Raw genomic sequence first — 72,089 nt, 5'->3', positions numbered from 1 at the left:
GGTAGATTGCCATTGAACTCAATGCCTTATGATGTCAACTAGTTGAAAATCAAATGGAATTCATTCAAATTCATGGATACACTAGTTGCTTTCTTCATGCAAAGGTCCATGAGCTATTTAAACTAATACATATGTGATATAGGACTTTACTTGGCATAAATATTGCATATCTTTTTCCATAACTGCTGAGCATTATCCTCAAGTGCCACAGCATTGAAATAAACATGTTTAGACAATGGCAGTGTAAGGGTGGATTTACATAGCTCATCTAACTTATCCCAATCATCTTGGTCCATGCCTTTAGGCTTTACGCTCTTGACTTTTAATGGTTTAACCTATTTCTTTTGAGCCAGTAGCTACCATATCTACATCCTCCAATAGGTGAAATTAGTGCCATCAAGCTTTTTAATATTGAAAATAGCATTATCTTTTAAAGAACCAACCTTAATGATAGTATATCAATGCAAAATCCAAGAGAATGGGCTCCTATGAAGAATGACTATAAATCACCCCCAAAACTCAACCAAAACAAGGACAAAAAAGCAGGGAATACCAAAGTATATTTTTGACCACCAACTACAAGCAATAGATTATCAAAGAATAATGTCTACTCTCCAGGACAATGTTGAAAACTATAATTATAGCAATACTAAAATAAAGATAATAGTATATGTCAATCCAATTGTGGACAAATAGCCAATCCAAGTAGCATCCCAAAGTATTATCGTAACATTAAGGCACCAAAATAGCATCATCAAAGCATTAAACATGCATAATGAAGCTCATTGTTTACTATTCAAACCAAAACTATTCCATAATGTGTGAAACAAAGAATTGAAAATTGCATAGAATCAACTATTTGAGTACTCACATGGCCTTCCTAGTAGCACTTGGTAGCTCGGCTGCCCTACAAACCTAATGATGCTAAATTCTAGGATACATATCTATAGCTCTTATTGCACTCTTCATTTCTAGCTATAGAACACTTGAATCTGATATCATATGCAAAAGTTATGGCCAAAATACAAAAGTGCATATTGCCTAACTATCCAACGTGAAGAGACAATGGTTGGCTAAAGTACGGAGAAAAATGAAGGACATTGACCAACTTCCCTTTTGCTTTTGAGCAACCTTGAAGTGTTGGATTTATCCTCATGCCAAGTATTTTCTAGCCCTGATGTAATAGATTAAACTTTTGCCCTATAATGATATATCATGTGCTTACACACCTAAGATGCACTTTACACAATGCTGCAAAATTTCAATGAACTCTAGGAAATAGGGCACACTTCATGTGATCTCCACAAAATATCAACCTTATCTGAGAGAGAGAGAGAGAGAGAGAGAGAGAGAGAGAGAGAGAGAGAGAGAGAGAGAGAGAGAGAGAGAGAGAGAGAGAGAGAGAGAGAGAGAGAGAGAGAGAGAGAGAGAGAGAGAGAGAGAGAGAGAGAGAGAGAGAGAGAGAGAGAGAGAGTGTGTGTGTGTGTGTGTGTGTGTGTGTGTGTGTGTGTGTGTGTGTGTGCTCACACATTAGTTAGAGCTCTTTGAGTGCACTATTTCTTGCACTAAACTTGTTTGTAGTGGGCAACCTATTGGCATTACATGCCATTGGATTGAGCCCTTTCAGTATCATTTGATGCCACATCCTACTGATACTCCCTTTCCATTATTGATGGAGTTTGCTCTAGCTACCATTGTCAATGGAGAAGCGCTATGATGTCTTTTGCCATGCTTGGGAAAAATACATAGTTGAAATTAGAGATCCATGAAAGGAAGCACATGTGTAGCAGAGCATCTTCGCATGTCTATTGAGGCCATGCTCATGTATGGATCAAGGTCAAGACAAAATTCATGGAGGAGGGAGCCATAGCAACAAAGGTGCTAGTCTTTGTGTCAAAGACTTATTGTATGGCAATGCAAACCTATTAAAGCTAATGGTATGTGGCTTGGGATCAAGACAATTAGGAGGGATATTTGCAAACTAGGAGTTGTCAACAAAGTCTTTATCATCATCTAAAGATAACTCTATCTATTCTAGATTCGTGACTTCATTAGGGATCTTCTCTTCACCATCTCTAAGGGAGTTAGAGTGGTCTTTAAATTTTTACATTAGCAACCTCTAGTAGAAGAGGTATGAACTTATTTTGAGGATTCAATTTAGTGTTTTTATTACTAGTACTAATCCCAACTATTACAAGGAGATGTAAGGATTATCCTTATGCTTCATTTCTTGACCATGTCTTATAAAATATAATTGTTTAAAACATTTAAAACACAAATTAGGTAATACTTTAGACATGACAAGATGTTCTAACATAAGTACACCAAATTCATCAAAGATATTAAGGATTTTGAGGAGTTATTTCCACAAATATTCAGAGGTGACACCTTGTGTTAACAAGATTAACAAGCCATTGTCACAATATTCTACCTATTGGTGAGTCCATCTATTGAGATGTCTGGCTCTACATGAGCTAGCATCCACTATATGCCTTGGTGATATGACAATATATTATTCACTGGCAAGTTAGGTGACTGACATGAGGATACACCAATGATTCTATAGCTCAACTATACCCACATAGTCCACCCTTGGTTATGGTAGACTTATTGTGCCACCTCTTCTTTTCTTAGTGGGTTTACACTTAGTGACCACATGTACATAGACTGTATTACTTTCATATTTTTAGTTTATCATGTTGTAGACTTGGTTATTTTGTGTGAAGGAAGAAGAAGAAGAATAATAATAATAATAAGAATAAGATTTCATCCCTATCTCTCTATATTCTCAAGTCTCCACTGCTTTTGTTTGTGTGCTCTTGAATTCTTCACCTCTCTCTCCTTTGCATATTTTCATGGTATCAGAGAGTCGTCCCATAGTAGTGCAGAGCTTGATTGAAGGCTAAGGTGAAGGCGTTGGATCACAAAAGTAAGTAAGCAAGTAACATGTAAGAAGCTCATTCACCTTGCTCAATTTACCTTAGGTTAGAGCTACAAGAGTCTCTGAAGAGTAGTAGGACTGCAATCTCTGATTATAGTAAAGCTTGGTGATGGAGAGCAAAAGGAATGGTGTATATTACACTCTTGGTTGTGTCATTTCAACCTCCATTCTAGACTTGCAAGTAATCCCAACAACAATTTTTGGGTATATTGCAATTTCGACTATATCAATGATCATTTATAGGTATAGAGGTCACAAATTTTAAATCTATCATGTTTCGTGTGTTTGTTGGATTGTAGATACAAAAGGCACCTACATACAAGGTGTAGATTGTAGTTATTGTTGTGTAGTCAATGAAAAAGGCTACGTATTTAGTTGTGGTGTACTTGGTATCAACTTGCTCGTAGATTACAATTTTTTGTAGGATTTTTATTTTGTCAAAATATCTGACAATTTCAATCAAATTGTCAGTGAGAAGCTTAATGAGACCAATTATCTAGCATGGAAGTTTATAACACAATATTAGTGAGTTTGGGAATCTCCCAATTCCCATTTTTTGAATACTAAAAAGGTGGCACTCGGATAACATGCCTATAAGTTTCTCAAAACCATATGATGTGACCTATCATTGAAAAGCGCTTGAAAAATGGAATCTATTGAGCTATAGAGCGCTCGATTTGAAGTTATAGTGTTCAAGTTATGACAAATCCAAATATTTGACCATGTGTGCCAAACTTATGGAAAATTCCCATATTCCCCAATATGGTGTTTTAGGATGACAAATTTCTTGAAGGGCAAAGGTGTTGAAATTATATTGAAGGAAACATGGTAGTAGCTACTACAGAATAGGTAAAGGCTAAGAAAAATTAGGAGCAGACACAAAGTAGAGTCATGTATTAGTTATCTCCTCAATGTCACAAATAGCATGATGGGCTATTTGTAGGAATTGGAAACCCTCACTATTGCATGGAAGAATCCAGCAAGGCTGTAAAAGTAAGCAAGGCCAAAAAGCTGCAACTCAAGTCAGCTGAACCAAGTAAAAAGAGGAAACCTGTCCATTAATGATTATACCTTGAAGATCAAGAGTATTGTGAAAGCTCTTGGATCTATTAGTGTAGTACTTAATGATGATGATATTGGGCATGCATGCTAGATGGACTTGGAGATGAATACAAGAGGTTCATGTCATCTATGAATATGAGAGATTATATTCTTGATTTTGCAGACTTAATTTCTATCTAAATAATTGAGGAAAAGAACCTTGGCTTGGATTAGTTTTCTTCTCAAAGCAAGAACAAGTATAAAGAGGTATTTTAGTCTGCTAGTAGAGATAGAGGTTGTGGCATAGAGGCAAATGTGATAGGCGTAGACAAGGTTATGATACATAGCAAAATATAGTTGTTGATGAGTGAAAAAATATGCATATTGCAGAGGTGGGTTCATGCATTGATGTTAGAAAGAGACTTGCCTCATTACTATTGGGTTGAAGCCATTATTACTAATGTATACATTACGAATAGGATACCCACAGCTATTATACATGGTATGACACCCAAAGAGAAGTTTACAAAAGTAGAAAGCTAAATCTTCCCCATTTGAAAGTATTTGAATATATTTCTTATGTGCATATTTCTAATGATTTGTGCAGTAAATTGGATCTCAAAGTTGAAAAATGTATATTTGTGGGATATTCGCTTGAGCATAAGGGATATAGACATTACAAACACATGAGTTGAGAGTTAGTAGGGATGTTGTTTTTTATTAAATGAGTAGCTAGTACAATATTGTGCAAAATACAATTGGAATTTATGAGCATGAGAATGTGGCCGTGCAAAAAGCAAATCAACAGTCACAGACATTAAGTGGACCACAAGAGTCTTCTAGTCATGGTTTTGTTAATAGGCCTTGGAGTGCTAGATTCAGGTCATAGGTTGCTCCACTAAATACATAACAGATATCAAGAAAAGGTAAAGGAAAAGTCGAGGACTCACCTATTATGATAGATGTATCGTCAAGTTTCTCTCATCTTGATGTTGATTTAGATGGCTCTGAGTAGAGATTGGATGAGAAGTTTGGGATTCCATCTATTCAAATACCTGGTGTGCAAAAGGCACAAGAGGATGCTAAAGCACATGGTAGTGATCTAGATCCACATACGTCAAGCAGAGTAAGAAAGTCAATGCAATGGTTGGCATATGATAGCTATGTAGCTTATCACTATATATACATGGCTATCATATAGTGATAAGCTACATAGCTATTTTTGTATATATAAGATACAATACAAAAAATAGGTGACTATCTAGGTTGTGCGGGATGTGAAACCCACTTGTTTTGAAGTTGCAATGGGTAATGAGTGTAGAGGCGATCAACTACTAAGACCCACGGACCGCTTATTGCTTCAAGCATTCTAAGCCAAGCACTAATGCCTACCTCTCACATAGCTGATGCGTTATCCATCTTTATGGGTGTAGTGACCTTACCTCCATGTCTGATCGAGTTATCTCCTCTCCCGAGCATGCTAATAGCTCCATGATCCAAGTGCAAGCTTCAAGCAAGCTCCATCCTCAAGCTCCATGCTTCAAGCCCCATTTCCGCAAGCAAGAGAAGAGAAGAGAAGAGAAGAGAAGAGAAGAAAAGAAAAGAAAAGAAAAGAAGAGAGGACAAGATGGAGAGCTTCTCCTCCACGATCCCTCACCCTCACACACTCACTCCCTCACACTCTCACACTCCCTCTCTCAAGCACAAGCTCAAGTAAGTAAGAACAAGAAGAAGAAGAAGAAGAGAATAGCCATTTTTGGCCACACACAAGAATGAGCTTCTCATTCACTTTTCAACTTTATATACAAAACCCTAAATCCCTTTTGGGCGATCATCCCCTTAACCCCTTTTTTACATGGCCGGCCGTAACCTAGAGGCCCTTTTTCCCCATGTCCTCCTATCTTCTTAGCTTCCTTCCCACCACCCATCTACTTTTACAATTTGCACGGGTGAGAACCATGTGCTCTTAAAATAAATCCTGGTGCGCCTTGCACTCTTTTACAAAAGTATTGACTTGTGCTTTTTCTTGTACATCTTTCTCCTTAATTTGGGACTATTTTGCACTTCTTGTATTTCTGAATTCTTCTTTAGCGCACCTTCATCTTCTGTTCCACTCTTGCCTTGGCCTTTTCCTTCACTTTAGATTTTTCAAATTTTCTAGCTTATTCATTTGAGGGTTAACATTACCCCCCTTCTAGACGAGTGCCAGTCCCATGGCACTCACTGTCATAGGTAGCAGGCTTTGGCATGCACTGAAGACGTGGGTGGAAGGGACATCGGTGGTTTGCCTTGGAGGAGTTATAGTGGTGGTGCACATGAAGGTCAATGGAGGCACGTTGTTGGTGTGGGTGGCTAGTGGTAGGGTTGTTGGAGCTAGGGATAGGGCTGTTCGGTGTTGGAAATTGCACTGGTGGCTAGCACAGGTGGTGGTGTGTGGGGATTCTGCACAGGACGATGGGCTTTCATGATGAAAATGGACAAGAGTTTAGAGTTGAGTGTTGAAAAATAGTTGATGACACTTTCGTTGGAGTCTTCAATTGGAAACCTCGCAAATTTGGTCTCTTTTGGGGGTAGTCCTAGACTTCGTATCATGCATAAGATATAGTTTAATGAGTTTGGGCGACAGGTCAATGAACTCTAGGTGAGCAGAGAGTAATGCCTACACTTGAGGACCCGAACTGTGTATAGAGTGTGGCTTAGATGGTATGTAAGTACCTGTGTATACTTAGATATTACATAGTTAGAAGACTGCTAGTCTGGTGCAGCGTAGCAACATGTGGTTGAGGAGAAGTACACATGAAGGTGGATGAGACATCATTTTTGCTATGGCAACATAATGTAGCATAATTGAACTCATCGACACCTTAACTTTTGGTAGCTGGTAGCTACTTGTAGACAATTACTAATGCCATACATTTGATTAATCGGTCCCCGTGAACTACTCTTGACTATCAGGTTACAGAGGAGGTATGGTTTGAAAAACCTCCATCATATGCTCATTTGCATATCTTTGGTTATGAGGCTTTTTGCCAGGTTTTCAAGGACAAATGCAATAAGTTGGGATCCTAAGTTTGTAAAATGAATATTTCTTAGTAATGGGGATTCAAGTGAGATGGGCTATCGATCGTGGGATCCATAAGCTTAGAAAGTCATCTGTAGCCATGATCTTATTTTCCATGGGGAAAAAATGCATAAGCAGATTGAGCAAGTCATTGAGGTATGCAAGGTAATCATTTTTGAATCCATGGCTAATGGAGACTAACAGATTGTCAAGGCTATGTTCGTTAATTCTAGTTACCAAGACAACTTATTTCCCTTATTTCAAAATATTGGTGACTACAATGGAAGCATTAACCCCTATTTATTTATCATCAATGTTGCATTTTAATTAATGGTTTCTATACATGGTTGTAGTCTCCCACAAAGTGCTTCAACTTGCCTATCCTTTTCCTTCTGCCTCTCCTACCCTTAAATCTCCCCTGCTATAATAGGCTCGATATATTATCTTTGTCTAAATTCATTGGATTGTTGTTTTGTCAAAGGCCGAATGAAGTGCTCTCCAAACCGTATGAGATGGTTCGATAGCCTGCAATAGTTGATGCTCTAATGGTCCAAGATCATGATGTTAGGTAGGAGGTACATGCCCTACAATCTATTTTGTGGTGGTCTACTAGAGATAGACATAAGCCTGATCAGTTTGCACCCTCTATGGATTATGTTATGGTGACAAATACTACTAAGAATCTTACCTACGATGAAACCATGTGTAGAGGTGATAGTCAATCTTGTGAGAGGACCATTCCATTAAAGTATGCCTCACTATAGCAAAATCATATGTGGGATTTGGTTCCTTTACCTAGTTGAAAACATGCTCTGCCATGCAAGTGGATGTATAAGTTGAAGAGTACCCTTGGATACCTCAAGCCACCCTATAAGGCCTGATTGATTGCCAAGGGTTTTAAGGAGGAGCATGGTGTTGACTCTGATGAAGTCATCTCTCCTATCATCAAGATGACTACCCTATGCTTGGTTTTTACTTTGGTTGCACAACTTGATCTAGACCTCAATCATATGGATGCCAAGATGGCTTTCTTACATGGAGGCTTGCAATATGAGATTTATATGCAGCAACCTAAGGGCTTTGAGAAAAAAGGTTAGGAACACCTAGTGTGCAAGTGAAAAAGAGCCTTTATGGCCTAAAGTAGGCACCTAGGGAATGGTACCACAAGTTCAATGCTTTTATGCATTCAAAAGGATATACCCATAGGGATATGGATTCATGTTTATATACGAAGAAGGCATGTGATGGTAGCCTTCTGATTTTCCTATATGTGGATGATATGCTAAGTGCTAGAAGTGCTCATGATGAGTTGGATGGCTTGAAAGGTCAACTCAAGAAGAGCTTTGAGATGAAGGACATGGGACAGATCTCTCATATTATTGGAATGTGCATCACGCACAATCGCTCTAAGGGGTGTCTTTACTTGTTGGAAGGAGTATATCTAGAAGGTCCTTGAGCAATTTTACATGCAAGATGTTAAGCCTATTAGCTATCCTTTACCTTCTCATGTGAAGGTTAGTCAAGCCATTTTTTCATAGTCTGAAGAGCAAAAGTCTAAGATGGCCAAGATGCTTTATGCCTCCACAGTCAAGCTACTTTTTCGTAGTATAATGAGCAAAGGTCTGAGATGGCCAAGATCCTTTATGCCTCCACAGTGGGCAATTTGATGTATGCCATGATAGCCACTCGTCTTGACATAGCATTTACAGTGAGAGTTGTGGCACGCTATATGGCTTTGGGGGTAAAGGTGTCTATGTCTAATTACTTGTGTATTCATTACACTACCAATATATGTACACATGTACACTATAATTGGCGAGCACCCATCATTGTCACTTCATTCTTTATTCTTTCAATGAGATTTGAATAAGGGAAGGCTAATCACACATTGTAATTGTTGGAGTTCCCACATATACTCTCTCTCTCTCTCTCTCTCTCTCTCTCTCTCTCTCTCTCTCTCTCTCCATTTGTTGTGGCTCTTATTTTGCTCTTGCTTCTACTTCTGTGCTTCCACTCAAGCTCTACCTTTCAAAATTCTTTCATAAGAAAGAATTGTTTAATTAATTATTTTCTTAATCCAATATAGTAATCACTATATTTATTTGATATGTCCCCATATTTACACTTTATTTTTGGGGTCATCATATAATAGTCACCTATTTTTTGTATTGTATAAATCTCATATTTAAATTAATGAAACCTAGATGCTATCCATCTCAACTTACATGTTGGCAAGAAGCTACATATATCCTTAGTGATATCAACAAGTCTATTAAGGGTGCTAGTACCTTGGTTCTTCAATTCTATGAGTTTCTACTCCCTCATTACATGCATCATTATTGAAACATCAAAATTCGCAATATTGTAAAAGGTATCTAGGGATATTGAGAGGCCATTTGAGATATCCCCCAAAGGTTTAGATCTAGCCATGGTACTATCTGGGATAGTTGTGGTTTCTAAATTAACTAGTTTGATGACCCTCTTGATCAAGTTTGGAATCGAGGTATTCTTAATGTTGGGTGTTCTTATATTGCTGGCTAGGGCTAAGACCTCTTCTTCCTGTAGAGGCCAATATCTTGAGACCACTCCCAAAAGCATGCATTTGTTGTCTTTAGGTTCTTGATTACCCAAATGAATCACAATAGATTCAAGTTTCTCAGGGGTTTTGTCAATATCTTAGATTTTTTTTCTTATAAGGTTGCATTTTTCATGACTCGTTGTTTTTTCTTGTTATTAACCCTTATTTGTGAGGTAGGATTTTATTAATTATTTATGATCAATTCATTTTTTCTTAGTCGTTGTGCTACACAAGCTCGATGTTGGGGCCATTGTACACAACCCTTATTGTTTCAAGGGCACGACACAATTAGCCACCAACGACCACCTCTTACATAGCCTACTTATACACAAAACTTAACAATGAATCTAGATCTACCATTTGCAATAATATATAAACTTAAAGCTTGGGTGTAGAGAGCATCCTTACTCAACTTAACTTATTCTAGTCATGATATATCAATAAGCAGAGCTCCACGATTCATGTGATGCTACTTGGCTAGCTGCCCGTGTATTACTACATTGACAGTCACGGCCACTGCACACTGCAGGTGGTGGGTGCCCGTCACCATCACTTTATTCTTTATTCTTTTAGTGACAGTTTGAATAAAGGAAGGCCCGGTCACACATTGTGACTGTTGGGGTTTCCATTTCTAGTCTCTCCCTTTCTTGCTCTTGCTCTCCCGCCATAGCTCTCAAGTCCAACCTTCGATCCGTCGCTCCCTTTCATTAGGCATGGTAGTCCCACAACATGATGCTCATTAAAGACCCATGAGTGTGTGTTCAAGATGTTGAAAAAGCAAATGAGCCCCTCGATGACACCAAAAGGATACTTTTTCAATCCCAAAAGCAAGATGCAAGTACACCTTGACCATTTTTTACATCATTGCCTAGTTTGATTAGATAGTTTACCAAAACACGTCATTTTCCTATCTGATTTGATTCTACAAATTGCACACAATGTTTTTGGAACCATTATCTTCTTAAAAATGAGCTATTCACCTATTTGTGATGAGGCACGTTGATGACTATTATACTTACCCTATGTTAGTGTAACAAACTCTGGCCTATGACTATCTTCATCCAAAATGACACTTCATGTGAATCCTACACAATCCCACATTTGTCTACTACATCTCAAGGGACCCCACACCCATCTTCTCTATTGAAGCATGCAACTACTTGCCAGATGGTATAAGAAGCATGCTGAGCATAAAATCAATTTGCCATGTCTTCCACTGTCAAGCTATTGCTACATCTATTCTCTTTCAAGTATGCATTATACCTTCTTCTTTGCATTAAAGATAGGGACACCAGACCTGATACCTAAAACAAAATTAGATGTTCTTTATATCCAATAGAAGCCCTCATGCTAGCATGCTTTGCCTCTACAAGGTTTGTATGCAACACAAAAATAACAACATCATCTTGGCAACAAATCTCAACCCCCAATGAAATGCTTTTGTGTCCCATCATGCCAACCATGTCTTAAGAGCAGGGATCTCATTGTCTATTGCATGTCCTGGAACCCAACACTTATAATGATTGCATTTCTAGATGATGCATTCTTCCACTTTTCACACAAATTTTTATGATATTCATGTGAATAAGGTTTGATATATCTCCTCATATGCATAATCATACTCTATCCCGAATGGAACACACAACTTCTCTCTTTTTCTGGCACTATATTCTTTGCCTCCCCCCCCCCCCCCCCGCATAAAGTAAATGGTGTGAATGGCAATCCAATTGGTCTATGCCTCATCGGCCATATATCTTTAGAACTCAGGCTTTTGAAAACCTCTCTTTTCCACCATAGCATTGATCATCCTCCAAAATATTATTTGAGCAAATTTATCCTCAACTTGGAATTCTTCCCCTCCAAGAATAGTCGAAGATTCAAGTTTTGCATAGACCTAATTTAAACCCAATGGCGTTAAAGAGAAAGAATGTCCTTGAAGGCTGCAAGCATCTCTCAAAGTCGAAAGCTTCAATGGCACCACTATGTCTTAGCAAATTAGTGCTAGTTTTTGGCCATTGGAAGGTTTGAAATTTGTGATCTTTGAAACCATTTTCTTTCTTGCCACCACTACAATCAAATAGAGGACCAAAACGCCACAATGCCCACAAAGCATGCACATTTGATGTTTTTAAAGGCAAGATTTTCCCATTCATGATTCAAAATTTTAGTTTCTTTTTGAAATAGTTGCTACAATAATTAGTAGAGTGTACAGTTGTTGTATTCCATTCTATGGTATTTAAAAACATTATTCATTACCAAGCCCAAACTCCAACCACCAAAGCAAATATGACCACTATCATTATTTATTGGATTCTTGTTTTGATACCCTCTAATTTTGTTTTAAGAATTCATTTAATATTTGTATCTTTGATTGTTTGAATTAGACAAAATATATCTTAAGCACATCATACCATATAAATAGTTTCCTCTCTCTCTCTCTCTCTCTCTCTCTCTCTCTCTCTCTCTCTCTCTCTCTCTCTCTCTCTCTCTCTCTCTCTCTCTCTCTCAATAAATTTTTACCCAACTATGATACATCACACTAAAAATCCTTGTGATGATCTTTGTTACATAAAGAAGAAACCAAACATGAAAAGTTGAGCTTGTTGGGTATGTGCAAGTATGATCCTTAATAATTACATGCTCAATTGGCTCCTCTCCACTTGTTGTTGGCCCCTTGAAACACACACACACACACACACACACACACACTCTCTCTCTCTCTCTCTCTCTCTCTCTCTCTCTCTCTCTCTCTCTCTCTCTCTCTCTCTCTCTCTCTCTCTCTCTCTCTCTCTCTCTCTCTCTCTCTCTCTCTCTCTCTCTCTCTCTCTCTCTCTCTCTCTCTCTCTCTCTCTCTCTCTCTCTCTCTCTCTCTCTCTCTCTCTGTGTATCTGTGTGCATGTGCACGCAAAAAATAAAACTTCTAAACAACTTTATTTATTTCTATCGATTCTTCTTCTTCTTTTTGTTCTTCTTCCTCTCTCTCATAGTGGAGAATGACCTCCTACCACCATAGCATCTCCATTCTCGAGGGTCTTCCTCTCATTGACAGGATGAGTGCCTTAACTCTCACTTCTCACAGTTGTGCCTTTGATTCTTTGTTCTAACATAAACATAAATTATGTTTAGGGTTTCATTGATTCAATTATTTCTTTTATCTCCACCCATGTTTGCATGTGCTATGAACTGCCTTTGCCATGGTTGGTTGCAATTCCCTTAAAGCAATCTGCATAGGCACAAAGTGATTATTGTGGATCAACATTGTGTCATTTGCCGAGACAATGCCCTTTGCACAGTCCGCACTCGTGCAAAAATGAATTTTGTCGATTTGCCGGCTTCTCCTTGCCACACTCTGCGTTGTCTCTCCTTGCTGCACTTTGCATCGATGCAAAATGAATTCCATCGATTTGCCAAGTTTGGCACTAAAGGTGCCAAGTTTGGTGCACATGATGAAGCTAAAAATATATTGGATGGACTAACAATGAGAGATGTATGTCAACCATGGTACAAACGTGTTTATGTGTATGCCTCATGATGCAATTGCATGTAATATGCTTGTCAAAGGTTGCACAAGGTATAGGATTCTACAAAGGCACTTAGTTGCCCAACAAAGATGCATTTGTAGGGTTGGTCACCTGATGCTATCACAACAATCAAGAATTACAAGTGGGTTTGGTGAAACAATATTATGACAAAGAAAATGCTATCGACAATAATTTGTTGTATATGTATGGCAAATGTATGTGCTGTAAGTATGGTGGTTTGATAAATGCATGGATTTGCATAGTGAATGTGATGGATATGCATGGTGTGCATGGTGAATGGAGCGGATATGCATGGGTAAATGTGGTGGTTTGGCGGAAGCATGACATATAGGGTTCAAGAGAGTTGCAAGAGCGAGACATGGTTCATGGATTTGTATTTTGCGCATGGATTTGCTTGCAACATTCCACATTTGCACGAATTGAATTATCAACATTTTTCAGCTTCACAATTGCCTTTGCTTTTGCATTGATGTGCTTGAAAGGGTGATGTTGTAGAGAATGCAACATTCCAATGAATGTAACGTTGCAAAGAATCATATCAAAGCTTAAAAGTTTGTATTGGAGGAGCATCCTCCAAAGGTTATTAAGAAAGATAGAAATTCGTATGGGGTTGTGTGGGAAAGTTGGATATAGTCATGCCTATTGTAGTCATCTACCCATATCCTTTCTCTTATGAGTGTTTTCAACCTTAGGAACATTCAAAGATGATCCCTAATGCTTCTCAAGGAGAAAATTATACAACTTTATGATCTGAAAGCTAAAAATCTAAAACAACATTCTGATTAAACATGTGGTCAAATAATTGAAGGATGGGTAGAAAAGAATGATGCTAAAATCAAGGATTTAGCAAAGCAGCTGCTGTCGGTGCTATCAGAAAGTGAGTGCATAACTACTAAAGGGAAAGCAAAACCAACAGAGACGGGGATGCTAGCACATCATCAGGCTTTCCTAAACACTGTGTTGAATATTTCTCAAGTAGAAGGAGAAGAAACAATCGATGGGTTCAAAAGGAAATTAGAACTCACAAGGACAGCATTACGATATGGTCTCCATGAAAAGGCACCTAGGGCTAGCACTAGCCTAAGTATGGAAGAGCAAACACAATATCTGATTAAGGCAAGGTTGTTAGCTTTACCTACTCGGATTTGGGGCACAAGAGCAGCAAGTAGAGCCCCCTACACTAAGGATCATGTAGAACCAATTCTTGAAGAAGGACTTGATTTTGAGTAGAACAATGATGAGGAAGAGCAATCTAATGTGCCAAGTCCACCCCCACAACCAAAGTCACAAGCAGAAGCACGTGACAAAGACCCCATTGGCCCAAAGAGAATTGTTGAAATGAGGTGTAGACGAAGGGAATTGGCAAAGCTATCACGAAGAAAGCTTAGTCCCAAGCCTTAGATAATGTGCATGAAGTCCCTATCTCTCAATGTGAAGAGTGCTTGCCAATCAATTGGGCATGCAAACAAACCTTATGGGAGCAATGTGAAAGCCTCTGCAACCCATTCAAATTCATCTTCTCCTACCCCCAATCACTTGATCGAGTATTATTACCAAGGGTGGTGGAGGAGGTGATCAAGCTTTCAATGCGGCTAGGCAAAAGGTGGCTAGAAGAAAGGGTAAGGCAACCAACATTGTGGCAGAGGAAACCAGGGGGAGGATAAAGTGAGGGATGTTCCTAGAGCAGTTAGGAGCTATGAATCACAATCAAAGTGTAGAGGAGTCTATGGGATGACATATGGATGCGTGGACGGCTTTTTACAACACATTGCCATATGAAAGGGATAATTCGACCTACGTGCCCTACCCAAGGAGATGTAGAGTAGATTTTGATCTAAAGGTGCATGGAAGGTACAATTTCCCAAGAATTTACAATGTTAATGTCATGACCCCTGAGGAGTACATGACCTTTACTGAAAAATATATTCATCCATCTACTATGTACACTTCTTCAAAGAGTTTTCTTCATGTCTAGATATGGCATTTATTACCACTTGTAACTACCTACGTCTCTTAAGACCTTCTTAAGCAAAAGCCCATTACATAGAAAGAGTGACTACTGCCCCTCTTTTTTGATATAAATATGGGTATAGATAGTTGTGTTATGACTAGATTCATGCTAAGAGCTACCCTATTGCCAGCCTTTTGTATCAACCTACTAGAGGATACAAGTGATAATTGGTTCACAAGGTGTAGCCATCCATTTTTGTCCACTACACCTCTGAACATGAGAGTTAACTTAAAAGGCTATATGCCGCTAAGCCAATCCTTTCTAAGACCACCACTTGCACGATACACTACATGGTAAGTCAGATGCACCCCTTAGGTAGTGCACCTACTCTTCCTTTACAGGTACATTTTGCAACTGTGCAGCTAGACAACAACTCCAGAGACCCTATTTGATCAATCAACATATCTTTAGCACTAGCAATCTCCAATCATATATCACAAGCTTATCCTACGTGACCAATTTTCCAAAAGCCCCAAGTGCAATTTCACAGAGCACCCTCAATCTCTCCAATCCATACCATCCAATGTCAAGATTGTGGGAGAGAAGGAAGGAGTCTCACTTGTAGCTTTCTTGCTTGCACAATGGGGGAATACACACACAGGTGGAGGCTGAAAACAGTTCTCCTCTTCTTAGTTGTGTAAGCCAAAAGAACTCAAGTACATAGAAATAGAAGAATCCTATATATGGGTCTCAAACCAAACTCAACTAACTAAAGTGGCATACTAACTGAGCCACGAACTAGAGTAGATAAGGATAGCTGTCATCTAGCTATTATTCATGGTCGGTGTACCAATCACATTTGCAATTGACAAGTCGGTGACATAAATGCACAACGGTCACCCTGGCATATCACGAGTGGAGCTCGATATCTCAAAACTCCCCCTCGAGCTCAATCCCAATTCCTGCACACCAAGCAGGTCTCTGAACTTGCACAGCTTCTCTGCGCCCAATGCCTTTGTAAATATGTCAGCTACCTGATCCTCTGTGCTGACATAAACTAGATCAATAAGACCTAGTAAAACTCTCTCCCGCACATAGTGATAATGCACCTCAATGTGCTTTGTTCTAGCATGATAGACTGGGTTATTTGCCAAGTGTATACTACTCATGTTGTCACAATAAATGACAACCGGCCCATCTGTAAGCTGATGCATATCATAAAGTAACTTATGCAACCAAGCTACCTCACATGCAGCCATTGCTGCACCCCTGTACTCAGCCTCTGTGCTCGACAAGGCAACTATAGGTTGTTTCTTACTGCTCCAAGTGACTATAGCACTCCCAAAAGAAAACACATATCCACTGGTAGATCGTTTATCAGAAATACTACCAGCCCAATCAGCATCAGTGTATGCATGCAACTGTATCTGAACCCCAGTCTCATAAAGTAGTCCATACTGCAATGTGGACTTCACGTACTTGAGTATGCGTCTAGCCACATCCAAATGCGGTTTCCTTGGAGCCTGCATAAACTGACTTACCAATCCAACAGCATAGCTCAAATCTGGCATGGTAATAGTCATATAAATCAAACTTCCTACTATGCGTCTGTACATAGTAGGGTCTTCCAAAAGCTCACATGCATCTGCGCTCAGCTTCACATTCTGCTCCAAAGGAACTGAAATAGGCTTACAGCCTATCATCCCATATTTGGACAGCATGTCCAATCCATACTGCCTCTGCAAGAGCCGTATCCCACTTCGTGATCTAATCACCTCAATGCCCAAGAAATAACGCAGCTCTCCCAAATCCTTCATCTCAAACTTCTGCTTCAATAGCATTTTTACATGAAGGATATCTTCATCACTATCACCTGTGATAATCAAATCATCAACATAAATGACAAGCAGCATAATACCTTTCTCTGTTTTTCTCACATAAAGTGAGAAATCTACCTTGGAAATCTGAAAGCCAATAGTGACAAGATACTGTCTTATCTTGTCAGACCATGCTCTAGGTGCTTGCTTCAAGCCATACAAGGCTTTCTTCAACCTACAAACAAACTCAGGATGAACAGCATGCACATAACCTGGTGGCTTCTCCATACAGACCTCTTCTTACAAATCACCGTGCAAGAAGGTATTCTTTACATCCATCTGATGTAAAGACCATCCCTTTGATGCAGCCATAGCAATGACTGCTCTTACGGTTGCCATCCTTGCAACCAGACTGAATGTTTCTTCATAATCAATGCCATATATTTGTGCATACCCCTTGACTACTAATCTTGCCTTGTATCAATTCACAGAACCATCTGCATTGTGTTTCACCTTATAAACCCACTTACAACCAATTGCATTCTTATCTTTAGGCAAAGGTACCAATTCCCATGTAGCATTTGCTTCCAAGGCATCCATTTCTTCATCCATGGCTTTCTCCCATTTTTATTTTTCCATGACTTGCTCAAAAGAAGTGGGTTCTGGTTCCTATATCACTTTGACCATATAGGCATAGTGAATGGCTAGAAATCCATTATATTTCAGCCTATCCACAGGATACCTAGCTCTGGTAGACCTGCGCAAAGTAGGTTCACTCCCAGGTGCTCTCAAAACATCCCTGGTCTTCCTTACTCCAGGTGTAATAATAGAAGGAATACCCAACTCATCATCAATGCTCTGTTCTGAGCCACTGGATTCACCATCCACATAAGAGTGACCTGCATTCACATCAAACATGGGTTGATCTACCTTCTCTTTTCCTTTTCGTGATACCTGCATACCACTATCTGCATTGCTTTGAGAAGATTCTCCTGATCTCAATCTGCCTGTCCATGGCAAAGAATGTGAACCACTGCTAGAGGACGCTCCAGGTCCACTAATATCTTGTGACTGCTGCTGTGAATTTTGTGCAGCATTACCATTTTGTGCATCTATATTATCAATCACATTTACTGGTTTATACCAGCTACTCATCTCATAAAAAACAACATCTTTGCTCACTGTAAACTTACGAGTAGAAGGGTTATAGCATCTATACCCTTTCTGCTGCAAAGAGTAACCAATAAAGATGCACTTCTCAGCTTTTGGATCCAACTTGAATCTCAACTCATTTGGTACATGAACATAGGCAATGCAACAAAAAATCTTCAAATGAGAAATATCTGGTTTCCTACCAGTATACCTCTCCTCTGGAGTCATCCCATGTATTGCTGCAGTGGGAGTCCTGTTCATTATGTAGATTGCTGTAGCAACTGCTTCAGCCCAGTAAAAATCTGGCAAGTCTTTTTCGTTGAGCATGGCACGAGATACCTCTCCAATATGCATGTTTTTCCTTTCTGCAATTCCATTTTGTTGTGGGGTATGACTGCATGAATATTGTTGCTTTATGCCATGCTCCTGCAGGAACCTTGCAAACTCATTCGAGAGGTACTCTCTCCCTCCATTTGACCTTAGGCATTTTATCTGCAGGCCTGTTTCTCTTTCAACCATAGCTTTAAGAGTTTTGAAATGCCCAAAAACTTCACTTTTATTTTTCATAAAATACACCCAAACTTTTCTGCTATAGTCATCAATAAAAGTGACAAAATAATGACAGCCTCCAAGAGATCCAGCTTTAGTAGTCCACACATTAGAGTGGATTAATTCCAATGGCTTCTTACTCTCTTAAACATGTCTAGGAAATGGTTTTCTTGCCTGTTTTCCAAACTGACAGGCTTCACATACCTTATCCATTTCTGCAACCTTGAATTTAGGCAATCCTGCGACAATATTTTGGGCCTACATTGATTTAAGTCGATGTACATTAACATGACCAATGCGTTTATGCCAGATATCAATATCTGCAACTACACCGGTCCCATGTGCAAACATTGCTGCACTCAATTCAGGCATGTCTGCATCCAACGTAAACATTCTGCCCTTCTTCTTTCCTTTTGCTATCAAGCAATCTTTATTTTTCATATCCTCAACAAAGCATCCATGAGGATTAAATCTGACCTGCAAGCCCTGCTCAACCATTTGACCAACAGAAACCTGATTCTTAGTGATATTCGAGACATGAAATACATCAGACATGCATTTATTTTTCCCATCCTGCATAGACAAAGGAATTTTTCCAATCTGCACAATAGAATGTGCAGTATCATCACCAGTCTCCACAAATCCTGGTTTTTTCATTTTCCTTGCATCCTCCATCCATTCTACATGACCTGTCATGTGGTTTGATGCACCTGAGTCAACATACCATACATCGTTGCTTTCTTCTGCAGTTGTCACAGAATTATTCATGTGCTGCACCATAAACAAATGCTCATTTCTGTCATCACCCTGTCTACTAGAAGATGCATAATTCCCTTGTTGCAAATTTCCATTCATGATGTCATTCTGCTTTTTATAGCAGTCTTTAGCCATATGACCCATTTTACCATAGTAATAGCATTCAACATTACTGTTTGCATTTTGGCCTCTTTGCCATCCACCACGACCTCTTTGGCTCCCCCTGCCTCTAGAGTTACCACGTCCTCCTCCATAGGACTGGTTTTCTTGATTTTACTGCATATTCTGATTTCTACCAGGGCCTCCAGATCGACCTCCGCTACCTTTGCCTCTACCTCTTCCAGCATTTGAGTAGAAGACAGCTTCTTTTGAAGTTCCTCCTGAAGAAGATGCACCACCATTTCTCTGGTCCTGAGAAATTATAAGAGCAATCAACTCTTTAAAATCAGGAAATCTTTCACGAACTGAAATGGATGTCCGAAACTGCGCTTAATCCTTTCCTAGACCATTCAAGGTCACAGAAACTAAATCATCATCTTCCACTAGCGACCCAATGGAAGCAAGTGCATCTACAATCTTCTTCACCTTCATGTGGTAGTCATTGATGCTCATACTTTCTCTTTGCACATTTTCATGGCTTGCATATTTGTGCTATACATTTTTGACAAAGTATCCCATGCCTCCTTTGGCGTACTTGCATCCTGAATATGCACAATCATAGAGTCTGAAATACTGATAGACAGCCAGTACATAACTTTCCTGACTCTCTCATGCCACGCTTTAAATGCCTGCATTTTCTGTTGATTGGGAACATTAGGAAGAACTGTTTCTTCTTCATTTCCTGCAACAAATTCCCAATATCCTTTTTCCATAAGGAAATTCGTCATTCTAAACTTCCATGCTTGGAAGTTGTTCTTGTCAAGCCTTTCAGTTACAATTTGTGAAAGAGAATCAGACGCCATTACAGAACACTGCAAAAAATTCTGTCACTGCAAAAAACACAGCTTCACTCTCACAAGGGCAAATTTGCAAAACTGGCGAAAGTGGTATTTGACCACACAGTCACTTTCTAGTGACGATTTTGCATAAACAAGAACCAAGGATGATTTTGTAACTCCCAATGTCTCTGCACACAAGCATATGATGCAATTTCTGTGGTAACTTTTTACCGACCTGTAGAACAGTGGTCGCACAGCATAAAAGAGGGTCTTTTCTTGAGTGCGTGCAGAAAACTTACGCCTCCAAAACAGGCCCCGAAATGGCCTCAAATCAAAAAAACAAAGCAACCAGGGGCTTAAGCCTTCTCTCCAGCATATACTGCCCTCTTGCTACACCGCGAAGGGCGTCTCAATCTAAGACAATGCACTCTTACACTTTCCGGCTGTGCTACCTGCAAAGACTCGCTCCCAAAATAGAAAAATGAAAGCAACACTGGTTCTCTTACCAGAACACCGCGAACTTGGCTTGTTTTCTTGAGCTCCTTACCACGAACAAGGCTCTGATACCATGTCAAGATTGTGGGAGAGAAGGAAGGAGTCTCACTTGTAGCTTTCTTGCTTGCACAATGGGGGAATACACACACAGGTGGAGGCTGAAAACAGTTTTCCTCTTCTTAGTTGTGTAAGCCAAAAGAACTCAAGTACATAGAAATAGAAGAACCCTATATATGGGTCTCAAACCAAACTCAACTAACTAAGGTGGCATACTAACTGAGCCAAGAACTAGAGTAGATAAGGATAGATGTCATCTAGCTATTATTCATGGGTGGCGTACCAACCGTATCTGCAAAACTGACAAGTCGGTGACATAAATGCACAACAGTCACCCTGGCATATCACGAGTGGAGCTCGATATCTCAACATCCAGTGCCATGAGATTGGCACTCAGCTAGGAGGGGGTAATGTTAACCCTTGGAATGACACAAGGCACAAAGAAGGCTTAAGAAGGAGCATAAGAAGACAGCCTGTTGGAAAAATAAGACTAAGAAGTGCGGGTAAATTTTTAAAATCAAGCACAAGGCACATGAGAGATAAAGCACATTTTAGTCCTTTGTAAAAGAGCGCCATGTTCCCTCTTGTGCAAGTTGTAAATGAAAAGCCATATGCAAGGGAGCCATGAGAATAGGAAAAATTAGGAAAATTGTGGAAAATAGGACCAAGGCCAGATGACTGGTCATGGAAATGGGTTGGGTGCCCAAGGGGAGAATGGCATGTATAAAAGCCAAAAAGTTAATGGATAAGCTCATTCTTTGTGTGTGTGCAAATGAGCTCTCTTCTTGTTCTTGTTATTTCTTCCTGCTTGTGCATAAGAGAGGGAGTGTGAGAGAGTGAGGGACCGTGGAGAAGCTCTTCTTCTCCTCTTCTCCTTCTTCTCTTCTATTTTCTCACGCACGCGACTATGGAGGTTGGAGCTTGCTTGAGTTAGCACCTTAAATCATGGAGCCCTTGAAGGATTTGAGGAAGAGGACTACAACGATCGAATTCAACAATAAGCTCACTACATCCCTGTGTGAGAGCATGCACACGACTATGTGAGAGATAGCCATTGCCACATGCTCAAAATTCTTAACTTGATAAGTGGTCCGTAGGGTCTCGGTGGCTGGTTGCAAGTGATAGTGATGACACAAGGGTTTGTGAGATTGCACTTCTATCGAGTCCTTGACAAATGAACTAGTAGTTTTTGTAAGATGTTTGTCTTTTTGCTAGTGCATTTCAATCGTTAATATAATGCTAAATTGTTTCATCTGAATGAGCTCCGAATAAGGACCAAAAGCTTACTACTCACCTTAGAAGTTTTGAAAAGGAGTTGAACCATGGTACTTGCTTCTTGTATACAATGTGAGTGATAAGTTTCTCACTTCTCCAAGGGCATGTGAATTGTATTTTGATGGTTGAATTTGGAATGTAAGGAATATTAGGCCATGCATTGTTGTGTCATGACTCATGGTTGCCTATGGTGCAATTTTAGGTGTAGATCACTTAGGCTATCAACCGGAAGCTTTAACAATCAAGAGAAAGCATATTTATTGAGCAATTGGCCGCATTGAAGGAAAAGGAGTTGGGGGATTTTGCCACCCAATATGGTGGTAGAGCTAAAAAGGTATACGATCCATTTGTTGCTCTCATGTGTAGTATGGGTATTGGTGGGTTGTTTCATTGTGACCTTTTTTCCTTGTAGATCCTTAACATTATGGACCCAATACATGGTTAGTGTGGTGAGAGCATGTGTTTGGGGTCTAGATAGCTTTGCCACACTAGGAGTTGAATTTGATTGCTTTGAATGATGTGACTATTTCCACCAAGTTGACTTGGCTTTCGTTGCTTGAGGCAACAAGGGCCACGAAGAGCTTGGTTGGGTTGCCATATGGTGACCATACTTTTAGAGAGTAAGTAATATCTTTCATGGGTCATGGACTGGACTCTAAACATTTGTTTATTTGTGTTGGTTTTTGCAAGCTATGGGCTATTTAAAGCTTTCATTTTTCTCTTGTCTTAGTTAGCTTTGTTGAGAAGGTGTGTTGGAGAAAATACTAGACAAGGCTAAGGATGGGCTTGCCGATTTCACTAATGTTCTAGGTGAATTATCCTTTCCTAACAACTCCTCTATCAATGATTACTTTGAATAGATAAAGATTGAACACAATAAGTTCTTATTTCCATTGGAGTTTAGAGCTTTTTCTAGGGAGAAGGGAGAGGACCTCAAAGCATTAAGAAAACTAGACTTTATTTGGACGGTGTCTCGGTGACTTGTCTATAGGAACCCAAACTTTGTTTTTGCAAAAGGTTGAGTTGTCAATGGTATGCAAGTTTCTTGTGGTGCTTTATTTTACAACATTGGTGTAGGTACTTTAACTATTTGAAGGGACATGGGTGCATGGTTGCTCTACTTGTAAGAGCTAGGTGGATGGCCTAAGCTGAAAATGAGGGTGTTTATATGTACCCCCTCCCATGCACACATTATTTGATTGAGAGTTGCAATAGTGCCCCTAGTGATTGATCTAGAGTGAAGACACTCTCTTAAGAGGGAAAAGGAGATCTATAAGAAGTTAAAGATGGACCAAAGGAAAGATGCATGCACATAGCAAAAGTTAAATATCAATGACCCCATCACACTAATCATAAATCATTTTGCAAAGACAAGGGTGAATCACCATGCTAAAGGAGCAAAATTTGTAGTGGGGATTATAGGTCCATTGCAAGGGACTTTGAAAGTGGCATGAAAAATCCCACATTCACATTGATTCATGAGCACTTGGTGCGAGCAAGGCCTGCCAAGAGACAATATGTTAAGAAGGGCAAGGTTGTCTCATGGTCGTTGGCCTTTATCTTTTTGGATCTTACATGTGGTGTCATTCTCGATAGTGGTGAGGCATGTCTAACAGAGGTAGACAAAGGACCATGCACAATTTGGGATTGCCCTTGCTACCTCCACATTAGCAGATTATGGTTGGATGTTGGTCATGGCATCATTTGCAAGTACTTGTAATCTAAATGTATATGCTACATTTATAATATTGAGAGGTGATTGATTACATGGCACCTTGTGTTATATTTTGTACAGGTAATCTAAATGTATGTATCGCATTTGTAATATTGAGAGGTGATTCATTACATGGTACCTTGTGCTATGTTTTGTGTAGGGGATTGTATTGGGTGGGTGGAGAGATACACCCATATTTTTGATTTGGAGATATGTTCTCAAGTGATGGTGAAGCATGTGCCTCCTTTTGGGTGTTATGAAATTGGCACTTCCTAGGAGGTTGAGGGATTTTGTGTGGAGCTTGCCTTGTTTGTTTATGTTTTCCTTAATGTCCACAACACATTAATGTTTTAATACACCTTATGTTTTTGTAGGCTACAATATAGATGTTGTTCGTGATATGATGCCCTATAATGGACCCTTGTATGTATGTGGCAAAGAGCATGCCACTATTTTAGGCCCTCCACATGCATCTAACAGAGAGTGTCATTGCCAATAGGCTAGATGGTGGAGATTGGTGAATAGGCATGGAGAGGAGCCATACTTTTATGGCATGCTTCTTGGAGCTACTATGTCCTAAGGAGGGTGTACGCCTTGAGATGGGTTGTGGCATTGCACCCATTCTCAAGGAATGCATTAGGACCAGTTGCATATGTGGGTCCTTGGATGTGCATAGAGACATCATTAACTCTTGCAAGCAATTGTTGATAGTACAAGCCATGTAAGGGGCAAGTATGGAGGCATTTCCTTTTGGGTTTGGTGATGAGGTGGATGTAAGAGTGGGTGAAAACCCCTATTACTTGTGAGAATCTAGTCTCTTTCATGTAAAAGATATTTCTAAAATATCTATTGTGATTGCTACACAACTTAGGTAGTCATGTATTTATCCATGGTACACATAATGATATTGTATGTTTTGATTGTGGTCAACCCTAAACCATTATAGTTTTGTGCATGATGATACAAGTTAATGTAGTTCTAAACATTGTTTGCTATATTTATGGAGTTGTATGAGCAAAATTTAGTGATTAGGATATTAGTTTTTTGCTTGAATCTAGCTTTTTGTGGTAGTTGGACATATCTAATAAATTTTGATGTGCATTAAAAGTGTTGATTTTGTGCTTTTTTGTTGTGGTGCTAGAAGTGTGTTGTTTGTGTACATGGAGGTAATATAAAAAAGAATGATAAAAAATCCATGCTTCGATATTGACTCCTTGAAGCCATAATGAAAGTGTTGTCTTTTTGTGGATGATGAACATGAATCCATGTGAGTTGGATATAGGTATTGAAGTTGTTGCTTTCTCTTTGTCATAGATAATGGATGCCACTTTCATTGATGTTCATGTGGCATTTTCCATAAATGAAATTTGCAGTAAAATAGTTTTTGTTTTTGTTGAAGGGAGTGAGCCTAGAGTGAAAGCACACGCGTGGAAGCAAGAGCTATGGTGAAAGGAGCAAGAGCAAGAGAGAGACACACACAATATGTGGGAACTCCAACAGTTACAATGTGTGGCCAACCTTTCCTTTATTCAAATGTCACTAAAAGAATAAAGCATGAAGTGGGAACTCAAAAAATCACAATATGTGACTGACCTTTCCTTTATTCAAACGTCACTTAAAGAATAAAGAATGAAGTGACAGTAATGGGCACCTATCACTTGTAGTGTACATGTGTGTGGATACTCTCAGTGTAGTAACACACAAGCACCTAGGCACGTTCACCTTTACCTCCAACAACCTCCCATTTAAAGGCAAATGAGGAGAGAATAAGGAAAAAGTGACAAAGTATAACATGATGAGGAAAGATGTCATCTCATCCAATGCCTATCAACTGTCTAAGGAAGGAAAAATGCTTCATTGATAGACTTTTTATAAGTAGATTTGTAGGATTTTGGTCATATGAGATCTTGATAAGGTCAACAAACTTGTCCTCAATAACAACTTTGATGAAGTAATAATGCACCTCAATGTGTTTCATCTTTGCATGGAAGATTGGATTCTTGGCTAGCTCGATATCACTCGTAGAATCCAATGTAATGTAGGGATCACATAAGTAATGCTAAGGTCTATCACCACCAGATGGCCTAACCAGAGAGCCTCGTTGCAAGCCTCTGTGGTGGTTGCAATATATGTGGCCTCCATAGTAGAGGGGGCATGCATTTTTGCACCCTATACATCCAAGAGACAACATCTCCAACAACTGTGAAGACATAGTCAAAGGTGGGCTTCCTACTGTATGCATGTCCTACATAATCAAGGTTAGTGTACCCCACGAATCATGTATCCCACCCACCATAACATATGCACATAGCCATTGTGCCCTTAAGTACCTCACAATACCCTTGAATGATATCCCAATGCCCTATGCCAAGTATAGCCATATAGCATGATACAATTCTCATTGCAAATACTATATCAAGTTGAGTGGCTATCATAGCATACATCAAATTGCCCATGGTGGATGCATAAGGGATCTTGGCTATCTTAGCCTTCTACTCATCATACTATGGACAATCAGCCTAACTAACCTTCACATGAGAAGGTAAAGGACAACTAATAGGCTTACCATCATGTATGTGGATATACTCATTTTGTGATAAATAAGAGAGTCCCTTAGAGCAATCGCACGTGATGCGTATCCCGAGAATATGCAAGGTATGCCCCATGTCTTTCATCTCAAATCTCTTATTGAGCTGAGTTTTCAAGGCATCCAACTCATCATTAGCTCTCCCAGCAATAAGCATATTGTCCAAATAAAGTACCAAAATCATAAGGCTGCCATCATGAGCCTTTTTCGCATATAAACACTAATCCATAGCACTACGACTATATCATTGTGAATGCATAAAAGCATCAAAGTTGTGGTACCATTCCCTAGGTGCCTACTTAAGGCCATAAAGGCTCCTTCTCAACTTGCACACTAGGTGTTCACTGCCTTTTTCTTCAAAGCCCTTAGGCTACTACATATAGATCTCATCATGCAAGAGTAACCAATGCTAGTACCAAGCATAGAGTTATCATTTTGACTGCAAGAGAAAAGATTTCATAAAATTCAATACCATATTCTTGCTTGAAAGCCTTAGCTACCAATTTGGCCTTATAGGCAGGGGCTTGGGGCGTCCAAGGATACTTTTTAGCTTATATACCCACTTCATGGCAGTGCCTTCTTGCCACTAGGCAAAGGAACCAAATCCCACATATGGTGAGTCTATAAGGAGTCTAACTTTTACTACATAGCCTTGTCCCATAAGTAACTATTATCTCTATGCATGGCCTCATCATAAGAGAGAGGCTCAACTGCATCTGTCACCATAACATAATCCATGGAGAGCGTTTAGCTCTACTAGAGCATCTCAAAGCAGACTGATCCTGCACAATTGGCAGGGCTTGGGCAACTGGAGCATCAGCTACTTAAGCTATCTAGCTAGCTATATGATAGCAAGAGGCTCCTCCTGAAAGGTAACCTTGCATATCTCAACCAATAGCTTAGGTTGCTTATGTACATTTTCCTCATGGAAAATAACATCATGGTTGTGAATAACCTTGCGAGTGTGCAGATCCCATAGGCAATAGCCTATCTCACCTACATCCCGGTAACCAAGAAAGATACATATCACGAACTTAAGATCTAGCTTATTCCAATTGCCCTTGGAAGCATGGTAAAATGCGTCACAATCGAAGACGCGCGAATGAGCATACGATGAAGGTTTTCTAGTCCATACCTCCTTTACAAAACCTAGCTATCAATAGCAGAGCAAGGGGACTTGATTAATGAGTGTACATCAATAGTAATTGTCCCAGTTCAAAAGTGCTAGGATAAGCCTGCCTGGCTAAGTTGATAGCGGACTCTCTTCTAAATCGTCATGTTCATGCATTTAATAATACCATTATGGGGAGGGATGCAAGGGGTGGTCAACTGACGCTCAATACCTTCCTCATCACAAAATTGCTCAAAATCTTTTGAGAAATATTCATCCCCATTATCTGACCTTAGGTATTTCAACCTATACTCAAACTGGTTCTCAATAAGAGCAAGCCAACACTGAAAGGTAGACAATACCTATCCAATTTCTACTTAATAGGGAAAGGCCAAACATTATGTGAGTAATCATCAATGAATACAACAAAGTACTTCACACCACCTAGCAATTGACAAGGCATGGGACCACATACATTCAAATGAACAAGAGCTAAAGGCTCATCCATGCACTTCATGCATACTACCTGTGTATCTACCATATAAATAATGATTACAATACACAAAACATTTATAGTCTAGGGACAAAAGATATTGCAAACTTGTAAGCATTTTCATTACTTTCAAATACATGTACCCAAGGTGAGGATGCCAAAGAGATACATGTGAAACTATAGCCATAGCAAAAACATGATTAACTAACCTAGATATGAGCAAAGGATAGAGAGTACTAGACTTAACACCATGTGCAATAACAAGATTCTCACAGGGAATCTCCCACGAGGAATCACCAAAAGAGACAACATAACTTGCATCATCCAAGGTGCCAGTAGAGATAAGGCTCTTTGTAAGAGCTAGTACATAATGTATATTATGAAGAATGAACATGTTGTCTGAACCAAAACGCAATTGGACATCACCAATACCAACTATCTTGTATGCCAGGTCATTATCCAACGGACAAATCCAATCATACTGCGATAGGAGTGAAACCACTCTATACGAGGGGTCACATGAAAGGAAGCTCCTGAATCTATCAACAACCATTGAGCATATTGTGACAAAGCATTAGTTAACTGTGAAGTATCCAAAGAAGAAGCTATCAAGATAAGATCATTAGATATATTAGGCTACACCACATTAATCTCCTTAATCTTGACACCATACTTGCTAGGCACAATGCTACAAATACATAATTTTTATTCTACACTTTACACTTTTCCTTTTCATCGCACTTGTCTCATTGTCAATGCATGTGATGTATGGGAAGCATCCACATTCTTTCTATTCACCTCTTATATGAAGAGGGCACTCTCAACATAGTGCAATTTAAGATCATCCTTAGCACAAAGAACCATATGAAAAGTGTCCCATAACTCAAGTAGAGTACCAAGCAAAAACAAAGTATGCAAAGTATCCTTGAACTCGATAATTTGCAAAGCTAATGATGGAGTGAAACTCATTCGAGTGTGCAAACATAGAAGTCCCTTCCTTCATGCGAATGTCCATCAATTGTTACAACCAATACATTTGAGATGAAGACTTTGCTTGTCATAAAGATTATTAATATGTGTCTAAAGCTCGTATGTGACCTGATTTCCAATCACAACAGTGTAGTGAATTGAGATGCAAGACTTTGCTTGTCATAAAATTTCTTAATCTATATCCAAAGCTCATATGTAGTCTACAACATTGTAATGAACTTGCTTAGAGAGTGATAAAATGCTTGTGGACTTGCATAGCTCATCTAGTTCATCCCAATCCTCAACTGTAATGTTTTCAGGTTTGGCACACCCATTTTTAAGTAGTCTAATATGCAATTTATGCGCTAAAACTTGCCATATCTAAGTCTTCAAATAGATGTAATTGGTTCCATCCAATTTCTCAATATTAAAGATAGCACTATCGCAAGAACCACTAGCCATAATGAGACCAAAGCAAGTACACATAAGGGCAAGGTGGAGTACTATAATACCCTTCAAATTAGTCCTAAAACCACTACTAAATCAAGCAGGAGACATGAGATATTGCCAAAGGAATGAGTTGTCCACAAATTGTAAGTAAAAGATTGTCAAGTCCAAGTGACAGCTCTCAAATAGGATGCATAAAACTGAAATGATAGGCTGTTGTAGTAAATTGCAACAATATGCCAATAATCAACTGTGAGCAACTAAGAAGGAAAAAGCCAAGAACAATCAGCACTAAAGACAGTCACAATTGCAGTGTGTTAGTAACCATACATACAATAGGCATAGACATCATACACAAGGTAAGACTTAAGGGTAGATGAAGAGAACTATCATATGCATAACTAACCCACTGAGTAAAAGCTCAATACATAACCCAAAAGCATACAAATACCACTGATAACACCTTGAGTAAAAGCTCAATATATAACCCAAAAGCATACAAATACCATTGACAACACCTTGATTGACATAAGTACCAAGTCTAGGCCAAGAGATCAAATCAGCCCGCGATAGGGTAACTACATCCAATAAATATCAAGAGAGCATGTACATATCACAATGACTCCCATTATCTCACTGTAATAAGCTCAAGTTCAACTGCATAAACCAAATGCTTTGTAGTAGATCCAAGTATCAATGTGGCTCAATACACAAAGCCGAATAGCTCCCATTGAAGTAAAAGTTGAATGCCAACGAAGCAAGCAAAGCTCAAAACATCATGTGAATAACATCCAAACATCCAATATCCATAGAGCATACATATGAAAACATATATTGTAACTATGTAAGCCATTAAAGCAACCAAGGCATGTAACCATAGCTAATATCAATGTAACGAAGCTCAAATCTCAGCTTAAAAGCACACCATAGTATATCAAGAAGCATACACAATAATCAAAGTAGGTATACATCCATAAAGTATCCCATAAAGCATCAATGAGCATTAAGCATAAGCTTTTCACTGATAAATGCTTATTCCCCTATTATTATAACATTGAAATGATAGTGAAATCTGAGCTATTTCAAGCTCAAATCAATCCTAAAAGCATAACCATACCATTCAGGCACCAAAATAGTATTCCCAAAGTACTAAACATGCATGATAGAATTTAGTGTTTGTTGTCCAAACCAGAACAATTCTATTATGCGTGAAATAGAGAATAAAAAGCTACACAAAATCAACTCTGTGAGTGCCCAAATTTGTAGATTTGGTCACACTCTTCATTTCTAGCTATGGAATGCCTAAAATTGATAATGTATGCAAAAGTTATGGCCAAAATACAACAGTGCTATCAAGCTACTATACCTGTCTACAACTTCTATAACATGCTCTGCATCCACTCAAAAATGGATAAAATGGTTGCTCCTTAGCTCAATATGTACTTAACAAGGCTCAACTAAGCCTTGGGAAGCTTCTCAACAAGCTTGGAGCAAGCTAGAATAAGCAAAAAAAAGGAAAGACTCAACGTATACCTCGAAACAATGGCTGCCATGAAACCTTGAGTTGAAGTTTTGAATGAGGGCTAAAGCAAAGGATGAAAAAGCTCCTCGAATGTTAGCTCTGATACCAATTGAAGGAAGTGAGCCTAAAGTGGAAGCATGTGAGCGGAAGTAAGAGATATGGTGGAGAGAGAGAGAGACACACACACACACACACAAAAATATATGGGAATTCCAACAATCACAATGTGTGATTAGTCTTTCCTTTATTGAAATGTCACTCAAATAATAAAGAATGAAGTGATGGTGATGGGTGTCTACCACCTGCAGTGTACACTTGTGGGTATTGTCAGTGTAGTAATACATGGGCAACTAGGCAAAGGTGCCTTTACCCCCAACAGTTGTTGATTTGGATCAATCGTTAGTGCAAATTCCTTTCATGGTTAGCATATGTTAAATACTTTGCTTAGTGATGCCATGTGTCTAATTTGAGAATGGACCGTTTGGACACATGTTAATATATTGAAACATCTTAATAGATGACATGTCTTGAAACCATGATTAGTGAAACTTCCTTTCATGGGTTGTGTAACTTTCCTTCACACGAGCATCTAGTCTCGTTTATCGGCCAGTGATTCCATGTGTCTTATTATGGAAAGTATACTTTTTGCAATTAGAATGAACCATTTAGACACAAACAAACATATTGAAGCATATCGAGAGAGAGTTTAAGAGAGGGAAGAAGAGTAATGTGGAAAATGTTTTTGTTGTTATTATTTTAAAATAACAATAAATATAATTTCATTCATAGTATGTGTATGTCAATTTTGAGAATGAAACTCCAATAGAAAGAAAAACCTCCTACTTTGTCGTGCTCTATATTACGTGCTTGTTTTCCTATCTTACTCAAAAAGGTTTGCTTGGAGAAAAGGAAGACTCGAGAATGTGGGCTTATTTAAGTTTCTCATGTATTTGGCAAATGTTGTAGGTGTGTTTAAGGCCCTTAAAGTTAGAGAGCAAAATATGATGTTCAACTACAAGCACACTAACATTATTGCATAAAGATCCAATCCAAATGCATGACCTTTGACAATCAATTGTTGAGCTTGCATGTGGAAGAAACGATGATTTGTCATCATTTTTTGAAATTCCATCTCTAAAAAGAAGCGAGACAATGTCTTAGGACTTTCACTTAAATATAAGATCTAGTGAAATCAAGCATACTAGAGGAACCCGTATATTGCGTGTCGGAGATAGAAAATGTAGGCAATGCATACAAGCCAAGAGGTGTAACTAGTAGAGGAAAAGGGTGGATGATTGATTGTTCAATGCAGACAATGCATACAAGTTGAGGGGTGTATATATCAGAGGAAAAGGGTGAGGGATTAACTGTAAGTGCAAGTCCATGCTATAAAGGCATCTATTGACTAACATGACTACAGGCACCATGTTGGGGCATCAATGCATACATTATCAATTGTGTATGAGAACCTCTCAAATGTGGCTTATATTGTTAATGATAGACGAGGGGCCTAAGAGTTGGGTCACATCCAATGTATGTAAGGGGGTTGGGGGTAATGCACCCCCACTCCCCCTTGCTTGAATGGAGTGGGAGTGGGGGTGATAGGGTTTACTTAACCCCAACTATCCCCTACTAGCCTAGCTAAAAAGCCATGTGCTAGCTAAGTGCCAATGAACAAGAAATCTTTATTTGAGTGGTACATGTCATGTTGGCCAATTGAGTACCACGGCGCTAGGCATTAATGTGTTGTAGCCTATTGTCGTCATGCTCCCAATCTTTCTTGTGCAACCGTGAAGACCTGTAGCATCGTTGCAACATTTGTGTTGGCTACGCTAGAGCTGGTGTGACTGAGCTCTAACTCGACTTGGCCAAATGTGACCTTATTTGGGGTGCTAGGCCCTGGCATGATTTGCCACACATCATTTATGATCCCGTGGCGAGAGAGGTCTTACACGAGCCAGTGAGGCAGTCGAATTTGTAGCGTGTGAAAGAGAGAAGGGCCGGGGCGGGGGCGGGGCCGCGGGGGTTGAGAGAGAGAGAGAAAGAGAAAGAGAGGAAAACCCTAAGGAAGGGGGTAAAAGGAAGAAAGAAGGCAGAAGCTTAATTCAAATGAAGAAGGCAGCAGGCGGCAAAAGGCATCATCCTACCCAACACAACCAGGTTCTGTAGGTAGCTGCATTCCACTACCACTTTCTCATCGCAACACCAGCACCAGCACCACCACCTTCATCGTCATCGTCATCATCAACACAACTGCTTCATCATCATCATCATCTGCAGCAGCAGCAGGAGAAGAAAAAGAAGAAGACAGGAAGAAGAAGAAAGAAGAAAAGAGCAAATTGGCAATTTTGAGCGCCTCTGCTTGGATCGATTGCGAGCTCCTTTGTTTGTTCCTTCTATCTGCCTTTGCTTTGCTCTGTATCCAGACAGAACTTCATCGTCCCTGCAGGGCCAGCACAGATTAAAGATTGAGTCCGATCATGATCTTCGTGTAGAGGTGAGCGGAGCTCTGCTTGTTCTTTCTCTCAATCTCTCTCTCTCCCCATATATATGTATATATGTATATTTTCTTCGCAGTGGCTTCTGCAGTGCATAGCTTTTACTTGCCATTGATCTCACTTTTAGCATATACTTATTTGGCAATGGATTTTGTAGTTTATAGCTTCCACTATTCATTGATCGCACTTGTAGTGTCTTCTTGTGTGACAAAGAACGGTGATTGATGGCCTTCCAAAAGGCATCAACGAATCGTAATCACATTTGGCATTAGCTTCTTCTTCCTGTATTTTCCAGTCTAACACTCTTCATGCTCCATTTGTGTGGATTCTATATTTGTCTGAACACGATAATATTTAGGGATGTTTTATCAAATTGTAAGGGTAGTAATCTCATGCATAGAGTAGTGATACTGTGCATATTGCTTTGATATGCACTTCATACTGCTTCTGCATGCAAGTGCTGTGATAGAATGACTGATATCTTCTTACAGTGGTATGCATGCATCATCAACAAGTAGGTCAGCTCTCAGGAAACTGTTGATTTCTGTCTTTTCTTCTCAGCCCAACATTAGCTGTAGTAAGCTGAAAGGAATACCACATGGTAGCTTGTGCCTCAGAGCAATGATGGTGTTCCGATCCTCACTTTCAGCTCCTTTCTACTGATCATTCGATTAGGGCAAGACAGTGATGTTCATGTTCATTTGTTGAGTGGCGTCATATTTAGGGGTGATGGGTATCATGGGCAGCTGTAGGACTGTTTATACTGTTATGGGCGGTCTTTATTTTTGTGGTGATTGATAGATTGGTGTTGATCTATTCAATGGATTTTACAAACGTTTTATTTATCACCAGGGAGTGTGGAAGAGGACCGTGTTTAGAGAGCAACTGTTATACTGCAGAGGTAATGTGACTACTTATTTGAAAGGTCATAAACACTGGATCAATCCTGATTAATGTTCGTTTTTGGATCTTTGTCTGCTATCATTTCAGAGCATGGCAATGGAGGTTACACAAATTCTTCTCAATGCTCAGTCACTTGATGGATCTGTTCGCAAGCTTGCTGAAGATAGCCTGAAGCAATTTCAAGAACAGAATCTGCCAGTGTTCCTCTTGTCTCTTGCACATGAGCTTGCAAACAATGAGAAACCTCCAGAGTGCCGCAGGCTAGCTGGACTCATCTTGAAAAACTCTCTTGATGCGAAGGAGACGGCACGGAAAGCAGAGCTGGTACAAGCATGGATCTCCCTTGATGCAGGTCTGAAATCACAGATCAAGGGAGCACTTCTCATGACTCTGACATCTCATGTTGCTGATGCAAGTCACACATCTGCCCAAGTAATTGCTAAAGTTGCCGCCATAGAACTTCCACAGGGGCAGTGGCCTGAGTTGGTAGGGACACTTTTGAACAACATGGGAGGACCACAAGCTGAAAAGGCTCCTCATGTAAAGCAGGCAACATTGGAAACTCTGGGTTATGTTTGTGAGGAAGTGTCTGCTAATGTTCTTGCTCAGGAACAAGTTAATGCAATCCTGACTGCTGTTGCACAAGGCATGAATACGACCGAGACCAACAATGATGTCAGGCTTGCTGCGACACATGCACTCTACAATGCACTTGATTTTGCACATAATAACTTCGAGAATGACATGGAAAGGGACTATATAATGAGGGTTGTTTGTGAAGCTACTCTTTCGCCTGATGCCAGGATCAGGCAAGCAGCATTTGAGTGCCTTGTTTCAATCTCTTCTACGTATTATGAGAAGCTTTCTCCTTACATGAAGGATATATTCTCTATCACATCCAAAGCTGTTCGAGAAGATGAAGAACCAGTTGCTCTTCAAGCAATAGAGTTTTGGAGCTCCATTTGTGATGAAGAGATTGAGATTCAAGAAGATTATGGTTCTGACTTTTCTGGGGATTCAGAGGTTCCTTATTTCAAGTTTATTCAGCAAGCTCTTCCTGCTCTGGTACCATTGCTGCTTGAAACACTTACCAAGCAAGATGAAGATCAAGATCAGGAAGAAGGCGCTTGGAACCTGTCAATGGCAGGGGGCACTTGTTTAGGCCTTGTTGCTAGGACTGTAGGAGATGAGGTTGTTCCCCTTGTCATGCCTTATGTGCAAGAAAATATAGGGAAGCCTGATTGGAGGTATAGAGAAGCAGCTACCTATGCCTTCGGATCAATTTTAGAAGGCCCATCACTTGAGCAACTGACTCCACTGGTAAATGTTGCTCTGAATTTTATGCTTAACGCAATGAAAGATCAGAATCGCCATGTCAAAGATACCACAGCCTGGACACTGAGCAGGATCTTTGAGTTTCTTCATGGGCCAAACATTGAAGCACCTATCATAACTCAAGCTAATCTTCCTGCCATCCTTGGAGTGCTAATGGAGAGCATTAAAGATGTGCCAACAGTTGCTGAAAAGGTTTGTGGTGCTATCTACTTCCTTGCTCAGGGCTATGAGGAGTCTGGGGCTGCAACTTCCTCTTTGTCGCCTTATTTTCAAGGCATCATTCAAGTGCTTCTTGCTACTGCCGACAGAGATGATGCAAGTGATTCTCGCCTGAGGGCCTCAGCCTATGAGACTTTGAATGAAATTGTGAGGTGCTCTACTGAAGATACGGCTCCCATTGTGATGCAGTTGGTCCCTGTTGTGCTCCAAAAGCTCAACCAGACTCTGGAAATGCAAGTCTTGTCATCAGATGATAGGGAAAGACAAAGTGAGTTGCAGGCCTTACTCAGTGGTGTGCTACAGGTTATTATACAAAAGCTGGGGGCGTCTGAGTCAACTAAGGTTGGGATCTTACAATTTGCTGATGAAATGATGAGGCTTTTTCTTCGAGTTTTGGCCTGCAGAAGTGCTACTGTTCATGAAGAAGTGATGCTCGCAATAGGTGCACTTGCATATGCAAGTGGTGCAGATTTTGGGAAGTATATGCCTGAGTTTTCCAAGTATCTGGAGATGGGTCTTCAGAATTTTGAAGAATACCAGGTTTGTGCTGTTACAGTTGGAGTGGTGGGGGACATTTGCAGAGCCTTGGATGAGAAAATCTTGCCATTTTGTGATGGCATTATGACCCAGTTGCTAAAGGATCTATCGAGCAATCAACTGCATCGATCTGTAAAGCCACCAATCTTTTGTTGCTTTGGGGACATTGCACTTGCCATCGGGGAACATTTTGAGAAATATCTAATGTATGCCATGCCAATGTTACAAGGAGCAGCTGAGCTTTGTGCCCATGGTGCCAATGAAGATGAGGAAATAATTGAATATTACAATCAGCTACGAAATGGTATTTTGGAAGCATACTCAGGCATTTTTCAGGGCTTTAAAAATAAAAAGGCAGATTTGATGATTCCATATGCTGGTCATATATTACAGTTCATTGAAAGTGTCTCTGCAGATATTCAGAGGTACGGAAAACAAACCCATTACTGTTTAATCCTTAGAAGGGTTAATACTATCATGATTGTTGCAGTTTGGATTAGGAATCAACTGTTGATTAATCCTTTGAAGAGTTAATACTATCTTGATTGTTGCAGTTTGGATTAGGAATCAACTTTTAGGCCATTGTTTTAAGTGTGATAAAGTGTGTGCTTGTAGCTGTTTGTAGGTTGGTTTACTAATTTCACAGCTGCTCAAGATTGTAGCTGTTTCTAGATTGATATACTATTTTAAGCAATGCAGGTCAAGTTTGTAGCTTTTTCTGGGCTGATATGTATGGCCCCAATCAGTACATCTTGAGATTAGTACAATACCTTTGTCTAAGGGCTTACCAACTGGAAGGTTCAGTTTTTGGTAAAGAATGCCCTGAAACCTGTAATTATCTGTTACGGTCTATGAGACATGAGTAGACAGGTAGAAATTGTGACCTGATTTGTTAGGGATAAGGCTTGGTGGGTGTACATGTCTGACCCACCAAGTCCAGGGAGGGCTGATTTTTGGAATTCTGTAATAGACTTGTGCTTGGGTGGATCTTCAGTAAATCTATGTCTTGTTTGGAGGTCTTTTAAGAGCATCAGTTTGCTTTAATAGTGTTGTCAGATCAGGTTCTCAACATTGGTCTGATGGGAGAGGGCTCTGGTTCTTCCACTGAAGTGGATGCTAAACTAATGGTTGTAGACTTGACATGAGTGAATCTGGAGTTCTTGCCATGGATGTTGTAATCAGAATAGTAGCCCTACCTTATGTGTTGGACCTGAAGATGGGAACTCAGAATTGATGGATGATCCTTTGGACCTTAGGGAGAATCTTAATGATCTTTCAATGGCATGTTTGTACTTGCTGTTCTTTTTAGATTTGTTCTGTAATGGCTGCAGGATGAGATGATGAGGCAGGGTCTTTTATTGTGTGAGGTAGTGTTACCCCATTGATTCTGCTTAGTCTTGTTGGCAGCGATTAGGAATTACAGTCTTCTAGATGTGAAGATCTTAAATGTTGTACGTACATACAAGTCACAAAGTGCAAGTAAGCCAAGTAAGCCAGGTCTTGATTTGCACATGCTGATCTTAAATGTTTCACAAGTCACAAAGTGCAAGTAAGCCAGGTCTGATGATTTGCACAAATAGTAAAACCTTTGCTTGAAAATTTTGACATTCTACTCATTTCTTAGGATCACTTTGTTCCATCAACAAAGGTTGAATTGCCCTTGAGATGTTTTCTGTTTGGTGAAACTTGGAAGTTCTGATCTTGAATGTGTTGTGTCCCCCTAATAATACCTTGTGCCTTTACATGATGGACTAGACCGTGCTCACTTGGTGCTCAATTAAGATGTGCATTGTGACCTGCAGGGATGATGCTGTAATTAAGGCAGCTGTGGGAGTTTTGGGTGACCTAGCTGATTCATTGGGCTCCAATGTGGCATCCTTGTTCAAAAGTTCAAGTTTTTATGTCAGCTTTTTGCAGGCATGTGAGGCATCTGAAGATCTGCAGTTGAAAGACACAGCTCTCTGGGCTCAAAGTATTATCAGCAGGATCCTTTCAAGTTAAGGCCTGTTTTTATTGTCATATGAATGCTTCTACTTTTTCCTTTTGAAATCATTTAATTGATTCACTTGTAAGGCTAGAGCAGCTGGTGATGTTTGGTAAGGTTTGCTTTGGAGTCAGTCCAAGTGGACCATCTTGATAATATTGACCAGTTTATAGTTATGATAGGTTTTTTTTGGCTTTTAGTCCTGGGGACCACTAAAGATTTGTGGTCTCTCCTGGATGAAAGTGAAGAGCATCTAAGCACAACCCGTTTCTTGGGGATGTGGTCCAATTCAGAGTCCTGCACCTTTTTGTGCAGTCTGATCAAGTCTATGCAAAGAATCTCCTGTAGACTGTTGATTGCTGTGTAACCGGCAGTCTGTCGTGATAATACACAAAATTTTGTTTTAATCTATGTTTGTAGTGCCTGTACTGCATATTCAAATTATGTGTTGAATTTGTGCTTGTACTGCCTGTAGCTCGTGTTCTCTTTTGTGACTTATTATATTGTGACTGCAGTGTAGTCGTGCCCTTTCCTGGAATTGGAGCATTCATGGTTATCAAATTGAAAGTGACCGAGAAATATGCTTTATGCTGTGTACTTAATCATGCTGTGAACTGTCCTGTTATTTGTTGCCGACTGAAATGTTGATATATATTCTTCAAATGGCTACTTCAGCAATCGAGCTCACTTCCAAGTTGTCAGTACATTTCTCAAATAGGTTTTTTGCTAAGAACATATAGTGCTACTTTTGAAAAGATCGAATTGTTTGGAGTTTTTGAGAATGGAGAATTCTTCAAACGTCTACTTCAGCATTCAAGCTCACTTCCAAGTTTTTAATCAGTGCATTTCTCAAATAGGGTTTTTTCTAAGAACAAACTGTGGTAATTGTTTGGAGTTTGAGAAAGGAGAAATTCAGGAACACACCCTTCTAACAGCATTATGGATTACTCTCGATATCTGAATGTTTGTTACAGGCACCCTTACCAAGTTTTGGTGGCTTCTACATGTCACTAAGGCAGTAGTTGTGGCAGAATGAATGCGATTGAGAAGATGTTTAGAACTTGTGATTTGGCATTCCATTCCAGGACTTCGTTCCTGAGCTAGTTGAGTGTTTGAGAGAGTATGTGAGGGTGAGTTTTTGCAAGAGTAGTATGAACATAATAGTCTTTCTCTGTTCTCCACAATGCTGGCTCTTCTTTTGCGCTCTACATTATATGGTTTGTTTGATCTGTATGGGAGATGTTTTACATAAATAGAAGCAAAAATAATAGACAATTTTGGAGTGGGGGGTAAAACACACGTTGAGGAGTAATGGAATACCGTAAGGTGAGTCTGAAGAGCTGCTTAGCCATTGTCCAAAAGCCCTTAAGATGATTACCTTTGGCGAATGATGAATGCTGAAGTTTTGGTGCAATATAATTAATTTTAAAATTTAGTAACTCAAAAGGGTAAACTATTTGCCAGTATACATGCTTGCAAGGACAGTTTCTGCAAATTACAATTTCCAGCCTACCATTGCCAGCATTGAAGAGGCCCAACAAAACATTTTAGTATAATGTCTTTTAATTGGACTACTTGCATGTGGTTGTTATGATTTTTAACCAGTACTAGCCTTCTGATTCGCCTATATCTGTTCAATTAGCCATACTTGTCCATACTCCAACTTTGTTGACTTTAACAGCTATCTAGTTAGTTGCTAGCGTATTGTAACATAAGTTTTGTCTAGACGCTTGATCGGAATCTCTCTTTTGCATTAATCAACTATTGTAGTTCCCTTGTAAGTTTTCAGTAATTGCCTTTCTGATTGGAACATGTCTGCACCTATCAATCTGCTACTAGCAAAAATAACTTTGTTCTATGCAACTCCATACCCTAATTTTGTTGGTATGTGCAGTGCTACCTGCCAAAATAATTTGTTCGATATATGATCATACTCTAGCTCTATTGGCCTTAACAGCTATGCAGCTAGCAACAACCGTAATGTGCCACAATTTGTGTCTAGATTTTCATGTAGATGATTTTCATAGCAACAACCGTAATGGAAACCATGTTAGTCATCATTGGATTGTCATCAATGTTACCTTTAGCTGGCCTTTTTCTTCTCTCATGTTTTTGCTTTTAGAGAGAGAGCAAGAGCTGTATCATCTACTGATAAACTTCACAAGTCAAGGTCTACTCTTTACTTGACCTCCATAAACTTCACAAGTCAAGGTCTACTCTTTACTTGACCTCCATGATGGTACATGGCCAAGTTAATAGAGTCCTTCCATGGGCTTTTGGTTGTTTAGATGTGTACTTACTTGGCTAGCATAGAATGATCTTCAAATTTGCAGTTCTTAGTTGTGCCACATGGCATGTGATAACCATAACTCTCATCTCCCTAAGTCTAGATGATTATAGTTGGTGGTTTTAAAAATGCCTTTTAACTCTTAAGAATGTTGAACATGTGTTACCTTCTAAAACTCTCTCTCTTGTTGCAGTTCAAGGGTAGGTTGTATGTGTATAATTTGTAGGCATATGCTTTTACTCTTAAAACCTATTTCCATCATCCCTCTCACTTATTCTGATGTTGAGATAGATTGTTGCATATCACTCATATGCGTATGATTAATTTTCTATTGCCCCAAAAGGGACTTGATAAATAGCAAATGCCACCAATGCACAAGAAAGCAAGTAGAAATAATCACTATCTCATTTAGTTCAGCTCCATGAGCAATATTTACTTTTTTAAGGAATTGTTATTGTGAGATTTTAACCACATTGTGATGAACATAGCAAAGGTCTTACAAATTTGACTAAACATTGAGAATGCACAAATATTCAATTCAAGGATTTGATTTGCCCAAGTTGACCTTAGCTTAATGCAAAAATATTGGTTAAAGCACATGGACTTGAAAGTAGATGGTCCATTCACTCTTGATAATCATTCTAGCATGAAAAATGTTTGAAGGCCATATATATTGTGCTAGATTAGTGATCTCCATCTATTGCAAGTCATATCATTTGGATAATCAAATTTCAAAGCTTTGTATATGCACAAATAGTACCATTTTAGAGAAGGGTTGGTCCATTGTAGCATTGAGCTAGCAATCACAAGGTTATATTGGGTTTTGGGCTTTGTATTATGTGATATTTGTCTTTTCAAGTAAAATCCATATGTAATGTGATTTGACACCATTTAACCTAAAGCAAAACTAAATTTTTTGGGTTTCAAGAAAGCTTTAGATAAGTCGTGAGTTTAGATTAGTTGTGCACTAAAAGATATGTGCAAAGGTGTGGCACTAGTGCTTTATTTCTATTTGAGACACTCCCTTATATCATATGCTAGTAAGGAGACTAGGAATTCAAGCTTTTTGTGGGCATCTATAAGGTTTTTATACTATTCAAATTGGGTTTATGCATGAGATATTGAATGCATGTTACCAATGGAAGGAATTGAGTCATTTTTCTTAACCATGTTAACAACCAAGGCGACTCTTGTGGCACCTCCCAAAAGATGTGCATATAGTTAGAACAACCACCTCTCTATGTTTTACTTTAATTTCAATTGCTATGAAGTACAATTAAATGGAATGGAGAAAGGTTGTATAAAGGGTAAAGCAAAGGTTGAAGGTCCTAAGGTGGTAATTGTTTGTAACCTCTTGGAGGCTTTCAATGTTTCAAAAAAGTAACACCACTCATCAAGAAAAGTGTGCACAAAGGCATGGAGTACATTAGTGCAAAATTGTGTGTTTCCTCCAATTTAGTCAAGTCTTGTTTTTTTAGCCAATCGACTCAACCTCAAATGAAGTTGTAGTATAATTAACAATAGACAAATGGGCTTTCACTAATTATTTTTGGATTGCAAAAACATGTCTTTTGGATCCCTCTACAAAGTGTATTGCATGACATGTTATTCAAATGCTCTCATGTTTGGGGCAAAAAGGATTTTGTGGATCCATCTAAATTATTAACTTATTATACACTAGGGTAGTATGTGACAATGAGTGCATCTATGAGAAGGGAGTAAAGTACCCGTCAATCGAAGGGTTTTGTATATTTGATAGTTACTTGGTGTTGCAAATCCTCACAAAGAAAACATTTACCTATCAACTCTCGAGTAAAAGTTTTCGCAAAATGCCCCATAAGAAGACTTTTATACATATACTAAGGTAAAACAAGTTTTCTATTTTTTTTTTTACTTTGAAGCCTTGAACCCTCCATTTATAAGGTCTTCTACATTTTATTATTTTTGTACACATGGAAAATTTTCATCCTTATTTGGGTTTGCCACATGAATTGTCATAAAAAAAAGTGCCTTTCTTGTGAGTTATTTTTGTTTTGTGGGTGGGGTTTTTTGCTTTTTTCCTAGATTGGAGTGGCTAAATGTGCTCACCCTACCCTATCAAGTAAGAGAGAAAAACATGTAGCTGGTTTCCATGGCCTTTGTAAACTCATGAAGACTTGTTATGTAAACTTGTGAACAATGCACCATGGTTTATGATTAGCATGCATCTAGAGTTGGCTTATCTAGGGTCCTTGCAATTTTCAGAGGAATCTTTGAGCGAGCATATATTTGGTCGAAGTTAATGAACATTCAATACTCCAATTTCCCTTGAGAAATGAACTTTTGTTCAAATGATTAGGAAACATTTATGAATTGTCAAAAACACAAGGAGGTGATTGACCTCCTTAAGATGAGCATTCCTCCAAACAAAAAGATGTAAATAAAAGGTGATGGTAAAATAATCCTTACCAATCCAAGTTCCTTTTTGAACTTTCAGAGTTTATATTCTCTCTTACTTGATAGGGTAGGGTGAGCACATTTAGCCACTCCAATCTAGGAAAAAAGCAAAAAACCCCATCCACAAAACAAAAATAACTCACAAGAAAGGCACCTTTTTTTAGGACAATTCATGTGGCAGACCCCAATAAGGATGAAAATTTTCCATGTGTACAAAAATAATAAAATGTAAAAGACCTTATAAATGGAGGGTTCAAGGCTTCAAAGTAAAAAAAAAATAGAAAACTTGTTTTACCTTAGTATATGTATAAAAGTCTTCTTATGGGGCATTTTGCGAAAACTTTTACTCGAGAGTTGATAGGTAAATGTTTTCTTTGTGAGGATTTGCAACACCAAGTAACTATTAAATATACAAAACCCTTCGATTGACCGGTACTTTACTCCCTTCTCATAGATGCACTCATTGTCACATACTACCCTAGTGTATAATAAGTTAATAATTTAGATGGATCCACAAAATCCTTTTTGCCCCAAACATGAGAGCATTTGAATAACATGTCATGCAATACACTTTGTAGAGGGATCCAAAAGACATGTTTTTGCAATCCAAAAATAATTAGTGAAAGCCCATTTGTCTATTGTTAATTATACTACAACTTCATTTGAGGTTGAGTCGATTGGCTAAAAAAACAAGACTTGACTAAATTGGAGGAAACACACAATTTTGCACTAATGTACTCCATGCCTTTGTGCACACTTTTCTTGATGAGTGGTGTTACTTTTTTGAAACATTGAAAGCCTCCAAGAGGTTACAAACAATTACCACCTTAGGACCTTCAACCTTTGCTTTACCCTTTATACAACCTTTCTCCATTCCATTTAATTGTACTTCATAGCAATTGAAATTAAAGTAAAACATAGAGAGGTGGTTGTTCTAACTATATGCACATCTTTTGGGAGGTGCCACAAGAGTCGCCTTGGTTGTTAACATGGTTAAGAAAAATGACTCAATTCCTTCCATTGGTAACATGCATTCAATATCTCATGCATAAACCCAATTTGAATAGTATGAAAACCTTATAGATGCCCACAAAAAGCTTGAATTCCTAGTCTCCTTACTAGCATATGATATAAGGGAGTGTCTCAAATAGAAATAAAGCACTAGTGCCACACCTTTGCACATATCTTTTAGTGCACAACTAATCTAAACTCACGACTTATCTAAAGCTTTCTTGAAACCCAAAAAATTTAGTTTTGCTTTAGGTTAAATGGTGTCAAATCACATTACATATGGATTTTACTTGAAAAGACAAATATCACATAATACAAAGCCCAAAACCCAATATAACCTTGTGATTGCTAGCTCAATGCTACAATGGACCAACCCTTCTCTAAAATGGTACTATTTGTGCATATACAAAGCTTTGAAATTTGATTATCCAAATGATATGACTTGCAATAGATGGAGATCACTAATCTAGCACAATATATATGGCCTTCAAACATTTTTCATGCTAGAATGATTATCAAGAGTGAATGGACTATCTACTTTCAAGTCCATGTGCTTTAACCAATATTTTTGCATTAAGCTAAGGTCAACTTGGGCAAATCAAATCCTTGAATTGAATATTTGTGCATTCTCAATGTTTAGTCAAATTTGTAAGACCTTTGCTATGTTCATCACAATGTGGTTAAAATCTCACAATAACAATTCCTTAAAAAAGTAAATATTGCTCATGGAGCTGAACTAAATGAGATAGTGATTATTTCTACTTGCTTTCTTGTGCATTGGTGGCATTTGCTATTTATCAAGTCCTTTTGGGGCAATAGAAAATTAATCATACGCATATGAGTGATATGCAACAATCTATCTCAACATCAGAATAAGTGAGAGGGATGATGGAAATAGGTTTTAAGAGTAAAAGCATATGCCTACAAATTATACACATACAACCTACCCTTGAACTGCAACAAGAGAGAGAGTTTTAGAAGGTAACACATGTTCAACATTCTTAAGAGTTAAAAGGCATTTTTAAAACCACCAACTATAATCATCTAGACTTAGGGAGATGAGAGTTATGGTTATCACATGCCATGTGGCACAACTAAGAACTGCAAATTTGAAGATCATTCTATGCTAGCCAAGTAAGTACACATCTAAACAACCAAAAGCCCATGGAAGGACTCTATTAACTTGGCCATGTACCATCATGCAGGTCAAGTAAAGAGTAGACCTTGACTTGTGAAGTTTATCAGTAGATGATACAGCTCTTGCTCTCTCTCTAAAAGCAAAAACATGAGAGAAGAAAAAGGCCAGCTAAAGGTAACATTGATGACAATCCAATGATGATCACTAGCACTACCAACCCGAGTTGTTTAAATGACAAAGTGACAGTTCAACTTCCACTCCTAGTTGCCTAATAAGAGAAGGTCCAAGTTTGGAGTCCATCTGATTACAGTATTGATTCCATTCACCAGCCATCAAATTTTAATCATAAAAAGAACACAAAAGAAGATTCTTATTGCAGCACGAAGACTTGAACAAGCAAGAATGACTTCAATTGTCTGTTCAAAAATAAGCCCGAGCGTGGTACACAAACAATATTACACATCAAAAGCTGATGCCAAAACTTACTAGCCAACAGAAACTACACTTGAAAACTATTTCAACTTTACAGCACCAAAAAGAGTTCCACTACATTCATTTACAAAGCAGAAAATACACAACAAGAATGGCTGCTCATACACATCTCCACTTCTTCAAAGGTATGTACATAACCGAGTTAGGTTTTCATTAAACAAACTGCGCTTCCATGCAAGAGTAAGGTTCCTATGAACGGAAGTTAAAGTCAGTCCATATATCACAAGCTTATTCCTAGTCAGCAACGGCCATCCCTTGACTCTGCATAGGGGAAAAGGTCTCCATTGTCAAATACTTTGAGTAAACGCCACGAGAAACAGGATCAAACCCAAACAAAGTTAGCTGATGCTCATTCTTGAGAGCTGCTAAAATTTTTCTGTTTCAGAAGGCAAAGTCACAACTTCTCCAATGCTGTTATTACGTGACCGAGCTTCCGCAAATTTCCACTATTTCAACAAAACAAGAGAAAAATAAGAACCATTGTAGGAGCTTTTTGAAACAATCCAGGTGGAACAAGCCTTGATTTCAAAATACTTTGCATACATGCGCCCTTCCAAAACACTGACTTAACTCAAACCACACCAATCATTGTGAGGCAGAATTACAGTTTCTGAGACAACCTGGCGCAGTGCCGACGAGCGTGTAAGCATTAGTCTTCGAGAGGCTGCCTTTGCAGCTTGACCACTGGATTGCCAGAAAGAGCTCTTTATCTGCAAAAAGTCACACACAGAAGACATTACCATGTCTGCAGACATCGGAAAGGGTAGGGCGCCCTACTTATGAAGAAGTCAACCCTGTGTCATGGTCGCAAATCTGAACACATATATCATGCAGAGAATCCTTTTTCCACGGTAATGCTTCTTTGTGCCTCTATGATAACATCCCAACTTGGAATACATCTGAGAGTCTATCACATTACATCCAAGCAACTATTTTCTTTTTCTTTCTTGAGTCTCATTCATCCAACATGAATGATACTCACATTGAAGCCAAGAATCCACTTTTCTCAGGAGCTGCTACCGAAAAGAATCATTCGAGGACTGGTAATTTTCAAGCTTGGTGGAAGTACAGGCATAATTTCTTAATCAACAACATAACAACAAATGGAATTATGGAGGCATAATTAATTCAAGCTTTTCTAGAACGACTTTCTTGTGCTCACACGGTAATGGGGAAAAAAAACCCAAAGCAGCAAGCAGCATCAAATTTTATCAGAATTTAACATTTATTCTCTCTGATGCAGTTTTAGAAAAAGGGGTTCGCCCCTACCAAACGAAAAGAAAATGTCAAAAACACTTACAGGGAGGCGATGTTTCTTGACCTTCTTGACTAGCTTCGCAGCAAGAACTGCAACAGAAAACAGGGAAAAAGAAAAAAAAGGGACACTCTGTCAAAAGTTCTGCAAGACTCCATAGAAATAACATGATAGAACAAACAGAGACCGACAATTGTTTTTGCAACCATAGAATCCGAAATCAACGCTCGGCAGGGAGCATTATGACGTGATTTCAGTCTGGAATGAGGACTGCAAAAAGAAAAATGGCAAATACCTGCGGAAGTCTCAGTGCTGGTGCCGACGTTGAAGGCGAGGATTTCAGGGGGGGAGAAGATGGTGCTTGCCATGGCTTCCAGACTAGGACACACGCTGTCTCTGTCTCTGCACAGCCACTGGAGGAACCGCCGGGGCGGAGGGCGGGGATCGGGATGGAGTTTGGTAAGGGAAGAACTCTGTTCGTAAGATGACCAAAAATTGTATCGATAGTGCTTCTGTCTCTCTCCGTCTAAGGAAGAAGAAGATCAAAAGATTTTCACTTCTATTAAATGTCACGAGACAAATTTTAAATTTTGGCTAGTATGACCCAATAATGTGTGACTCGGGAGTGAGAGGAGGAGGGAGAGTGTGTGTGGAGAGATAAAGAGAGAGGGAGAAATACTATGTAGGGAAAGTGCGTGTGTGGGCTTGTGCGTAGAGAAGAAAGAAATATTAATGTCTACAAAAGGCCAATGTGGTCTATGAGATAAAATCAAAGTACATCTATGTCCAATGTCATCTCATCATGTAAGTGAAAGAAAGATGCATCTTAGTATAGTCTTACATCTAAAATCTAAAGATCTCAATGTCTAAAAACCGTATGTACAGAATATCTAGCTATAATATCTCCTCTCTATATCTTGAGGTTAGCACATGATCCTAGCTATGATGTGGTCTAGGGTTTTGCTTTGATAATGTGTGGAGGGGCGTCTCCTGTGTCTTGCAATGATGGCTTTGATCTAACTATGGAGTGGATCCCCTAGTCATCAATTGGGTGGTTGAGGTCGTTGTGCTCGACAAAGTGTAATGGTCCTATCTAGTGTGACTCCACAACATGGGGTAGGTCCACTTTGGTAGGATGAATCTGTGTTTGCTAAACTAGTAGTGCTTGTGGGGTTTGATCTATGGAGGAAATACATCACTACTCTTTGCCTGGATCCTTGTAGGTGGACCAGTCTCCTGTCTTGTAGTAGTGCTGTGTGGTGCCTCTAAAGCTCCAAGAGGAAAAGCCCTAGACATCTCTAGTCCTCATATTCCATGACATGGTGTAGGAGAGGCAATGATATCTTCCTCGTATGGTGAAGAAATATGAGAGATGGGAAAAAAGAACTGAGTGAAAATAGAGAGAGAGAGAGAGAGAGAGAGAGAGAGAGAGAGAGAGAGAGAGAGAGAGAGAGAGAGAGAGAGAGAGAGAGAGAGAGAGAGAGAGAGAGAGAGAGAGAGAGAGAGAGAGAGAGAGAGAGAGAGAGAATAGTATACTATACATTTGCATATGTAGTGTTTCTTTGTGTGAGCTCTTTATCATACAGCTAGCATATTCTATCTTTTGCCATAATATATGTCCATTTTCTTGTCTCTATTCTCAGTTAACGAGAGGAGGTGTGCATATGCCCAATAGCAACCCACATACACATTGGTCCCAATTCCAACTACATATCCACCTTATATTCTCTTATTGGAGGAGTTCTTGCCTTGGCATGTTAGGCTTCCTCACCTAACTGTAAGATACCAAGTGTCAACCTACTCAAAGCAACAATGACTTACCTCTATTGCGAGAGATGCAACAATGTTTTCCTCTAATGAGCTTGGGACATGCTAGCTTCAAGTCCATGCTCCACTAAAAGAATTTGACTTGTTAAGGGTTTGCCTCTAACTTGGCACCACTTGCTTATAAAAGTGAAATATGATATGGGGTAGGTTGAGGGCCATGATGACAACCTAGTGATGTTAAAGTGAGAGGATTTTCTTTTGTCTTTTATTGAGCATTTTGAGCAAGTAGATTTGGGAAATGGCAAGCAAGTCAATGACCTAGGGAGAGGTGGATGGAGGCGAAGTGGTAGCAATGGAGGGAGGTTGGCAAGAGGGAGTTAGAGGTGGTGCGAGTGTAGGAGGAGGCGAGTAGTGGGTGGGCTAGTTATTCAAGATATTGGTTGTGGTTAGGGTTTAAGCAAGGGTAGATAGGGGTAGGTGAGCTAAAGAGAGACCTAGGGGGATACAAAGGAGTAGCTAGAATAAAGGGGTAGGTGGAGACATAAAGGGAGGCAAGGGATGGAGAGAGTCAAGCATGGCTAGACAAGGGGACATGTGAAGGATAGACAAATGGATACATAAAGATACAAAGGTAAGTGGGAGAGGGTGGATAGAGGAATAGATAGGGAGGCATTGGGTTAAAAAAAAAAGGGGGGGGGGGGGGGGATAGATAGAGGAATGGGGAGTAAAGAGGCATGGATGGGGATGCATTCAAGGGAAGGGGCTGAGGGAGTGAGGAGATTGTTGCAAGGAGGAAGGACTTCACATGTATATGTGTGCGCATGATGACTTCATGGTTGGTGCACATGCTCTTATGCATGTGAGTTTTGAATCCCCTCATTTCATTGACTTGCATTTTATATGTGAATATATGTGTATGCATGTGTGCATATATGCATTTATATGTGTATGTTTGCACACACACATGCACATGCATAGAGACACACATAGATTGACACTTACAAGACACAAAGTCATTACAAAATGTGGCTATATATAACATCTTTCAAAGAGATAAGTAAAAGGTCTCTATTGACATCAAATGCAACTTATATTTTGAAAATCCCAAATGCTTTATAGAGGTTTAAGGTACAATTTACTTTTTTGCAAGTAAAGGAAAATGTTTTTTAGAGTCAACATTAGTTGGTGTAAGTACATACTTTTAGTTAGATGGAGGCAAAACACTCTTAAAAACACGAGCTACACTTCCATGTTGGATACAACTCTTTTTCTCCACCCTTGTCATGAAATATGGGCATAACTAGTTGGGGTGAATATTGTTTCAACTTGGTAACATTTGCATCAACCTTCTTGGACATTAGAACAAAATTTTCATGCTTGCCCTCTTCAACCAAATGAACCTTTTGTAATACTTGTTGTCATAGAGATTGTCTTCTTTGCTGCTAGCTTTCACGCACAACAATGGGACTTGGACAGAGCTCCTATGGATTCAAGAGCTTCAACCATGTTGGAGCTAGCTATCTCTCACATAGCTTCCCTATACTCAATCTCTAAACCAACTATGTAATCCATTTCCCACTTGAGAAAGCATGAATACATGACTAGTCTTGAGTTAAAACAAACTCTCTTAAGTACCTCTAATGTTGAAGTTGATGCTTGATAGGCTCATAAATGGTTCCATGATCCACACAATACTCCTCTCAAACAATGCTCTATTCCCTTTGCATCTATGACATACACTCCATTGAAGAGAGGAGAGGATGGAAAAAGTAATCATTGTAGAGCTTTGGCACACTTGGGTTCCTCACTCTCACAAACAACTCTCCTTGCACATTCCCTACTCTCAAGCTCTCACCATTATAAAGAAGAGATAAGGAGATGTGCTCCTCAATCCAAGCACCGCACTCACATGTAACTCGTGTCCTCCCTCTCTCCCCCTCTCTCCCTCACTCTAAACAATGAGAATACAAGATAGAGGACAATAAGAAAAAGAGAAGAGAAAGCTCAAAAAATTGCACACACATGAACAGCTTGTTCCATTTACTTTTTGCTTTTACACATTAGGGTTAGGGATAGGGTTCCCACCAAAAGGTGGGTACCCTACCACTTTTAAGCTTGTAATTGGTTCTTCTGTTGTTGCATGCATCTTACTTAGGTTAATTGATCCTAAATAGTGGAAAAGATTCCTGATGGGTACCCTATCAACTTTTAGGCTTGTAACTAGTCCTTCTAGTATTTCATGCATCTTACTTAGGTTAATTGATCCTAAATAAGATCCAAAATAAAAGTTGGGCACTCTACTTGTTGAGGTAAAGTCTGATGCGAGCAAGTTCCCATCTTACTCACTAACCCTAACTATATATGTACACACTTATTGTTTAAATTGTGAGTTAGAAGAAAATAAGATGTCGTTCCCAAGAGTGCTATTGGAGGCACCACAAACATAGCTTTTTTTGGGTGTGTGCGCATGTGCACAATGTCCATTCTCCGTACATCTCCATCAATTGGTATCAGAATAGGTGGGAGTCTCCAACTAGTGTTGAGAAGTAAGAATCTTCATAGTCTCCATTTTGGACGAGATTTGAAAAGGTCAAAAGATTTTGAAGGGTCATCTGTAAGGAATTAGTCTACTCAATCTTTCAATTTGAGGCTATTTCGGGCTCCATTTTTTACCTATAAGTATCGAATAGTCTTTTTCACATTTTTTTACAATTGTACACAAATAGTTCAAAACCTATAAAATAAGTCAAGGCTTAAAGTGTTCATAATAGAGATGCTATATATAGGTTACTAGGCATTGGTAATTAGTGAGATAGATTGTTAGAAACAAGAGGTTTTAGGTTTCAAGTTGTTTGACACAGGTTGTAGATTACAAATTTTACATTTTTGGACTTTTTTGTTGGTTGCTATTATATCCGATAAATATTAATGGAGTAGAGATTTTGTTCTAGTAAGAATATCATTCTTTGATGTATTGTGGTGGTTTCAATGAGATTAGTCTACTATTGTGCTTCTAAACAGTTGGATACTATTATGTTGCTATATTTGTGAGGAAGTAATATAGTAATACAATGTTTTGACTATATACAATGATTTTACATTATTTAGATAGTGATATATGCATTATTAATGAGTAGTGATTCATTTTCTATCTTCTCCACAATTATTAGTTTTGCAATAGTTAAGTCTCATTACCAAATTGATTTTCTATAAGTGCCGAAATTTTTTGAAAACAATACAAAGCCTCATATTTTCTATCCATGGTGAAAGCCCACACTTTTTTAGCTGCATTGTTAATGAATGTGATAAAATAGGATGGCCCCATATAGACTTTGTAGCACAGGTCCACATATATTGTTATGCACCAAGTCAAGTGTCTCACTTCTTTTTTTGTTTAAGTTTTTCTTATGGATTGAATATGTATGCTGTCCATATATAGAATGCTGACAAACAAAAAGATCAGAAAAATTAAGAGAAGGCAACTAACTCAAATGAGATAGCATTTCCATTTCTTTTCTAGACATATATTCCAATTGTCGATGCCACAAATATACATTTAGATGCTCGATTTTATTGCAATTACATGATTTATAACAGAAGATACTACATGAAGGGGATATAAAGTGCCACATTTGGCTCCTTTAGCAACAACAAATGATACTTTGTGTACTTTCCATAACCGACTCCCAAAAGTAGTGAAGTATCTTAAGTCATCCAATTGACTAGTAGATAATAAGCTCTTATTAAGCTTGGGCACATGGGGTAGAGTAAAGGTAGATCCATTTTGAAAATTTAACTACACATCACATGCACCAGTTATGTCACATACATAGTCATTACCAAGATGTGGATAGATCGATGCATGCTAGTATCACATGAGCAAAACCACTCTTTATTTTTACTCACATGAAAAGGTGCACCAAAATCAACTATCCAATCTTGAGCCAGTTGTTGATCTGCTTCAACTAGCATATGTGCAAGAAGAGTAAAAGTAAAAAGCACTTCACCATTATTGCATTTATTTTTTCAATCTTCACATTTTCTTTACCTTCTTTCATGTCAACATCCTTATCCTCCTTCTTATCTTTTTTATCTTGCTTCCATTTGTAATTGCCATTTTTTATCTGACCTATTTTACCACAATGGAAGCATTCAATGTCTTTCTTAGACTTGGATTGCTATGTGATTGTTGCTGTCTGCTAACAAACTTGGTTCTTGCCTTTATACTAATTTTTTACCTTTTTCTTCTGAATTGCGAATACCTAATTATTTTTTCTTTGGTCCATGGATTTCCCATGTATCTCTTTAGCCATAAAACTATGCACAACATCATTACACTTTAGCTCACCATTTAGATTTGAATTATTGATGGTTCTTTTAAATGTGTCCCAAAACAACTTTTTCATGAGATACACCTTATTAGAGGTAGTTCCTTCTCATAACAAGTGTCACATAGCTTCTTCCAATAAGTCATATGTAGTGGTCTCATTCACAACTATAAAATACATAGATATTGGCAAGTGTTGCCTAATAGTGGTTTTGGCCAATGCATCAAACTCTGACCAATCATCTTTAGACATATTTTCCAATTTTGCATTTATGCTTCTTATGGGCTTCAAGTGATTCTTACGAATAAGGACAACTTGAACATGCTCCTTCCACAAACTGAAGTTAATACCATTAAGCTTCCTAATGTTATACAATTCCCTATCCATTGCAATTGATGAAGTCATTTGTGCAAAAGTATAACTAACTATTAAGTGATAGCAACTAAAAAATCAACAAACTATACTATGAAATTGGCAAAATTTGTGCAACACCTACTCAGTATAACCCTATGGTGCATTAGGAAGAAAGAGTGGTGGTTGAAATTTCCACTCCAAGTCAGCTTGTTGTGCTATGTAGATTTGCTCACACCTCTCATTCCCTTGAGATATTTCAGCTTGATAGTGAAGTTTGAAATGGATTCCATTATGAAGAGGTGACATGATCTATCTCAGCATTGACATCGAATAAAAATGATAGCAACTTGCTAGCATGCAAGTATAAATGGATGGCATTAGACAAATGATGTTAAATAGAAGAGCTATAGGGCTAGGGATGACACATATAGTTTTGTCAAATAAAGACCCCTTCGTGAAGCAATTTATTGAATTGAGATATAGAGATCTTATAATTTGTCATGAACATAGAGCAACAAGAAGAGGAAAACATGAGAGATCATGTCTCCAAGGTCAAGAGTTTTCTCAAAAGAATTCTGCCTACAGAGAGACCTATTACCAAGGCAGTCACCAAAGCTTTCATCAAGGGAATTCACATGAAAATATTAATGAGACCATGGTAGCAATTCAGATCTAAATCATAAGATTAATGATGTGCTAGACAAGGCCATTAGGATTGATAACCTCCTTAGGAAAAGGAGCATGGATAATAAAGTGTGGGACCCCAACAAGATCCTTAGTTGATCAGAAGTAGGAATGAGAGATAAGCAACATTGAGAGTGGACATAAATTCTTTAGGAATCCCTAGACCTTTAGGCACTTGATCATCACCTATCCCCTTTTGGTGACGCTCCTTTACATTACATTGAGTAATCAATGGAAGACAAGGAGCATACTAATCTCTTTGTCTACTATGATGAAGAAGTCCATCCCATCCTTGTGGACTATCACCTAGTGCCTATTATGATATTGGGACATGGAATGATCCAACCATTAGAAATCATAGCTTATTGGAGTTATGAACAAGTGGGTCATGTGTTCTCATGATGTGCTCAAAAGCAAGGATAACCCAAGGAGAACAAGGCCGACCAATGATGTGCTAAGTGTGAATCATATCCTTAGTCCCTTTATGTCTCTTTCAAGTTGAGATGATCAAGGATGAAGACATGCCAATTCTAGTCAATGCCATTATGAGATTGCAATGTAAAAAAAGAGGGATTAGCATTATTGGAATGATGGGTCGATGATAGGAAAGCAAAATGTCGAGAAGAGAATGAAGCATGTTGACATCATGTTGAGAAGCAAAAGATTTACCATCCTTTTAAGTAACCACGACTTCTTCTAGTGTAGAAAGTGTTAGGGGTAAAGGCACCTATGCCTATGTCACCCAGTATTACTACATTGACAATAATTGCACACCTATACATTGCAAGTGGTGGGCACTCACACACACATGTACACTGTAGGTGGTGGTAGGCACCCATCATTATCACTTCATTATTTATTATTTCAGTGACACTTGAATAAGGGAAGGTTGGTCACTCATTATGATCGTTGGAGTTTCCACATCTTGAGTCTCTCTCTCTTGCTCTTTTTCCCCATCCTCCATATCTTACACCTCCATTGCTTCCACTTGTTTGTGCTTTCACTTGGGCTTCTCCCTTCAACTCAAGGTTTAATGGTTGCCCCTCAAGAAGATATGCATCAGTCTTCATAGGCCTCTTCCCGAGTTGTGCAGGCTCTTTCTTGGTGTCAAGAAGACTTGATTGAACTTTAGCAAAGTGCTCAGTGTGGCAAGCAATAGCAACAAATAGGTTAGCATGGATAGCCTAGATTATGCCAGTTTTTAGGCTCTTATTTCTAGCAATGACAACACACCTGATACTTACTCTATGCATGACAAACCTATTGTTTATTCTATGCAAGATAGACTTGTTGTTTACTTTGTGCATGATAGACCGACTGTCTACTCTATGCATGACAGACCTGCTGTTTACTTTGGCTACTCTATGTAGGACATGCTTGCTATTTATTTTGTACAAGATAGACCTCTTGTTTACTCTGTGTGAGACAAACCTACTATCCACTCTGTGCAAGATAGACCTATTGTTTGCTCTACGTAGGAAAGATCGCCTATGTACTTTGAGGACATACATCTTCCTATTCACTATATTACATGACAAACTTGTTATTCAAATTGTTGCAGGCAGACCTACTATCCATTGCATTGAGGACAAACCAACTATTTATTGTGTTCAAGATATTGTTAACTACTATTTAGGATATACCTACTATATACTGTCCACAATAAGCTAATTGATTGTGAAGTCTATGCTTTTTGCCATCTGATGATATTCAGATACTTTTAGTGGAAGCATTAATGTATGGCATTGATGTTATGCACTTGGATGTGCTTATGGAATGACTTGAGCTTCACATTTGAGCTTTGTTATATGTATTGGAACTTTGGCCAATTAGTATAGTGATCATTGACATTACGAGCTTGAAGATTCTCTTGGGTTCTATGCTTTTGGCTTTATGTTTGATGCATTTAGGATTTTAGATGGCCATGTACTTGATGTTTTGAGCTTGCATTGCCCATTTGGCATTTAGTTTTGTTCCAGTGGAAGTCACTTGAGCTACTTTGCTATTTTGCATTTAAGTAGAGCTTTGGGTTTATGTATTTGAACCTCAAGGAGACCGTAGGACTTATTTGAGTTATGTCTATGCTCTCTAGATGTTATTTGGATGTAGTTGTTGCCTAATGGGGTGATGTGATTCATGCTTTGAGCTAGTACCTATCTCTATTAGGTTCTTGTCACAATGATGCATTCATCATACTTAGTTATGTATTGAGCTTCTTTATACTTGCTTATTTAGTTGTGTATCTAATAGTTCTATTTTGGTATCTTAGGACCTACTATATGCATAGTACTTATACCTATTGGATGTATCCCACTGTGAGACATTGAGTTTGATAGTTCTCGGTATTGGTTGCATACTCAATGAGGGACTACTAGTGGTTTATGCATCCTCTATGGGGGCGAATACTTTGACTTGACCATCATTCTTTGGCAGTTATTAGTGAACAACCCGTGTCTTTGTTGATTTTATCTATTTAGACATTAACTTGGTCTTGATTTTGGTATATTTTGCTATTGCTTACATCAATCTATTTGTCTTGGACTGTGCTTTCATTCATTGCATTAAGGCTGGTGGATTGAATGACAATGCTATCTTCAACATTCACAAGTTGGATGGCACAAAGTATAGCTATTAGAAAGCACAAATTTGGCATGTTCTAGTGCAAAAATTATAGAATAAGCCATTAAGACATGAGGGTGTAAAGACCGAATGCTTTGATGCAGAGGATTGGGTTGAAATAGTTGATATATGTAAATCTAAAATCATCTTGTCACTCTCTAAGTAGATTTTCTATAATGTTGTCTTTGAAGGGTAGACTACCTAGCAGTTATGGGAGAAGATCTATGATATCTATAACAAGCAAAGTAAATATGGGTAATTTTCCGACATATATGCTGTCCATGAAAGGTACCTTGCACATCTTTAATGCTATTACTATCATGCACTCTTGCAACCAATTTTTGTAGTAATTGCTTCTAGGACTGATGCCTAAATCATGAGAATTATACTCATGAAACCATTAGGATCACCAAAGTGTTATGGCCTCTCAAGACCAAAGAAAAAACATAGAAACACCAATTTGCTTGAAATATTTCTACTATCGCAAAAAACTTCTTAAATGATTTACAACCATATTAATAATTTAATTTTTAGGACTAATATGCAAACATAAAATATACATTATAATCGTTCATAGAGCACTACTCTCTTGAAAAATATTAATTAGATTACTCTCATCATGATCATTCTTGAATAGATAACTTATCACATATAGCATTAATTTTCAGGAGACTAGAACATAATGAAAGAATAAAAAATAAGTGACCCTCTGTGGGCACTACTTTGAAGATTTTTACATTTTCCATGACAAAATATATGAAAGGATACAAGTGAAATACATAGGACAAGTGACACCTTTTCAGATGAAGTCACATGACATTTCAAGGTCACTTTACACATGCTAATTCTAGGCACCTACATGCATACAATTACTAAGGTAAAAAATACTAAGGTGGATGATGCAATCTAAACCCTAACAAGTCTCATGTAAACTTGAAGTGTTGTCCCACACTTACAGACCTAGTTGGTGTAAAGATATTGTGCAATACTAAGCTCAAGGTGATAGTTTTCTGAGTAAAGCCTAGGTGTCTTTCCCTTGATGTGCTCTAAGATTGTGATGTGAGGAAAAAGGGCTAGGGAATTAGAGAAAGATGTGGTTGACCAAAGTCATTGGATGTATTTAACTTGAGGACCCTCGATGCAGTGAATGTATGTGCACCTAGATAAATTGAATCTTTTGTTCTCTTTTTTTTTTCTATCTCTTTCATTTTCGAGGACCCTAGGTGTCCTGGCCTTGATATGCCCTAAGATTATGAGGAAAAAGGGCTAGGAAATTAGAGAAAGATGTGGTCGACCAAAGTCACTGGATGTACTTAACTTGAGGACCCTAGGTGCAGTGAATGTGTGTGCACCTAACTAAATTGAAGCTTTTGCTCTCTTTTGTTTTCTATCTCTTTCATTTTTGATTGATACAAAGTGGGTTACTCCTTAGGGAGTGGTTGCAAGGTGTGTGATAAACACCTTCACTAAGGAGATATGCTTTTAGTGACTCCCAAAACTAGATAGATGACTATGGATAAAATGGATGGGCACACTAGGAAAATCAACTACAAAACTCCCCTATCTACCTCGATTGCCCCCATACATTTGGAAAAACCTACTTAGGGACCCCTTAGGGAGTTTCAATATCAAGATGTTACGCTTGCACTAGTAGCCTCCACTAGTGTTTCAATCCCATTGGGCACATCATTCAAAGGAAGCCTAGTTATTTGGAAAACCTTTGAGACTTTTATTGACAAAGGAGATGATAGTAAGCCCACAAAAGATGCATCATAAGACCATAAACCCAATGTGTCACCTTGCTCTAGCACTTGGAGCTCTTGACATGGCTACATTCTAGGAAGGTGTTGAATAACCTACTGCTCTTCCTGTGGAAGCCTTTAGTGAATCCACATAAAGAGGAATCATTGATACATGAGTAAGAGTGAGTATCATTAATCAAGTAGTCCTTAACGCTTGGAGAAACCCTCAGATTGAACCAATTCACTTTAATCTAACCATTGTTGAAAATTCTAAGGTGTACACTCTAGGTGTCAAATCCTTTATCACCTTTATAGTCTCATGAAGGGGATAGACTACTACCTATTTCCTAGACACCCATTGTTGGACTTTTGGTATCCATAGGTTCATGACTTGAGAGTGATCTATGGAGGATGGTAACTTAGATTGCTCACATTATATGGATGGGAGAAATAATTTGTTTATGGAGAGAAAAGAGAGAGTAAGACACAAGTTAGAATGATCTTCATATCGATAGAGTAGAGAGTGAGTGATTACAATGTGGGATAGAGCCTCTTTTATAGGCATAAAAAAGTTGCTCTTGCTTGCATCATAACTAACCTCACAATCACATGGGGGTCCAAGTAGCACCTCACATGTGTGGAATAATATCTCTAACATGGGTCCAATACATCTCCCCCTTTCCACCAAATAGAGGAACATTCACATGAGCCTATTAGAAATGGCATATTTCAACACCCTCTTGGCTTGAATAACATGCTAAACAAACAAAGTTGGCTAGGTGTGGCACTCTCTCCCTAGATCAAAACTCACACAAAACATCTGAAATGGAAGGAGTGTCCTAGTTCTCTCCGCTAATCAAGATTACAAAGAATTAGACATTTGTTATGTATGGAGTATCTTGGTTCTCTCAATCACCTAGGAATATAAGACAAAAAAAACATAGACATAGAGACATACAAAGTGGAAGGGGTGCCCCTTTAATAATCCCAAACCATTAGAAAGTAAAGAAAAAAATTCACCCCCTGCATATAGCATGCAAACTCGATCTTCTCTTGATCCCATACTCTTGAAGTTGTAGCTTTGGCTCCATGTTGTCTTATGAAAGATTGTTTATTTTATTTAGAACTCCTCTTTTCAAAGCTGATTGTAAAAGATAATCAATAGAAATAAACTCAAAGGTAAGTGCCCTATGTGTATGCAAGAGGAGTATGTGAAAATGGATTGAGCTATTTTGAAGTTGTCTAGTTCAAAGAGGTTATAAGGACTAAAAGTGAGCTACTTCAATATGACCTCAATGTGGATGCAACAAAATAACTACTTCAAACTAGTGTGAACACAATGTTTATAACAAAACTAGTTTGAATAGGAGAAGGTAGTGTGAACAAAGGTTAGAAGGAAACATGGAGATTATTTAAATGTTAGTATTAATATATACATATTAATGATGTTCTCCAAATTTGGGATTGAATGGAATCTCAAGTTTTCAAAGATCCATCATGTTGGCTTTAAGATCAAACTCCATTCATTGTTCTGTTGGAAACATGATCTTATTGTTATTATGAGAATCCTTGATTGGAATAGGAGTAGGTGTTGCAATTGCCTTGATTTATGGAAGCTACGTAGCCATTGGTATAGGGACGATAGAAAACTTGCAATGAGAATTTCTTAATCCAACACAAGAATGGAACAAATTTCAAACTACTTTAACTTCACTTACTACCAAAACGATTGTACCAACAAAGGTAACCCCCTACAAAAATGAAGCTAGCAAGCTTTCTAGCTTGCAAGTGTAACAAGAATAAAGTATGTGTAGTATATACATTAAAATTCTAAGAGAATGCTACACGTGAGGTTGAGAAGAAGAAATTGTGGGTAACCATTAGTCATAGAAGTGAGGGTAGTACACCAACTTAGCAAAAGCATGAAGATAAACTAGGCGAATGACTGATCCACATGGATAAGTAGTGAAGCTCATGAGTAAATGGAGTCTTGAAAAGTGACTAGCAATATGCATTTCCTCCTCTATCAAGAATTTATCATATAAAGGATGGTGTTACAAGTTGGTGGGCGCATCTAGATTCTGAGCTCAATTTATGGAATGGAGAGAGGTTGGAGCATGGTAGGTACAGTTTACTTGTAGGGTACTAATAGCATGTTAATGTTCAGTCGTGGTCATGATGTGACTACTTGCCTAAGCAATCTAGAGCCTATAACCATACTACTAGTGCAAAAAAGGACTAGAAGTGTTGCATTTTGCCTTAAATTCTACAATGCTGACCTCATCATCACATGTGGTCACAAAAGCATTAGAAAAAATGAGACAATATGATTTTAGTTGATTCTATGGTAAAGTATTGCAAAAGTTGGCCTTAATTAGATAGATTTTTTGAAAGGGATGCTCATTCTCTTCCCAAGTGAGGTTCCATTTTCTCGAGATGAGGCCCAAGTTTATCAATGTGTTTAACAACTTGGCAAAAGTAGTGAATGTGGCATCAAAATCGAGCAACCATTCTATATCAAGAGATTGGAAAAGGTAGTGAATGTGGCATCAAATAGGAGCAACTATTTTATCTTGAGAGATTTGTCCTCCTTGGCCAACTTTGTAGCCATGCTATTGAGATATTGGCACTAAAGTAGTGGTTTGAGACTAGTAGGAGGATTGGGAGAAGTGGGGCTAATTTGTACATGGGTCTAAACAATGTCTTTACCAGTATATTGAAGCTTGGACTACTACACCTAGTCTAACTAGTGGGTGGTTTAGGTGTAGTAGGGGATGGTACAACTAGCAAATTTGGATTTGTAGGAGTGAACCGAGAAGAAGAGTGATAAAAGGGAGGAAATGGAGAAGGCACAAAGGACACATAAACATTGTATGGGATGGATTTAGGAGTCAAATCAGTATTGGGGATTTCTAAAGCACACAAAGGACACAAAAACTTCGAATGGGATATAGTTAGGGGTCAAGTCAATCCATGATTTCATAGGAACAATTGAGATGGTGTGTGGAGTAGCCTACTTATGGTAGATGCACTACCGCAAGGGTGGATAGGTTGGGGTTTCAATTTGATGAGAAGATTGACTTAGAGCTAGGAAGATTGAGGAACAAAATGTGGCTTGACATGCTTGGGAATCTAAATGGAGCGATTACATAGCCTTGTGCCTCAAGAAAAGTTTAAGAGATCCATTGGGAAGAAATCTGTAATGAAGTAAATAAGGCCAATGACAAATAAATAAGACAAATGACATGATAAAAGCCTTTGTAATAAGATTAGATGTCTAGGGCTTAGGGTTTGCTATAAATAGGTAGCCCTAGCCAAAGTCTGGAGCTTTGTTTTCTTGTTTCTTAATTTCAGCTTCCATGGCTACGTTGTGCTGTGGTATATGAAAGATGTCTATGGCATGACCATGATTGAATCATTTTCATGTTATTTCATATTATTTCCTTAGTTCAGTTAATTAGTTTTCTATTAATTTTTATGGTAGAATAAACCTTCTTTACATTGGTATTAGAGCATTAGTTTAGATCCCGTCAGAAGTCATTTCCATGCGTTAGATCTTGTTGCAGTGACTAGGGAGTGAAAATCACAGTTAAAAATTAGTCACAAGAGTTAGTTCTTCCATAACCGTGGTCAGACATAGAGATATGTCACAAACTGTGACTAAGATGGAGGATCTCTGCATTGCCCTATGGACAATGGTGGACTATAGCCAACTTGGCAGGTTGTGACCTCATTTTGGTCCAAAAAATGAAGAGAATGGAGAAACCACATGTAACTGGGGTTAGAATGGGGTTTAGTATGGGTTACTTTTGAGAGGGAAAGGGTTACTCTTGCAAAATTGTCTTTCTCTCTCTTGCCCCAAGCCTCCTTCAACCTCCATAGCCAAAACCTCCATCCTCTCTCTCTCCCATGATCTCTACTATCAAAATGTACTTGATAGCTTAAGCCTCCATGCTCTAAGCTTCCTATTGAGTACTCAAATGACTTATTATCCACCTCTTGATCTAATAGTACTTCGCATGCACTCACGTTGCCTGCATCGAAAATGCAGGGTGCTGTACTACCTGTGATCATGAAGATTTTGAGCTCTTGTAGCTCATCTCAAGCTTCTTGTCGATCAACTACAATGCCTACTTCAACCTATGGAGAGGATTCAACCATTTTTCCCCCTTCCATGATTCTCATAAAGCCTAACAGGGATTGTTATGGACATCAATAAAATTTTTGGCAATTTCTCTTCATGATCAAGGGGCTTTTGATAAATACCACTTCCTGAGACCTCTATACAAAGGATAGAACCAACATTGTAAGGATTTCCCATCACAGTTGAAGAATGGAGCTGATTCTTGGATGTACCATTGGAAGGGCAGCCTATGCTATTTCAAGAGAAGCAATTAGTGGATTCTTTTCCAACGTTTTAAGTCTTCTTGAAGCCTACTTCACACCTAGAAGAGCAATCATCAACTTCTAATCAAGAGGCATCCGTATTGAAGCACTTCTCATCAAATCTTGATCAAGAAGTGAGACATTATCAATGGAGAGTCTTGACTATTTGGAGTTAAAATGAAGCTATTTTAATCAATGGTTCTTCATCAACAAAATGCTTCAACCCCAAGTACAAGAGTTTCCACAAATAGGGTCACTTCGGATTGAGCAAGTTTTGAAGGTTTGGAGTTCTTTCTTTTCATGGGAATGATGTACAACATAGTACTTCAAAATTTTTGCAAATTTCAGTGAAGAATAGAACTTCATTTCATTTTCAAAGTCTCAATCCACTCTTGGATCATTCTATCTACATTTCTTAAAAGAATGCATAGAGTTCAAAGCTTCTATGAGAGGTCTTGGAGCTTTCTTGTCTCTTGGACATGATGGATAGTTTGTACTCAATAATTTCATTGAAGATTTGGTTCATCATCAGTAATGAAGCACTCTTCAATCAATGAATCACTCCTACAAGCATTCTTACCAAGATCTCATGAAGATTGAAGACCTACTGTTACCTACAAGCATTCTTAGCATTGTATTATGTTTGGAGCATGATAGAAAGGGTATTTTGATATGGGTAGCATAAAGAGAAATGTATGGCAGACCGTGAGGCCCTTGCGGTTTTTAGCATTTCTTTTAACATAGATCTTCGATTCATTGCAGTTCTTCTTGTCTAGCTTCCTATCCTTGTACTTCACTTTGTTTGCCACTTCAAAGTCTTCATGATTTTTCTGCTTCTTCTTCTTATTCTTGTTCTTTTGGTCCTCTTGATATGCTTCTTCATTGACTTTGCTTGCAATAGTTGCATCAGTCTTCATGTTCATGTCCCCCTCAAGCAAAGGTATCATTGTCTTTGAGGCAGCAAAAATGTCTTCAAAATCTTCAAATAAATTCATCGATTGTTCTTCAAAACAAGTAAATCCATCCATCCCTGCAAGCGGAATAAACAAGTCTTCCATGTAGTTGAATTGAGCAACAAGAGTAATGTTACTCTTCATGAGAAGCATCTTCATAAAAGACTTGATTTTGGTCATTCCCATGATGGAAATCAGCTTCAAATGACTAAGAATAACCAGCAATGAGTTGATCTTTGTATGTATCAAAAGACACAAGCAATGGCAGTGAAGTATCAAAAGATACTAGTTTGAAATTTGATGTTTGTTGCTTGAGTTTGACTTGATAATCTTAAAAAAATCTTCATAGCTTCCCCTCTCTGATTTGATGGTTGAATACTTGTTGAAAACTTCATATTAGAGTGGCCTTGGCTTGGTTTAAGTGGCAGGAGAGAGAAAATGAAGGAAAAATGAGCTTGAAGGTAAGTGGCTATGGCTGTCTTGTCAAAACAAGGACGACTGGTAAATGAGCTCCCACGAGCTCCACAGGTCAAATATGCTCAAACCCTTTGAGATGGAGGACCCTCACTAATGGGTCTAGCTCCTCCTAAGAGGGTTTGTACTCATTTTGCCCGAGTTGAGAGATTTAAGCCTTCAAACTGGTCACTATCAAAACTGCACCCATATTTGGGAAAATGCAAATGTTGGGCATGGTGTGCATCAATATCCTTGATTTTTGTAACAAGAAGTTGTGCCTTGACCTGAAAAACAACTCTTGAGAAGAAAGCTTTAAGAGATATGGCCTGGTTGATGATATATGGTTGCTCCAATAGAGGTAGGTAGGTGCTGTCCACAGACACAGTTATGGTAGCGACTCTGAAAAGAGGCAATGCTGAAGCTATAATTGCCCAATCTCAATGATTGAGGTGCCAACGAGGAGCTATGGAAGTAGAGAAACACTTCTCTAGAAGGATGTTCAGAGAGATTTGGCATGTGGAGAGAGATATGAAAGCTTCAAGCTGACAGGGTGCTGCTGGCTATGGCTGCCATGGAAGCTTCATTAAAGGTAAGAATGCAAATGAAGTTGGAGATAGGGTCCAGTACTCAAACTAAGCTAAGCAGAGATGGAAAGGAGCTGAGAGGAGTGAAAGGAGAGTTGCGCCATGCTCAACTGAGCTCTGGCACCATGTGAAATACACAGAATCTAGAGCATGGCTATGGCGGCTTGTAAGCATAGACTAAACTCATGATGACATTGACTGAAGACCACAATTGTTACACAAGTGAATTAGATTCCAAGATGGAATCTTGGACTCATAAACACAATCTTGTGTAGGACTTACAAGTACAACACTGACACTAACTGATAAAGAAAAGCATCATCATGTATTTATTCATCTATCAAAAGTGGTAGTCAAGTACAATGCTTTATAGTTGCTGGATGGGGTACAGTTTTCCCTTTTTGTGCATATGGGATTCCTGTAGCCTGCATGTCTTCATCCCAAACTGGCTCATACAAAGAGGCTACATTAGGTGTGATTACTAATATCTCAACAAACATGTGGTTGGCCAAGTACTTATGGCCACTATTCATATTATGCAATCTAAAATCATAGAGTTAGAGAAGAGTAAGAATGTTGAAGTTATCATTGTTACTTCAAAAGAACAAAAGCAATAACATGTAGAGTCTACCACCAGCTTGCAAGAACACCTTGGTAGGATGTAAGGCACTATGGCCAATCTCAAGACTTTAGAATATTTATGTGAGGAGTAAGAGAAAACAAGGATAGTAGCTCTCATGAGAGAAAGATCAAAGACTCATTAGGCTCAAGCTCAAATGAAGGTAGCCTTCACAAGGACTACATGACACATTTGCACGTTTAATGGGAGAAGTCAAGTAAGTATAGAAGGAGCCAATAAAACATATGAGGATGACAACTAGTACCATTGAAAAGGCAAGATCCCTTCATATGAGCACAACAACTAGTCCCACTATATTAGCAAGATCCCTCCATAGGGAAAACTAGTTCAAAATACATGCAACAAACTATAAACATGTGTTCTCTCTGCAACAAGAGCTTTATTTCAAGGCCATATGCACAATTATTTTGAGCAAAATAGAGGACATGGAAACACTAAAGGTTCAATCGGGCCTCATTACTGGTGCATTTGAGAATATTGACAATGATGGGGAGCTCACACTCTTGACTTCTACCCCTACAAGGATAAGAATGATTGAATACATATGTGAAATAGGCTACATTGATCAAGAAACGAGGGATATAAACCTAGGGAAATTAGAGTCTTTTGAGTGAAGTGGTTTGCAAATGTAGTCCACAATTGAAACATATTTTTCATTAAAACCACCCAAGATCATGATACCTCCCACCATTGACTATGTGGATCTTGCTGATTTTGATGAGCCTAGGGATTGATATGAGGAAGAAACTCCTTAGTTGTCACCAAAAACAAAAAATTTGGTATATAATACTCAAGAATAGTATACCTACAAGGCGTAAAAGAGCAAGCCGATGATCCAAAGGAGACCTTATAAAATTAATAAGAAAAGAAAAAGACTGAACTGGCCATAGCTTTTGATTTCAATGTGTATAAGGAAGCCAAATGTAGGAAGGCCTTGCCACTCAATATAGTATAGACACTCATAAAATTTGAAGAGAGGGCTAGAAAAATAAGGCAATCAACTTGTGAGGAACCTTGTAAACTTCTAGAGAACAAGAGCCATAGGGATTATCTCACCAAGAAACCACACCATGTATGGAGCTTCAATTAGAATCACAAACTTCTATTTTTATGGCCAATAAGCATGCTTGATGCACCTTTTATTATTCAAGTAAGGCATGCAGCTCTACTTTATTGCCCATATCCTAAAAGACATGAGTGGGATTACAATACACAATAGCATGGGAAGTACAACTTTCCAAAAAATGGAAATGCACATCACCCAACAAAGTTTATCTTTTCCAAATACAGGATTTGTAGCCATCATTCAATAGCTTCATTAAGTGGTTCATGAACTACCTGAATGATTCATTCATTATCACTTGGCAACTATCTTTCCCTACAAGTCAAGCCCCTATAGCAACCACCAACTCTCTGTGAGGATGGGCTACCTCCCCTATTTATTGATATGAATGTTTTCAACACACAACCTGTGGCATTGAAACTAATTTTGTGCTATCAAAACCTGTTTTTTTGCACTTAGCTTTAGATATCCCTTTGTTTATAAGTTTTGAATATATTTTCAAAACATATTTCAAAGCCCAAGGCATTCCCCTAATTCTCCACTAAATATTTTTAATTTTTCATATTTTTAAAGCACTTTTACTACTTTAAGGTATTTTTCTTATAAAATAAATAGCATTTTGCTGGGGTAGACCTAATGCAAGCACAAAATTAGAGAAATACAACACATTTCATTTGATAAGAACATTTAATATCATGATTTCATTAAAGTATGCTCAAAATAAAGCCACTTACATGCAATTCCCACAATTTTTCATAGTTCTCCCAATAATGGATGTGGATCAAGCTCTTCAAACATCATTGATGTGCTTCTAGACCACTATGCACTTGGATGAGGCTTTATTTTGTTCCAGCAATAGCTTTCATAAGCCATCTTTTCTCCATGCTTCGATTGTTGCCCCTCTCACTTGTATCAACTACATTATGTGAAAATGGAGAGATGAGAGAGAAAGACCACACACACACACACACACACACACACACACACACACACACACACACACACACACACACACACACACACACACACACACACACACACACACACACACACACACACACACACACACACACACACACACACACACACACACACACACACACACACACACACACACACACACACACACACACACACACACACACACACACACACACACACACACACACAATACTTTAATTATACTTGACAAGAGTGGTATCATCACATTCCTCTCAATGAGTATACTCCATTTATGCATACAGTTGATGGCTTTGATGGAGAATTGGGTAAACAAGATTAAGAATATGGAGGCACATGATGGCATAAGGCTACATGCTCATTTTCATCATCTCCCCACAATTGGTTACCTTTTTGTACATTTTCCTATTTTTGGCCATGCCATTTCAAATTTGGACCTAAAATGGCCAATCGGTCCCCCCCTCATGTCCTAAAGCCTTTTTTGGTATAAAATCGTAGCACAAACATGCTACCTTGATGTAAATAAAACACTTTAATGTTGCATTGTTGCCTATGGTCCTTGATACTACCTTATGTTGATTAAATGCTCTATGAAGTGCACCTTTTATGCCTTGCTAAAAATGTCATCTCCATGTCTCTTTCCTTCATTTTGGACCTCAAACATGTTGTATATGATAAAAAAAAAGCCTCCAAATCACTACGTAGGGTGATCTAGCTTGTGAAATCCACAAGCTCAACCTATCAAAAGAATAATCAGAAATGAAGAAATCAACACAAAACATAACATATAAATCACCCCACCCCAAGTGCATGGATCATAGCTAAGACTTTTAAACTAAGAATGGTAGTCAATTGTGGGGTTCCCTTCCATGCAATCCTAATCAGCATCTAGAACTCATATTGCCCCCAATATGGCACGATAAAGATGGAAACCCCTAGACTAGTTTCCTACCACTTAGGACCCTCAAGTGCAAAAAGATAAACATACTTATTTTTCCTTGATTTTACTTTTATTCTATCAATATTTATTTTACTTATTTTTGGTGAGGGTGTGTCATTACCTGTTTATTCTACCCATGCCTCAAGAAGAGTAAGTCATTAGCCCAAGGGCCTAACTCGCACCCATGAACCTACCATGATCTCACAAGGCAACATATGGATTTTTCTTGTGCTTCTTCTTTTTTCACCCCATAGTTAGGTCTCATCCCAAGGAGGCTTAGGCCTATCTCAAATCTAGCCATGCTACCAAGCCCTTACAAGGTACTAGGTGTCTTTTAGCTACATATTTTTTCCTTTTTTATTGATCCAACAATTCACTTTATTTAGCCCAACCCATGGGCATTATTCTCAAAAACCTAGCCCTAACTACACTATGAGATTTTATCATGATAGGAACCCAACTAGGAATGCATGCCTAGCAAAGCTATCCTACTAGGATTTTATCTACAAGTACTTTGGTCCACATTTGTATGTGCATACAAAGAGGAAGCAAAAAGGCCCTCTTGGCCTAGCATAATATATCAAGAAAACACAACATCAGTGAGACGAAGCACTGAAACTTACAACCTTGGTCCCTAATCTCATGAAGTTCAACACTGGACCAAGGGGTGAGCCTCTCAATCTCATAAGCTAAATGTAACAAATTCTTCCCCAAGCCCCCTATGTAAACAACAAGGGGTATCCAAAGAATGTAATGATAAACAATCCTATGCATCCATGACAAGGTAGGAAGGTGGTCGATGGCCTCTTGGCTTATCACTAATACCAACCACTAGCAACCAAAAATAGACATCTGAGCTAGTCAACCCCAAAGTATTCCAAGTTTATAAAAGACCCTCAAGACCACAATTAAAAAAGACATGTTCAACATAGGCATACTTGGCTATGGTATCTATAAAGAAATTTCATTGTTGAGGAATCACTTGACTAGCATAATGATCCATTCTTTGTTGAACTCAATAGGGATGCTTGAAAGAATCCTATAGTAATGGTGACAATAGACTTTGAGCTCCCACTTAAGTCCCATCTAGGTACTCATTCACTTTGTAGCATTTTCTCCATGAAATAATCATTCTTTGGTTGTACTGATGTTCTAAATATGGATGCTCCAAATATGGAATTAATGGCCCCATAGATTGGTCTTGGTATCCTTTGCAACTTTAGTTTGTATCATTGGACACTTGTAAGGAGCTAGATTTAGAACCTCATCTGCCTAAACATAGTAGGGCTAAATTTGATCAATATTTACTTTATTTTTCAAAATCCAACTGCTACAAGTCTATTAAAAAGGTTTTCCCATATGCATTAGCTTATAGGGCCTATTTGACTTGGGCTCTAATTTGCCAGGGAATAATTTATGCCATGCATCATAGTATAAAACTAATTGTCCCTTCACAAAGGTATACTTCTTGGCAACTGGATTTTGCAATGCCTCCATTCGCTTCTTTCAAACTTCTTGATGTAATAATTCTTGTAGCCAAATCTCATCAAGGTGCACTAGAGAAATAAGTCTTTCTTGCAATACCTCCTCACCACCTAAATTTAATGCAAACCTCATAGTAGGCAACTTAATCTCTAGAGAAAGCACACATTACTCCCATATCCTAATTTGAATTAGGTGTGGCTTGTGTCTCTCTTTTAAAAGCCATAATACAAATAGCAACACATAATTTCTTATCTTAGTCATGCTTGCTCTTAGATATAGTCTTAGAAAGAATTCCCATAGACTACTTATTGGTCCTCTCGACTTGCAGATTTTCTTGGGAAAGAGTTCCCATAGACTGATTCATTTGGAGGACCAAACTGATATACAATTTTCTCCAAGGTAAAGCATACATTTTATTTTGGATTGCCATTTTGAGTTGCATGACACTTCATAAAGTAATCCATTGCCACAATGATATGGCCCACAAACTAATTCTTTTTTAGGAACAAACTAATATACGATTTGCTCCAAGATAAAGGATGTCATTTGTGGGAGCTTTCGCTCAACCGCCAAGACCCACGGACCGCTTATTGTTTCAAGCGTTTCAAGGAGCTCTAATGGCTATCTCTCACCTAGCCGATGCGCCGTCGATCCTACGAGTGTAGTGAGCTTACCTTAATGCCGATATGAGTTGCCTCCTCTCTCACACATGCCGGTAGCTCCACGATCCTAGATGCAAGCTCAAGCATCCTCAAGCCTCCTCCACCTCCAAGCTCCATCCTCCATAGCCGCGCGCGCAAGAAGAGAGAAGAGAAGAGAAGAAGAGAAGAGGAGATGGTGAAGAGCTTCACCCTCTTCATCCCTCACTCCCACACACTCACTCCCTCACACTCTCACACTCCCTCTCTCAAGAGCACACACAAGCAAGAAGATGAAAAGGAGAGAAGAAGAAGAAGACTCTTGTTGCCACACACCAAAGAATGAGCTCTCATTCACTTTTTGAACTTTATATATACAAACCCTAAACTTCCATAGGCACCCATCCCTTTTTTACATGATCGGCCATTGTGGCAAGGTCCTTTTTCCCTTTCCCTCTTCTAACCTACACCTATCTAATATTTTACAATTGGCACAGGAGGGAGCCTTGCGCTCTTTTACAAGAGTTTTTTGAGTTTTTTGAGGCGCCTTTTCATTTAAAGTTGCGGCTTTTACCCCGGTTCATCTTTAGAGGCCACCTGCGTGTCTTTGCTCTTTTTCCATATTCCTTTTACTTTTTCCTTCATTTTTCCGCCATCTCGACTTGGGGTTAACATTACCCCCCTCCTAGACGGGTGCCAGTCCCATGGCACTTTGGCGTTGGGTTGGTGTAAGGGTGAGGGCCACATGTAAACTCAGGTGCTTGTGGAAGCTTAAGAATGATGTTTGTCGGAGTAGCTAACTAGATGTCATGGGTTGACGAGGACCTCCGAAGTTGGTGGTTTGGCGCTTTTGGGGTGCTTGAAGGAGAAGGTGCGGTGCTCTACCTAAGGGGGGTGCTTCCTCAGCTTGGTGGTGCATTGTGCTCGTGCTAGTGGAATGGGGAGGTGGGTCTAACCGCAGGCGAGCCTGGGTGATGTACCACACTTGAGGACCCCATTTGTGCCAATGGGGTGCGGCGCCAGTGGCTTAGGGTGACACGTCTAACCATAGGTGAGTGTTACCTCCCTAGGTGTGTCCTGCCCTTGATGTGCCCTAAGCGTGAAGTGGGGGAGCAAAAAGGGCTAGGGGGTTAGGAGCAGAGCTAGCCGACCGAAGCCACCGGACATGCCTAACTTAAGGACCCCTAGGTGCAGTGATCGTGCTTTTGTGGTGCTAAGTGGTTCTGCAAGTGAGTTTTTTCGTCCATTCAGTGCGGAATGACGTTCGTGCTTTTTTTTTTTGGGATACATTTAGGGATAGTATTACATCAGGAGTATGACAGCCAAGTCTAATTCTCATCACCTGAATGAAGGGGGGAAGGAGGGCGGATGGATTTGCGTAAAAATTGGTAGCTTTGCA

The 72,089-nt window shown here is 38.9% G+C and overlaps 1 protein-coding gene and 1 long non-coding RNA gene across 6 annotated transcripts; one reads left to right on the top strand and one right to left on the bottom strand.

The window, feature by feature from the left end:
- The first annotated feature begins 33,026 nt into the window (after positions 1-33,026).
- On the top strand, positions 33,027-39,367 carry LOC148014605 (importin subunit beta-1-like). Of its 5 annotated transcripts, none has more exons than XM_087666314.1 (5): positions 33,027-33,493; positions 34,347-34,395; positions 34,485-36,913; positions 38,291-38,484; positions 38,993-39,366. In XM_087666314.1, exons 3-5 carry the CDS (start codon positions 34,488-34,490, stop codon positions 39,118-39,120), a joined length of 2,748 nt encoding a protein of 915 aa, XP_087522440.1. In that variant the 5' UTR covers positions 33,027-33,493; positions 34,347-34,395; positions 34,485-34,487; the 3' UTR covers positions 39,121-39,366. The 5 variants fall into 5 exon arrangements, with proteins under 5 accessions (XP_087522440.1, XP_087522444.1, XP_087522442.1 ...); XM_087666318.1 differs by having other exon boundaries at positions 38,988-39,126; XM_087666316.1 differs by lacking the exon at positions 34,347-34,395 and having other exon boundaries at positions 38,993-39,367.
- Positions 39,368-45,915: 6,548 nt separating this feature from the next.
- LOC148014604 (uncharacterized) lies at positions 45,916-47,645 on the bottom strand. Its single transcript, XR_015688750.1, has 4 exons — positions 47,387-47,645; positions 47,137-47,183; positions 46,457-46,546; positions 45,916-46,282 (listed from the first exon to the last, which is right to left on the bottom strand). It is a non-coding gene; the product is annotated as an uncharacterized LOC148014604 (long non-coding RNA).
- Positions 47,646-72,089: the final 24,444 nt, after the last annotated feature.

This window comes from Lygodium microphyllum, chromosome 25, assembly GCF_053477565.2.
Source record: "Lygodium microphyllum isolate KBCC chromosome 25, Lygodium_microphyllum_v1.1.10, whole genome shotgun sequence".
NCBI lineage: Eukaryota > Viridiplantae > Streptophyta > Polypodiopsida > Schizaeales > Lygodiaceae > Lygodium > Lygodium microphyllum.
Note: the sequence above shows the minus strand (reverse complement) of the source record. Positions and strands in the feature narration are given on the sequence as shown.

Excerpts from the sequence above, each read along its gene's own strand:
- LOC148014605 (XM_087666316.1), top strand. The coding sequence starts at position 34,488 with ATGGCAATGGAGGTTACACAAATTCTTCTCAATGCTCAGTCACTTGAT. Across the intron at positions 36,914-38,290 it reads GTCTCTGCAGATATTCAGAG|GGATGATGCTGTAATTAAGG; the intron begins GTACGGAAAACA and ends TGTGACCTGCAG. Across the intron at positions 38,485-38,992 it reads TATCAGCAGGATCCTTTCAA|TCGTGCCCTTTCCTGGAATT; the intron begins GTTAAGGCCTGT and ends ACTGCAGTGTAG.